The following is a 71898-nucleotide window of genomic DNA, read 5'->3' as shown; positions in this document are numbered from 1 at the left end:
CTTTAGAGGCGGTTTTTAAGCCATTTCAGCGTCGGTTTTCGTGAAATTCGCTACCGACGCTGATCAGGGCGACGCTAAATGGTTTATATGAACCGACGCCATATATACCCCTATGGCGTCGATTATTAGCTAGGAACCGACGCCATAGGGGTATATATGGCGTCGGTTCCTAGCCAATAACCGACGCCATATGTGGCGTAGAAACCGACGCCAAAATGTTGCTATAATTTTAAACACTACGCAAGTATACGCAATCAAGTAGTAAATCTCACACAGGTGAGGTCGATCCCACAGGGAATTGGATTAAGTACCACTAAATTATACTTATGATTCTATTCGGTAAATCAAAAGCAATTACGGTTTAAAAACAGTAAAATTTGAAAGAAATTCAGAAAACTTAATAACACAGTTTAAAGTTTAGCAAGATGAGACAATAGGGAGGAGAATCCTGTTGTTGTTTACCCAAATTGTTAATGATTAATTACTATCCTATTCTTGGAGTGAATGACAGATTATGAAATAACCTAGCTCCTTTCAGATCTTCTAGATTCTAAATCACATGTTATCTAATTAATTCCTTAATTAAACTAACATGAAATCAGCATTAAGTAATAATCTACTCGTCACATAAGTCATGTAAATACTTTCGTTTCACATAGAACATCGATTATCTTAATTTTAGCATTCTCAATTCTCACTTTTCAGATTTTGAATTGAGATCATAGAACATGCACAAGGTGATCAATCTTAAACATGAAATTAAACACAAATTAAGATAATTTCACACACAAGAATTGAGGAATGGTAATTAAACATTAACTAGGCAAAACATTAAACAACAATCATCATCCTCCCTAAATGGGAAATTTAGTTCAGAAACAAATCCATAACCATTCCTATAGCAATATTCAACATAAATAAATTAAAGAGGAATAAAGAAAAGAACTGTTTGAGGATGAATTCTGGATCTTCACTTGAATCTCTACGCTCTTCCTGCCGCTCTCAGCTGTGTTTTAGGGTTCCAAATCGCTCTCCCTGACTTCCAATCGCAGTTTTCTATTTATACTTGAAATTTAGGGTTCGATGGACGAAAATACCCCCGGTCCGTACGGGATCTCGCCGCGGCCATGCTTCCTCTCGCCGCGGCGAGAATGTGCCAAATTTAGGCACTTTCTGTAAGTTGAATCTCGCCGCGGCGAGCCTCTTCATCGCCGCGGCCAGATATGCAAAAACTCAGAAATTTAGTTTTTCTTCGGCTCATCACGTCTTTCAATGAATTTCTGCACCCGAAACCTCTTTTACTCCAAAGAACCTGAAAACATAGAAAACAAGCGTAATTCCGTCCCAACACAGCTAAAGATGCACATAAATTGGATCCGAAACATAGGCTAAAAATAGCCTAACAAACTCCCCCAAACTGACTCTTTACTCGTCCCCGAGTAAACTAAGACTAAACTAAAAAAAAAACTGACAATGATAGCTGAACTTTCCAACAATTTAATTGTTACCACCACCTGCACAACTTCAATCCATCAATAACCAGAATTTCAACTTGCCAACTCTAAGAACTAAGTTGAATGTGCAATTTACAAGTAAGTAATTCATACAAACATAAAGCACCGCAATTCCCATCAATATCACAACTGTTCTAACTTTCCAACTTCCCACTAACACATGATCAATAAGTTTGAATGACATACTCCTCTCCACTAATGTTGACAAATTTCTATTCGGAATCAATAGGTCTTTTTCGGTTAAAATCACATGGCTTAGGTACATGGGTAGGTAAAAAGTCATTTAGGCTATACTATACCATAAGCACAATTAACCAAGCAAGCCTAGACATTTATTTTGATTACTTTCCATATATCCCAAAAACAGAAATAAGAGATTACAATTTTTTTCCTTATGTGTGTGCCTCATAATTTTCTTACTTTTGTTTTCTTTTTTTTTTCATAGGCACAACACACCATATTCTTATTATTTTTTTTTTTCAATCTCTCATTCCTACACTTTATATTTTTTTTTTTTTCACTTACAGCACTTATTTCCCCCCAAACTTGCTTCAAGGCTCATGGCATAATAAAATATGTTCAGGGTGAAAAGAGTTTAGAATAACGAATTCAGCTCCGTGAAGTGGTAAAAAATTTTTTTTCAAACAGGCTAAGGCTCAACTTTGGGTATACTATGGTAAAAATTTCTAGGTAGGCTTGAAAGGCTCAATCGTTCCAAAGAAAACTTGCCTAAATCACTTTCCAAACAAAAATCATCAAGGATTTCGCTTCAAGAGAGTATGTCAAACAAATTCTATTCCATGTTCAATCAATCATTCCACAATCCAAATAGAACAGAGGTGATATGTGAGAATAGCAAATGTTTTAAACCTACATGAATCACTTCCTAGCACACATCCAGTTTAATTCAAACAGTTGCAAGTCAAGCACACAGTTATGTTTCAATCCATTGCACAAGTGAATAACAACAATTCAATCCATTTTTCAATTTAGCTATCACGCAAGACTAAAAAAAACTAAAACAAACTAAACTAAAACAAATAAACGTGAAAAAAATAAATTAAGTTTCCCCCCCCCCAAACTTAAATGCACATTGTCCCCAATGTGTGAAAATAAACCAGGGTGAGAGAAACTTACCTGAGCCCCTTAAAAGGGGTTTGGTGGCGGTGGCTGGTCATAAGGGTTGAAACGGGGTGGCATGGGAAAATAGTTTGGATCATCCACACCGATATTCATCCTCGTGACAAGTGTGTTCAATTGAGCCACCTGCTGCTCATCGAAGATACTCCTCTGGGCCATGTAATTTTGCATATGCATGTTCTGCTGAATTAGATAATTCAGCTGATTGTGAGTGTATTGCATGGCAGGGTCCAGAGGCCCGACAAGACGTGGTGGTTCGATGTCCTCATGTTCCTCTTCTTCTCTTGCCGGAGGACCTCCTTGAACTGGCGGTTGACCATGAGGATGGGGAGGTTTGAAGCGAAGAACAGTCGCCAAGTTAATAGGGCGCTGGGGCGGTACCTTTGTATCATATGAGTACTGTGGTACTCCATGTTTCTCACAGAGGTCAGTGATTATTCCAGCCAACCCCAGTCCTCCACCGGAAGATCCCTCAACCATAATGTCAAAGGTCGTTCGAACAATATCCCCCACATTCAGATTATACCCTTTCATAATACCGTAAACCCATTTAAGTCTATCCATTTGAGCATCAGAAAAATGCTTGTTGGGGAGCATCCTTGCACTAACAAAGTAAAGCCAAGCCTTGGCCACTGGGTTGAGTTCACATCGGTACAATTGGTATGGTACTCCACTAAGCTCATGGAACCTAAGGCCAGGATACCATAAAGTCTCAGCCATATCCACATAATTCGTACTTCTCTCATAGAATTGTTGTTTCAATTGTTGTTCTTCATAAGTGAAAGTTTGGAGATCATAAAGGGCATGAATAGCGTCTGCGGTAGCAGGCACTCTAACCCCCCTAACTCTAACTTTGCCCTCTTCTCTTTCAGGCCAGTTGGCTAAAAATTCCAAAGCTAGAGTTTGATTACCACGCTCAGTGACATCTACGAACTTAGTCCACTGCCTCTGTAGGATTTGATCCCTAATAGATGCAAAAGCAGGGGGAATGTTGGCAGTTTGGCTTAGGTTGACTATGTCTATCCCTCTATCTTCAATGAACGCCCTATCTTTCAATTTTAAAAACCTCTCTTGAGCCTCCATGTTGGCAAACCTAACTCTATCAAGGTTAGGGCGTCCCCTAGATGGGTTGGATGATGAAGCTCCCTCTTCATTAACCCTTGACCTCTTTGGACCCATAGCACCCAAAATTTTTTTTTTTTTTTAACTTTCAAGATTTTTCAAAATTTTGACAGCACTTCCCCTTAAAAATTGACTTCCCGGGATTAAAATCCCTTTCAATTTAACCCAATTCTATTCACACAATCAATTTCAACAATGTATATAGCAAAAATCCCAAATATCCACCAAATAATTCAAAACTATCCAACAAATTCACAAATTTTTTCAATAAAAATTGAAATGGAAGTCTTAGAATCAATACCTCAATGACAATGTTCCTTTACTCATCCTCCATTGTTGACATCTTGAAGCTTTTGAGAAAGAAAAGGATGAATAAGGTTTTTTTATAATTTTGGGTGAGGTTTGAGGGATTTGGGGTTGATTTTGAGTGGGAAATAGTGTTTAATGAGAGAAATAAGGGTTTAAGATGATTGTTGATGAAAGTTTATGGTTAGATTTGATGAAAAGGAGTTTTGAATGGGATTAGATGAAGAAAAAATGGTGAGGAATGGTGTTTTCGGCGTGGAGAAGTTAGGGTTTGAGTGTGGGGTTTGATTTGAAATGTTAGGGAATTGGGGTTTAAAAAGGGGAAACTGACAATCTCGCCGCGGCGACCTATACCCTCGCCGCGGCGAGAATCCGTGAAAATCTGCTTGTTTCTGTAAGTTCAACCTCGCCGCGGCGGTATGTCCCCTCGCCGCGGCGAGAAATCTCGAAAATAGGCCGCTTTCTGTAAAACAATTCTGGCCGCGGCCAGACATCCCATGGCCGCGGCCACTGACCACAAAATTTTTTTTTTTTTTTTTTTCAATAACGAAACAGAATGAACATCAAGAAAAATAACAGTAAACTTAAAAAGAGAGTTCAACTAAATCAAAAGAAAACTTGGGTTGCCTCCCAATTAGCGCTAACTTTATCGTCGCTCAGCTAGACGTTGATCGAGATCTTCAAAGTGGCGCCAGAATCATGGCGGACTTGGTTTGATCAAATTGACCTCCCAAGTAGAGCTTTAATCGCTGTCCATTCACTTTGAAAGTATTAGGACTTTCACCTTTTAGTTCCACTGCTCCGTAGGGAAACACTTTGATCACCGTAAATGGCCCTGACCACCTTGATTTTAATTTACCAGGAAACAACTTTAGTCTTGAGTTAAAGAGTAGAACTTGTTGACCAGGTTGAAACTCCTTTCTGACTAGATTTCTGTCATGCCATCTCTTAGTTCTTTCCTTGTAAATCTTGGCGTTTTCATAAGCTTCATTTCGAAATTCTTCCAACTCATCCAATCGTAGTAGTCTTTTACGCCGGCGCCTTTTAAATCCATGTTCAAAGTTTTCATTGCCCAATACGCCTTGTGTTCTAGCTCCACCGGTAGATGACAAGTCTTTCCAAACACCAACCGATATGGTGACATCCCGATTGGTGTCTTGAACGCTGTTCTATAAGCCCACAATGCGTCATCCAACTTTCTTGACCAATCTTTCCTTGATCTCTGCACCGTTTTCTCCAGAATCATCTTTATTTCCCGGTTAGAAATTTCAGCTTGGCCATTACTTTGCGGATGATAAGGTAGAGCTGTTCTATGACGAACACCATATCTCGAAAGGAGTGCTTCGAATTGTTTGTTGCAAAAGTGACTCCCTTCATCGCTTATGATTGCTCGGGGAGTTCCAAACCGAGTGAATATGTTCTTTTGAAGGAACCGAAGGACCTGTTTTACCATCATTAGCCGGTGTGGCTGCGGCTTCCACCCATTTTGACACATAATCCACAAACTAATAGGATGTATAGATTGCTAAACGATGAAGGAAAAGGACCCATAAAGTCTATCCCCCATACATCAAACAACTCTACTTCCAAGATTCCTGTCAAAGGCATTTCGTTTCTCCTTGAGATGTTTCCTGTACGCTGACAACGATCACATGCCTTTACAAAAGTACTAGCATCTTTGAAAAGTGTTGGCCAAAAGAATCCACTTTGCAACACCTTGGCAGCTGTTCTTGTTCCACTGAAGTGTCCCCCACATGGTAAAGCATGACAGTGATTAAGAATAGAGTACATCTCCTCTTCAGGCACACACCTTCTTATTATCCGATCCGCACAAAGGCTTGTAGAGGATTGGCTCTTCCCAATAATAATGTTTCACCTCAGAAAAGAACTTCTTTAGTTGTTGTCGAGATAGCTCAGGAGGAGTGATATTGGCAGCCAAGAAGTTAACATAATCAGCATACCATGGTACCATCAGACTTTCCCTCACACTAAAGAGTTGTTCATCGGGAAATTGTTCATTTATTTGTACCTCTTTTGTATTCTGACTTTCTTCTAGTTCTAGTCTTGACAAGTGATCTGCCACCAAGTTCTCAGTACCCTTCTTGTCTTTTATGTCTAGATCAAATTCTTGCAAAAGAAGAACCCATCGAATCAGTCGTGGTTTGGCATCCTTCTTAGTCATCAAGTATTTGATTGTTGAATGATCTGTATACACTATCACTTTATTACCAATTAAATAGGGTCGAAATTTGTCACATGCAAACACTATGGCCAGCATCTCTTTTTCTGTAGTAGCGTAGTTTAGTTGGGCATCATTCAAGGTTTTGCTTGCATAATAAATGGTTCTGAATACCTTGTCAACCCGTTGTCCCAAGACTGCTCCAATAGCATAATCACTGGCATCGCACATGATTTCAAAAGGTAATTCCCGCTTGGTGTAGTCACAATCTAAGTGGCTGAGATTAACTTCTCCTTGAGAATTTGGAATGCTTCAAGACAATCTTTCCCAAATTCAAAAGGTACTCCACTAGCAAGAAGATTGGATAACGGTTTGGCCACTTTGGAGAAATCTTTGATAAATCTTCTATAAAACCCGGCATGACCCAAAAAGCTTCGAACTCCCTTCACTGAAATTGGAGGAGGCAAGTTCTCAATTGTAGATACTTTGGCTCTGTCAACCTCAATACCTTCTTTTGAGATTTTATGTCCCAGCACTATTCCTTCTGTAACCATGAAATGGCACTTTTCCCAGTTTAGCACCAAATTAGAATCTTCACATCTTGCTAAAACCAACTCCAAGTTACTCAGACATTGGTCAAACGATGAGCCAAACACTGAAAAATCATCCATGAACACCTCGATGCACTTTTCTATTAAATCAGAAAATATAGCCATCATACACCTCTGAAATGTTGCTGGAGCATTACATAGCCCAAATGGCATTCGTCGAAAAGCAAAAGTACCATATGGACATGTGAATGTTGTTTTCTCTTGATCCTCCCAAGGTATATAGCTATTTGGTGATACCCCGAGTATCCATCAAGGAAACAATAGTACTCTTGTCCCGCCAACTTGTCTAACATCCGATCAATGAATGGGAGTGGAAAGTGATCTTTTCTTGTGGCCTTGTTGAGTTTTCGGTAGTCAATGCAAATTCTCCATCCCGTGACAGTTCTAGTTGGGATGAGTTCATTCTTCTCATTCTTCACCACCGTCATCCCTCCTTTCTTTGGAACAACTTGAACTGGGCTCACCCATTTACTGTCTGAAATAGGATACGCTACCCCTGCATCTAACCACTTCAAGACTTCTTTTCTGACAACCTCCTTCATTGGTGGATTTAATCTACGTTGTGCATCAATGGTTGGTTTCACTCCTTCCTCCATTAAGATTCTATGCATCACAGTTGAAGGGCTGATCCCTTTAATATCTGCTAAAGTCCATCCAATGGCTTTTGAATGCTTCCTTAGAACCCGTAATAGCTTATCTGTCTCTACAGAAGATAGGGAAGAAGCCACAATAACAGGAAGTGTCTTATTTTTACCCAAATATTCATACCTGAGATGCTCGGTAGGACTTTTAACTCTAGTTGAGGAGGCTTTTCAGTAGATGGGGTAGGCTTTGTTGGTATGACTCCTAACTCTTCATAATACTTTCTATTCAGCGGTCCATAAGAATCGAGCCACATAGCATATTCATAAGCTTCCTTACCATCTTGTTCTACCACCTCTTCTTGTACCAAAGTCGATTAAGAGGATCTTCAAAGATGTGTCTTTGTCTCCACCAACCGGTCCACCACATCAATTGCAAAACAATTGTCACTAGGCGTAGGATAGGTCATTGCTTTGAGTACATTAAATACAACTTCATCTCCTTGTACCCTTAGCTTTAACTCTCCTTTCTGAACATCAATTAGTGCTTTCCCTGTTGCCAAGAAAGGTCTCCCCAGAATGATAGGAACATTACTGTCTTCTTCCATATCCAGAACAATGAAATCAGCTGGGAAGATGAACTTGTCCACCTTTACTAACACATCCTCAATGACTCCTCTAGGGTGAGCTAGCGATCGATCTGCCAATTGAAGAGTTACAGTAGTTGGCTTTGCTTCACCTAGCTGCAATCTTTTGAACACTGACAAGGGCATTAAGTTAATACTGGCTCCCAAATCACATAGTGCATTTATCCCTTCAATTTTACCAATAGTACAAGGAATAGTGAAGCTCCCTGGATCTCTGAGTTTTGGAGGGAGTTTCTTCTGTAGAATAGCGCTACACTCTTCAGTTAGAGCCACTGTCTCATAGTCTTCCATCTTCCTCTTCTTTGACAAAATTTCCTTCATAAACTTCACATAACTTGGCATCTGCTCTAGAGCTTCAGCAAAAGGAATGTTAATGTGAAGTCTTTTGAAGACTTCTAGGAACTTAGTGAACTGCTTGTCTAAGCTTGACTTTCTCAGCCTTTGAGGATAGGGTATCTTTACATGATGATCAATACTAATCGGTGGAGACTGTTGTGGTGGTGCTGGGCTATCAGTAGCCTTTTCTGCTGTCGGTGTGGGTGTCGGCACTGGTTGAGCATTTATTTCTACATCTACCTCAACTGGTTGTGGTAACTCAGGCTCATCATACTTCTTACCGCTCCTCAGGGTAATTGCCTTGCAGTTTTCTTTAGGATTAACTTCAGTGGTGCTAGGCAAATTTCCTTGAGGGCGGGTTGCTACCTGAGTTGCTAGCTGGCCCATCTGAGTCTGCAGGTCTTTAATTGAAGATCTAGTTTCAGTCATGAATTGGAGCAGTAAATCTGTCTGCAAACTAGAACTTCCACCAGAGGATTGCTGATTAAACTGTTGGTTCTGATTTCTTTGTTGGTAGAACCCACTATTTCTTCGGTTATTATTCTGGTTGAACCCATAATTGTTGTTGTTGTTGTTCTGTGAAAAATTCCCCATGGCCTTAGCTTCATCCATTGGCAAATCATCCACATCTGCTTGGCACTCCGAAAAGTGATGACTTCCTCCACATAACTCACAAACAATTTGGGCTTGCTTAGCTTGCCCTGCAATAATTTTAGTCAATGCCTCAACCTGAGCTGTTAACTTTGTGATGGCATCGACTTCTAACACACCAGCTACCTTCTTGGATTGACTCCTTTCAGTTGGCCACTGCTGGTTGTTTAGAGCCATCTCCTCTAATAGATCATATGCCTCATTAGCACTCTTTCTCATAAAAGCTCCGCCCGCTGCTGCATCTATTAGAGTTCTAGTATTACCAACCAACCCGTTGTAGAAGTTGTGAACCAGCATCCACTTCTCTATACCATGATGGGGACACCTCCTGATCAGATCTTTAAACCTCTCCCAAGCCTCATAGAGAGATTCATTATCTTGTTGGCAGAAATTGTTGATTTCTCCTCTTAGCTTTGCGTACTTAGCCGGAGGAAAGAACTTTGACAAGAATTTTGTTGCCGCATCATTCCATGTAGCAATAGAATTCCTATGTGGCAAAGAATTCAACCAACTCTTGGCTCGTTCTCGAGCGAGAATGGAAACAACCTCAATCTAATGGCATCGTCGCTAACTCCATTAACTTTAAAAGTTTCACAAAGTTCCATGAAGTTAGAGAGATGCAAATTAGGATCTTCAGAAGGGAGACCACCAAACTGAACTGAAGACTGCACCATTTGAAGGATGGCAGGTTTGATCTCGAAATTGTTTGCATCCACTGCCGGTGGCCTAATACATGACTGCACTCCCGTCAGAGTAGGGAGAATGTAATCTCTCAAGCTACGGCCATTAGCTTGATCTTCCACAGCGCCACCATTATTACCATTATTACGCCCATTGTTCCCAACATTATTGTTCACATTGGCAGCCATGATTTCTGATGTTTCAGCAGTTGCTGAAACTCTTTCTTGCCTCTTGTTCTTTCGATTCTTCCTGCAGGTTTTCTCAATTTCGTGATCAACCGGTAATATGACTGATTGTCCTTGACGGCGCATGCACTTAGGATTCCTGAAATAAATAAAGAAAATATTGCAAGAAAAAGGTTAGAAAAATCAGCAAGAGAAAATATACCAAAGTAGAAGTTAGTATAATTTTATGTAATATTAATCTTTAACAATTCCCCGGCAACGGCGCCAAAAACTTGTTGCTATAATTTTAAACACTACGCAAGTATACGCAATCAAGTAGTAAATCTCACACAGGTGAGGTCGATCCCACAGGGACTTGGATTAAGTACCACTAAATTATACTTATGATTCTATTCGGTAAATCAAAAGCAATTACGGTTTAAAAACAAAAATTTGAAAGAAATTCGTAAAACTTAATAACACAAGCTTAAAGTTTAGCAAGATGAGACAATAGGGAGGAGAATCCCGTTGTTGTTTACCCAAATTGTTAATGATTAATTACTATCCTATTCTTGGAGTGAATGACGGATTATGAAATAACCTAGCTCCTTTCATATCTTCTAGATTCTAAATCACATGTTATCTAATTAATTCCTTAATTAAACTAACATGAAATCAGCATTAAGTAATAATCTACTCGTCACATAAGTCATGTAAATACTTTCGTTTCACATAGAACATCGATTATCTTAATTTTAGCATTCTCAATTCTCACTTTTCAGATTTTGAATTGAGATCATAGAACATGCACAAGGTGATCAATCTTAAACATGAAATTAAACACAAATTAAGATAATTTCACACACAAGAATTGAGGAATGGTAATTAAACATTAACTAGGCAAAACATTAAACAACAATCATCATCCTCCCTAAATGGGAAATTTAGTTCAGAAACAAATCCATAACCATTCCTATAGCAATATTCAACATAAATAAATTAAAGAGGAATAAAGAAAAGAACTGTTTGAGGATGAATTCTGGATCTTCACTTGAATCTCTACGCTCTTCCTGCCGCTCTCAGCTGTGTTTTAGGGTTCCAAATCGCTCTCCCTGACTTCCAATCGCAGTTTTCTATTTATACTTGAAATTTAGGGTTCGATGGACGAAAATACCCCCGGTCCGTACGGGATCTCGCCGCGGCCATGCTTCCTCTCGCCGCGGCGAGAATGTGCCAAATTTAGGCACTTTCTGTAAGTTGAATCTCGCCGCGGCGAGCCTCTTCATCGCCGCGGCCAGATATGCAAAAACTCAGAAATTTAGTTTTTCTTCGGCTCAGCACGTCTTTCAATGAATTTCTGCACCCGAAACCTCTTTTACTCCAAAGAACCTGAAAACATAGAAAACAAGCGTAATTCCGTCCCAACACAGCTAAAGATGCACATAAATTGGATCCGAAACATAGGCTAAAAATAGCCTAACACAAAACTCCTCAGATTTCAATTTTTTTCATTTTTTTTAATTTGATTATATTATTTTAATTTTATATTTATTAATTTATATATTATTTTATTTGATTTAAATTACATATTTATTTAAATTTTAAATTACATATTTATTTAATTTAATTATATATTAATTACATTTTAAATTAAATAGTAATTAAATTTGGGTAAAAACATAATTTGATTTCATAAAAGTAATTAAATATTACACAAACATGTAAAATTAGTTAAAAATATTAATAAGTTAATAAATCTAACTACAAGTTAATCTATAAAAATTACATAATGAAGAAAAATTCTTCGACCTTTGAACCTCAATCGTCACCGTGAATCACCGCCATCAATTGTTCGATCCACTTTCGCTGTAGTGGTAACAATTCTATTTTTGGATCGTATTGCTTCTTACCCCCAAACTGTTAAAAAAATTAAAAATTTATATTAATTTATGTATATGTATATTATATATTTGTTATTATAAAATTTATATACTATAATCAATAATTAAAACTTACAGCTTTTTGATCTTGTATGTAACGGTTGGGGTTGGCACGTGCGACGATGTCAGTGATATATTTCAAAACATAAAAACCGCATTCTTGGCTTTTAGGTTGTCTTGGACAGTTTGCTTGTGAAATTCCTTGCCACGGGCCAAGATACTGATGTGCGTCCCCTATATACATGAATGCCCTGTTTGGGAAAATTATATTAGCATTTCAATTCGTTAGTTAATTTAAATTCGTTACATAAGAAGTCATTAAATTATTACCTTCCGATCATTTGTTCAATTTCTTCGGGAATTGGGCGGCCTTTTACAGGGTTTAAATGGATAATTTTCCTTGGCGCAACCACCACTAGCGTCCAATGCATCCTAGAAAATTATATTGGAATATAAGTAAGATAGTATAAAAATAATTTGAAGACATAATATAGAAATGAACAATTAGCACTAAAGAATTTAATAAAGTTTACCCGATATTCCAAGGAATAAAGAACATTTGGTGGTTGTTGTTCATTAATGATAACCAATTAGCCAATCGTCTTGCCGCATCGTCAAAAGACTGACTCTGTTCTTCATCGTTGATCCCATGCACTGTGAGAAGCTCTGGGTCGTAAAACTTGAAAATTTTTCTCAGACCGTTGATGCTCTCCCATATGTGCCTCGCCAAAAAAGTGTTAGTGCCTTATAATAATTTAACTATAATTTGATATAAGGTTAATTAGATTAAAGAAGAGTATACATCATTCCAAACAGCATTCCCTGGTTGCCGATGTAGTCACACGTAGCAACCTGCTGCAAATCCTCTCCAGATAACGTGATCTGGGTACGCGGTGCAATGAATCCTCGTGGGACAGAAATTGTGATTATATCACGTTTATCTTTGAGCCTTAGGAATTCATGAATCATCCATTTTAGCGAATTAGGGATCAACGCCATCTTCTCTTCCGTGAACAAGTCATCTTCCCGTGCACCACGGCCTTGTGGAGAAAGCATCGGAGCTTTCCCCTTTGACGCATCACGTCTTGAGGGCGGTTGAGCGAGTGGACCCTAAACAAAACAGAACATAATATATATATCAAATTTTATCTAAATTCTACCGAAATTTTGGCAGCATAACGGTTGTAATTGAATGACCCCAAAAATTTTGAACATGGTTGTATAACGACAAATAACACATATATAACAGTAGTTTGTTCATCCATCCCACCGCAGCACATATATTCGCAGAACCTACTTCACTACGGATGAATATTGAAGATATTCAAACTCCACTAATCATTAATAATTAATTTCAGTTGAGAAGTTACCTCGGTTGTTAAAATTAAGTGTTTAGGCCAAGGAAGGAACATCTGGTTCACGTCCCTAACATATCTGCACTCTTCAATTGGGACTGGGATTTCAGCGTCCTCTTGCAGGATTTCCGAAACCATGATCCAAGCATGTGAATCATCGTAATCCTGGCAGTGAACTTTGATCGTACCCACATGCTCGTACAAATACCCTCGGGCCACAATATTGTCGATGTTGTCAGAGCAGAGATGTACTTGCTGATTAAGGGCCGCATGGTCATCAAAATTGTATAGGATACCTTGGTCGTTGAGGGAAATGAACTCCTCAGCATAAATTTGTGGTTGTACCTCATCCTGAGGAGCGTATGGTTGTGGAACATACGCCTCACCAGCCACCTCTCCTTCTTCCTCTTGTTCGGCAGCGTTCCTCTTGCCGAGCCACAACATCAGACACTTCCCTTTTCTTCCTGCCGAACAGTTGAGATGCCCTGGTCAGGAACCTACAAATCATAAAATGCAAATTAGCAACGATTTCATTTGTGTAACTAAATAAATAACATTTCCAGGTTGCATAATGTTTTGACTACATGTTCATGTAATGCATCTAACTTATCCAATTCTAATTCCTTCCCGCACAGCCTATTAAAGAAAATGCAAACATGTGTCAAACACTCTCGAACATTTTTTGGCAAGACTGATCTAATGGCAATTGGAAGTAGATGTTGCATTAACGCATGACAATCATGTGATTTCAGACCCATTAGTTTCAATTCAGTCTCATTCACCAAGTTTTTGATGTTAGACGAGTAACCATCGGGTACTTTCATATTTGCAAGTGATTTGCAAACTGTTTGTTTCTCTTTTTTGGACAAAGTGAAACAAGCAGGAGGCAAATATAAACGTTCACCTTTCTTCTCAGGTGCCAGAGATTGTCGTATACCCATTTCAACGAGATCTAAATGACTATTTAGACCGTCCTTAGTTTTGCCGGGAATATCAAGTAAGGTACCAATAATACTCTCACACACATTTTTTTCAATATGCATGACATCCAAACAATATCGAACTAGTAGACTTTTCCAATATGGAAGACGAAAGAAGATTGACTTTCTTTGAAAACAACCATTAGTTTTTTTTATTTTTTTGCGTCTTTCCATACTTAAAATCTACAAGTTGAACTTGTTGGAGAATTTGTTCCCCGCATGGTGGCAAAGGAGCCATATCACCCTCTTCAGTACCATCGAATGCTTTCTTCTTCCGTCTATCAGGATGATTTGCAGGCAAGTACCGTCTGTGACCCATATAACACATCTTGTGTCCATTTGCCAAGCAACGAGCCGATGTGTTAGTGCAACAAATCGGACAACCTTCGTAACCTTTTGTGCTTAAGCCTGATAAATTACTATAAGCAGGGAAATCACTGACAGTCCACAACAACACTGCTTTCAGATTAAAGAATTCTTTTAAAACCATCATAGGCCTGAATACCATTCTCATACAATTCTATTAAATCGTCAATCAGTGGTTCCAAATATACATCGATATTATGTCATAGTTGTTACGGGCCTGATATCATTAAAGAAAGCATATTAAATTTCTTTTTTATCACTAACTAGGGATGAATATTTTACATAACAAGGAAGACAGACCATGAACTATGAAGACTACTTAGAGATTTATGTGGATTTACTCCATTCGCAGACAGATCGAGACGAATATGTCTTGGTTTAGATTTGAATTCAAGATTTATGTAGTTTACTTTTTTCCAAGCTTGGGAATCTGCAGGATGTCTGAGTTTTCCATCTTTCACTCTCTTGGTCTCATGCCAAATCAAATTTTCAGAATGTTCTGCACTACGATATAATCGTTTCAGTCGCGGAATCAAAGGCATGTACCACATCACTTTTTGGGGGATAAGTTTCCTATTCTCCTTACTCTTGTTTACTTTATGGCGGGATAAACCGCAAGTCGGGCAATAATTCATGTCTGCATATTCCTTATGATATAAAATACAATCATTCGGACATGCATGAATCTTTTTATACTTTAATCCTATAGAATTTTAAGTCTTTTTCACTTCATTTGTAGATTCCAGGAAGCAATTGTCAAATAGAAAAATATCTTTAAAAGCAGCTAAAAATTGAGTAAAATATTTATCGCTCACTCCATTTTTTGTGTTGATGTTGTAAAACTTTACCATTGTTGGTAATCTTAGTTTTTACAACCATCGAACAGAGGTTTATCAGCATCACTAAGAAAATTATCGAATTTCTCAGGATCATTAAGAAATTCCTCCTGTGCTTCGTTAAGCAAGTCCAATGGATAATCATCGAAATCATTACCCTCGATATCATCTACCCCCCGCTTTCCTAATGGATATGGATCATTAGGTAAATGTTCGCCATGGTAATACCAATTAGTATAACTTCTATTGAAACCTCGTAAATACACATGGTCCTTAATCATTGTAATATTCCCTTTAGATACATTACAACAATCTACACACGGACAATGAATACGATCGTGATTTGTAGAATTCTTTAAGGCAAACTCTAAAAATGCATCGAACCCTACTTGAAATCGCAGTGTGTCTCTCTCCTCACGCATCCATGATTTATCCATAACAAAAATCCTATCCAAAAAAATTCAGTATTTAGTAACTACTTATAGCTAGTTACTAATTACACAATGTAACTAACTAAGTTTCTCACAATTTATTCATATTAATTTATAAATTACTCAAATTCTCGTTTTAGATTAGTTCATATTATTAGGTTGTTTTGTTATTTAGAATGTTATTAAAATGTTAAATATTTTTATTAAATAAAATTGAGGGGAAAAATTTTTGGTAAAGCAATAAAGGTATTAACTAATATTTTCCCCTTTTAATTAACTTTTGCTCTTTATTTTCGTTGAAAAATAAAAATCCACATTGAACCTCTCAAATGAAAGAAAAAAAAATAAAAAAAGAAGGATTTTATATGTTTATTTTGTTAATTTATTTAGTAACTAATTATATCTAGTTACTAATTACACAATGTAACTAACTAAGTTTCTCACACAATTTATTCATATTAATTTTTAAATTACTCAAATTTTCGTTTTAGATTAGTTCATGTTATTAGGTTGTTTAGTTGATTAGAATGTTGGTAAAATTAAAAAGTTTACATAAATGTGAATATTATTATTTTTTATGTGACCTAACTTCTTAAATCTATGTTATAATTAACTATATTATGAATGGTTTTAGTAAGATTTATCCTAATTCTACCGAAATTTCGGCAGCATAACGGCTGTAATTGGACGTTCCCAAAATTTTTACAAGTGCCTAAAATAACAAACAAAACAGATAAACAATACAAAATTAATCCACCCATCCGACCGCAGTACATGTATTCGCAGAACCTACTTCACTACGGATGAATATTTAAGATATTCAAACTCAACTAACATGCATTGATAATTAATTATATATTAAGAAAAAGTTAGTTAAAGTATATACCTATAATTGCAAGCCCAAATACGCTACACACAAAATTAGGCCGAACCCCTATAATATAAAGAAATACAACGAAATTACAAAATTAATTATTTCATAACTTATAACTAGTTATAAAAAATTGTAACAAGTTACTTAGTTACTAAATTATACATACATATATATAATCAATTATATCTCACACTATTATCTCAAAAAAATAAAATTATATCACACACTAATTCAATTTTAAAATTTTTATTTCTAAACTAATGAAATCCCTCCAATGTCATTTTATTCACAATAAATATATATTGCAAAAAATAAATAAAATACAATTACAAAATTTATTTCCATAAAAAATATACACACACTATATACACACACAATATATACACACATTATATACAAATATTCAATAAAATATACAAATACATATATATACTATATATAAATTATTACCTAATAACCGCAATCCGACGACCACCGTAAAAAATCTCGGCACTATACACATAAAACACAAAAATATTACTAATAAAATAAAAAAAACTCAAATAATAATTTACAAAAACAAAAAATAAAACAATATACATAATACAATAATAATAGAAGCAATATTTATACCTTAAACGAGGTTGAGATTCAAAGATTTCTCAAGAAAAATGGGTGGCCGGATTTCACACCCAAACTTTACTATTTGGGTTCGGATGACACTCAAAGAGGGTAAAAAATCAAAACTTTTTAGGTGTATGTTATTAAGTATCGAAAATGGAGGATTTTAAAAAAAAAATGGGCTGAAATGGTTGAGAAATGGGGGAGATAGGGTGGGGAGAAGGTGGGTCGGCGAGGGTTTTTCTGGGTTAGATGAAGCTCTCTGGTTATTTTGCTGGTTGCTGAGTGAAGTGAGAAGGAAGAAGAAAGGTCGATCGAAGAGTATATACTCTGATCGAGCTCCATGCGGCGCTGGTTCCTTTATAGGAACCGACGGCATAGGGTACACGTGTCATGATCTCGTGTACCCTATGCCGTCGGTTCCTATGAAGGAACCGACGGCATAGGGTATTTCAGAAAAAAAAAATAAAAATTAATTTCCAACCGCCTCTAAATGGTATAATGCAATTTTATACCTACGGTTTTTATCAAAAAACCGCCTCTAAATGTCAATTTCGAACATAGCGGGTATTTTCACACCCTTTAGCTTCCCTTTTTATAAATGGGGTTGAAAAAACTGCCTCTAAAGGCAAACATTGTAGTAGTGGTTCCTTGGAAAGAGTTCCCTTAAGAAACCTTGCATCAAGACAAACAAGTAGTTAACTATTGTTAATAAGGATATAGATATTGCAACATCATCAAAATATAGATATTTGTTCATCTTGCCTACCAAGGTAGTAAGATTTGACCCACTTCCTACGAAATTAAATCAGGTATCTTACCTATAAGTCTAATATCTAATGTCCATCTACACAAGTTATAGAAAAAAGAAAATACTGGTAAATAAAAGATGATCATTTTATAATTCGACAACAAACTTTTTAAATTTATTTTAAATCATGTCATATCATCATGAGAGGGTACATAGAATAAACAATATACAATTCTTGCAAATTTAGAGATTTTCAAAGGTAGAAGGAATCTCTCCACTAACCCCACAATTGGTAATACCACTGTCAAGTAAGCAATATAAAGAAAAAAAATTAGGATTTATCTCAGTGGAATAGATAAATGGAATTATATACAATCCGTACTACATACGATACTTCTAATTTGTTTAAAATCCCTATTTCTAGGGGCCATGGGTCGAACAAATTGTTCATGAAAAAGTTCCTGTATTCAAAATTGTTTCTAAAGAATAAATATAAATAATATCACGTAAATTAAAAAATTAGAATGATAAGTATAGAATAATAATAAGATTGAATTGAACAATAGAAATTTCATAAAAAAAAAAAAAGAACACCTAGATGATAGCTTTGTCAGTTTGAACTCTAACGGCAATTACTATATATATATTAATTTCATAAAATATAAATATTACGAGTGAGAGGGAAATGTAATGCCATTACCATAATATATTCAAATGGTATGATAAAGGGCTTATCAGGTATGGACAGCCATGACTGATCAGAGGAGGAGGAGAATTGCAAGAAGTGAAATTGAAAAAGTTTGGATTTTGGATTTGGTTCAAAGAGAAAATGTTTTAGTGGGATAAAACTGTAGCGTTTAAGTATAATGAACATGAATTACACCTGCAAATCATATAAACCACTTTGAAATGAGTGTAACTTTTTATATATAAATTGAAAAGGCAAGAAGCATCCACATTGATACATATTATTATCATCATCAACAATAATTTCAACATCTGTGTTAACTAAAGTACCTAAAAGAAATTGAAAACAGAGTGCAGAACATGTTACTTCAAATATTCACAAAATTAAAAACTACCCAGAACTTAGTTAACAACATCTAAAAACTCCCATTAATCCCACCAAAAAGAGAAAAAAGAATTAAAAAGAAATTGTAATACCCCTTAGATAGTCTCTTAGGACCCTCAATTTCATCTTCTTCGGGTCGGATTGTTCTAACCGGCCCATCAATGAATTCTCCAACCCTTTCTGATGAGTGTCAAAGAAGGAACCCTCAATTCTCAAAGTCTCGATTTTTCGAGTCGCCAAAAGCTTTGGAAGCGGTGGAATTCTGAGTTGAACACTTCTTTATGAAACAAGTAAGTTATGGTAGAGATTTATATTATTTTCCATAAATGTTTGAACTTGTGAAATTTAGTTAGTTCAGGCCTAAGATTTTCTTCGTATAATTCACATGGGGATCGATCTTGGCTGTGAGTACAGAAATGTAGCATTGACTTGATATTGGGAGAAGAGAAAGGAATGCAGAGACAACACCATTTTCTATTTTCTTAGTTATGGTAGTGAAATCTTCTTTGCTTGGAACTTGGAAACAAACTCTATGGACCAGATTATTTTCGGGATTTTCTCGAGCTTTGTCGAGTACTCAAAAAGACAACATCATTCTCACAAACGCTTTTATCACTGAGCAGTGTTGTAATGGCCGACTTGGTGTTGCCCGGGATGTGTTTGATAGAATGCCCAACAGAACGCTTGTATCTTGGAACACAATGATCTCTGGATACTCGAAGCGGGGAAGATATGAGGAGGCTTTGTCTCTTGTTTCCATGATGCAAAAAGGGAATACGAGATTAAATGAGACCACTTTCTCGACAATCCTTACTGTGTGCAGGCGTTCAGGGTCGATGGATGAAGGAAAAGACGTGCATTGTCTGGTTGTGAAGTCAGGTTTCGAAAGTTTTGAGCTTGTAGGGAGCGCGTTGTTATTTTTCTATCTGAGTTGTTATCAGATTAAGGATGCCAAGCGAGTTTTTAACGAGCTTCGTGGTGGGAACAAATTAGTTTGGAGTGTGATGCTTGTTGGATATGCTCAGTGTAGTTTGTTGAATATTCTTTTATTTTTAAGGAAAAAAAAATATCAAAATTTGGGGATATACGGTTTGTTAGAGAGATATGTGACTAAATAATTTTTTTTAATTTAAAAAAAGATTGTATAATTTTTTAGGTTTAATTATTAGGTTTATTTGTTAACAGGAGATCAAACCTATTAACATCGTTAAATTTAACAGAATATTCTTTTATTTTTAAGGTATATTCTGTTAAATCAAGAAATATCGTTAAATAGGCACTTTTAATATAAAAATATATATATATATATATATATCTTTATATATATGGTTGATCAGTTATATATATTCAATTCAAGTACTTCTTCTCTTTACGAGCTTTACGGATACACCATGTGTTTTCTTCAGACTAGTACTACTGTCTATACATACATACATATATTATATTATAACTATATATATTTTGTTTAACCGAGCTATAGCTCCATTATTTTCCAACTTCCAAGTACTATTCTACATGTTAGAACATAAATATACTTGAGTGAATAATAACTACAAACTATTATATTATATTATATTATATTATTATTATTATTTATTAGTCTAAAAATACAGTTGTGGGGTTGTGGAGATTTCATTTGAAAAGTTAGCCATAAAAAAAATGAGAAGCTACATAATTAATTAATGAGTAGTTTTTCTAAGGAAGGACTAGTGTGTAGTGTACCTATATATATTGAATATTTGATTGATTGATATATATCCAAAAACTCAAAAAGAAAATTTTATTAATTATTTCGGCATTTCATTCAATTTATATTTGAGGTCTACCAAACCTCATTTATGAAAGATTCTATAAATAGAATGCAATGATTTTAATTTTAAAGATGACAAAAAGAAAAGAAAAAAATACAAACCATTAATATGGTATAACGCTCGAAAAAATAAAGATGTAATAAAGCATATATCGATTAATTAAGAATTAATGATTTTAAGGATAATAGCCCCATATTGAGAAGTGACACATTCCATTAATGAAAGCTAGCTAGGTAGTACTATAATTGAGATTATTGAGTGGTCTCCTATTATTATTAGTGAAAAATACAATGTTATATAATTTAAATAAATAAAAATATTAATTTTCAGCATTATATAGTGAACTATATATACACACCGACAAGGACAAAAAAGAAAGTAAAAAAAATTAAATTGAAAAGTGTCGGTGTGTATAGTTATACTTTGTCTCAATGTATATTAGATTTGAAAAAGTGAGTCCCAATTTTTTCCCAAATGAATCTCATCACTATGTATTTATGATTTAATTGTTGGTTATTTATTAGTTACTATGGTTAATTAATATGACCTTTATAAACCACAAGTTGTTATTAGAACACTAACATAGCTTATTGTTAACATAGATAGATTGCTTAAGGCCCAAACTATCAAAGGGAACCGATTTAGTGGAGAAATCATGGAACTAGTGGACCCCAACAATAATATATATGTATATAAATATATAATAATCAACTTATTTTGTTGATTATTCCCTATATAAACAAACACCCTTTTCTCAATTTTCATCACTAAAGAATCTCTGCTCCCCTATCTTTATCTCTATCTATTTCTCTCTGTCAGAAAAATCCTCATAAGTTGTCATGGCAACAATAACAATGGCAATGCTCTTATTTTCACTACTCTCATTTTCTCCAACACTCATTTCTTCTTCCCCAGTTGAAGACCCTGAACTCATAGTACAAGAAGTACACAAGTATGTATAGTATAGAGATATAATGGTTTTAATTTATATTATGTCACATTGTTGTTTGTTGTACCCAAAAAAAGAAATGAAATTAATATGTGATATTTTTTAATTTGTTGCAGGAGCCTTAATGAGTCAAGAAGGAATTTAGGCTTTTTATCATGTGGAACAGGTAACCCCATTGATGATTGTTGGAGATGTGACCCCAATTGGGAGAAAAACAGGAAGAGATTAGCTGATTGTGCCATTGGATTTGGCAAACACGCCATTGGTGGCAGAGATGGGAAGATTTATGTGGTGACTGACCCAAGTGACCACCCTGTTAAACCAAAGCCAGGTACACTTAGATATGGTGCCATTCAAGATGAGCCATTGTGGATAATTTTCAAACGTGATATGGTGATCAAGCTTAAACAAGAGTTAATGGTTAATTCATTCAAGACCATTGATGGTAGAGGAGCCAGTGTTCATATAGCTGGTGGACCCTGCATCACTATTCAGTATGTAACAAATGTTATCATCCATGGTCTCAACATTCATGATTGTAAACAAGGTGGTAATGCTTATGTTAGAGACTCTCCTACACATTTTGGTTGGAGGACTCTGTCTGATGGTGATGGGGTTTCAATTTTTGGTGGAAGTCATATTTGGGTTGACCATAATTCTCTCTCTAATTGTCGTGATGGTCTTATTGATGCCATTCATGGATCCACAGCCATTACTATCTCTAGTAATTACATGACACATCATAATAAGGTCATGCTTTTGGGTCATAGTGATAGTTATAAACAAGACAAGAATATGCAAGTTACTATTGCCTTTAACCATTTTGGTGAAGGACTTGTCCAGAGAATGCCAAGGTATAAAAATATTATCAATATTTTTCAAGACTTTACTAACAAATTATGGGATTATACTGAATTTTTTGTTGAATTTAATTGCAGATGTAGACATGGGTATTTCCATGTAGTGAATAATGATTATACTCATTGGAAAATGTATGCTATTGGTGGAAGTGCTTCACCTACAATCAATAGCCAAGGCAATAGATTTCTTGCTCCCAATGATAGATTCAGCAAAGAGGTATTAGTTCTTTTCACTTAATTTCTATGAAGCTATGAAAAGTAGTAGTAGTAGTAGTAATATAAAAATGGTCTCTTTCTTTTTTCTTTATCAGATTACAAAACATGAAGATGCAGCTCATAAACAGTGGAAGAATTGGAATTGGAGATCAGAAGGAGACTTGTACTTAAATGGTGCTTTCTTCACAAGATCTGGGGCAGGAGCTTCTTCAAACTATGCCAAAGCCTCAAGCTTGGCTGCTAGACCATCTTCTCTTGTAAGCTCAATCACAGCTGGTGCAGGCTCACTTAGGTGCAGGAAGGGCTCTCGTTGTTGAATGTTGATCATTATTATTAATTACTTTGTTATAATACATTTATATTTATAAATATATTATATAGCTCCAACTTTTTGTCTATAGTAATTAATAATAATATGGTAAAATTTTGAGGGAAGGTAAAGAAAAAAAAAAGTGATGACAAATCTACTCAATTGTATATCAAATTTGACTTCCAAGCTTTTTACAACCTTAGCTTGTTTCTTTCTAGATAAACTACCATTTAATAGTGGGATTTGGTTGTTAAGAAACATTAGCCAAAGTGTTGATTATATATGTCTTTTTTTTTTCTATTTATATATTTTTCCTTTGAGATATTAATGCCACCAAGTTCGTTCACTTAATACTTATATGGGATTGTGTTGATTATTGTTATTGAGAAAAACTTATTGTAAGAGCAAAACTCCCTTGATTGTGGTATATGAGATATTGATTCTCTCTCCTTTGTATTTATTATAACTAACCACTCAAAGGCTCACACCATTAAAGTTTTCTGTACTCGATAAACGACAGTTTCAATTTCAGTTGCTATAAATGACCCCAACAAGATTTTTCACAATGTCTCAATAATATTAGCATTACAATACAAATGCCATAAATAGAAATATACAGTCGATAGAGTTGAAACACCAGAAATAAGATGAAAATAGTTGTGTTTTTCTGTATATCACTAGCTCATACAAACAAGAGATTAATTTTGGTGTTGAATTTAATAATTTACACAAACTTAGGAAAATTCTACAATACACCCTCTTAAAATGGATATATTGATGCACTCCTATTTGTTTTAGCATTCGAAATAATTTTTTAGTCAAATTTTTTCTCATGAACATGTACGTTATAGTTATTTAAGACATCCTGTAAAATTTTAAGAAATTCGAAAAAATTTAACATGCCGAAAATTACGTTCAAACAGTGTGTTGCACGCATGACTATTTTATTTTATACGCGTGTAAAATATGTTGTTTGAACATTGTTTTCTATATTGTAAATTATTCCGAATTTCTCAAAATTTTGTAAAATATCTTAAATAGATATAACGTACATGAATATGAAAAAAAATTAGATTAAAAATTTTTTCTGGATGACGAAACAAATTAAAAGTGCATCAGTACATCCTTTTTAAGGGGTGCATTCTAGAATCACCCTAAATTATATCCCCACCCATCAACAAGAAAATTGTATGTCAACATAACCAACATATGGGGTCATATATAATTCATTATATCATCAATCTTAAAAAATCAAACTTAGATATGTTTTAATCCTTGGATCCTGAAAAAATATTTAAGTTCTACTTTGTTTCGATTAGTATAAAATATGCAATCCCTTTCTTGAGCTTTTTTGAAGAATAAAGAGAACAAAGGAAGTGAGAGGTCTATTTTTTATTGAAACAAACTTAAAAAAAAACACATCTTTCAGAGAGATAGAAAATATAATAATAAGAGCAATGTAGAAAAAGACAGGATCTCAATTAGTTAAGTGATATTTGAATTGGGTGAGGCAATCTAAAAAGTGTCACAGCAGCATCATAAATAATAAAGAAAAGATCTGGGAATCCCTTTGAAAAAATATGTGAAAGACAACAAAACTTGTAATTAATATTATGACAATCCAAGACAGCCAATCAGATCAGATCTAAAGGGTAATCTTTATTAAGATCAATGGGGCCCTCCATATATTTTACTCCTGTCATGGTAAATGTAAATGATCAACCGACAGACAAAGATGTTTGAACACTTGTATGGAAAAGAGTGATGAGTTGAGTTAACATAAAATAAGAAAATTGAGAGAGTCTAATTCCATGAAAGGAGTAACAAATGCCATAAAATTTCAATAAAAGCCACCTCAAAAAGCTAATACAAGCAACAAGTATCCATGGAATTTAAAAATTATCAAAAAGTCACTATGTCAAGAAAATCACATTCATGCTGAGTGAATAACAACAATACAAGGCACCACTTTTTTTCTTTTTCTTTTTCTTTTTTAGCTTAATCATAAAACCCCAAAACTTAGAACTCATTAGGGGAGATAACATCATCTATTTTCAAAATCATCTTCACAACTTGTGTTGCCAGCAAGATCTGCTGCTGCTTTCCGATGAGCGTCTCAAAAACATTCTGCTCACGCATGTCATTAGTGCCAACATCATTGCAATCGATTCCGCAGTAGGGATTGTTCTCCTGAAAACCAAAAACCAGAATAAAGATATAAATTTTTCACACAAGTACCAGGTTGAGATCACAAGGTGATACATAATTGAGAAGAAACGTGCAAAAGTAAAAATCAGGTAAGATTTCCTCAATTACCTTGATTTGCTGAGATTTAACAGCAGATAGCGTTTCAATGGGTTGGAGACCACTATTTTCCGCAAGAGCCATAGGTACAGCATCAAGGGCATCAGCAAATCCTCTGATTGCATACTGTAATGAAAGAAAAAAAAAATAGTGAATACATAAAATGGATCGTACAGTTGAAATAAGATATAAGAAATTTTCTTCTAACCTGCTCAACACCAGGGTATTTATCTGCAGCAGCCTCTACAGCAACTGAGCAAGATATCTCAGCTGAGCCACCACCGTAGACAATAGAATTGTTACGAATAAGATTCCTAGCAACACACAATGCATCATGGATACTACGCTTGGTCTCCTCTATCATCATTTTGTTACCTAATGTGTCAACCACAAAATCTCAAGTAAGATTACAAAATGCAAACACTTCAATATGTTCTCTTTTACTCACCAGCCATTAGTTCCCAACTCCAAATTATTATATGAAAACTAAATTCAGTGGCATTGCAACATGATAAAAAAGCTACCTCCACGAATAAATACAGTTACAGCCCTTGAATTTGCACAGTGCTCAATGTACAGCATTCGATCTTTTGTTGTACCAAATGCTTTCTCTCGAACAATTCCAGCCTAATTAAAGAAAATCAACAGTTGATTGTTGATTATTGTTAACCAAATTATTATTAAATAATCCAAGAAAGAAAATAATCCAAATGTACCTTTCCCAATTTCTCAGGAGTCAACTCCTGGAATCTTGGCACAATTCTTCCACCTAAGAAAGTGCATTACAATTAATAATTGAACAAATAGCCAGTAAAGAGGACAATGATATCTATCAAGTGATAAAACATTTGAAAAAAGCATAATAAATTCGTTATATAAAATTTATATGAGACCCACCAGTAGCTATTGCAATTAGTTCCAACTCTACACCACCAACCCATCTTACTGCAGGTAAGTTTCGGTGCATCAGAAGATGATTTGCTTCATCATCAAAACCCCATTGACAGATTACCAAGGTAGCACCTACATCCTGAAAACAAATATATAAAAATGATATAAAATAATGAAATATACAATCAGCAATACAGTCCACACAATAAAAACTACAACCAACTGCATCAGCAGATGAAACAGAGCCTAAAACCCTTAAAATCTAGAAACCGTAATCAAAGTGCAACTACAAGAATAAATGTCAAGACATTGTTCTTCTTCAATCATTAAAAGTTGATATGACCACAGGGAAAAAAGAAAAGGCAATGTCACCTTGCATTGTTGAACCATGTCGTCAAAGTACTTTTGTTCTTGCCCACGCAAAGTTTGGAACTTCTCCACAGTATCAATATCAACCTTATGTTTAGTTTTTGGCTTCGGTGGCTCAAAGGGGCATGTCAAGATAGCGATTTTCGCATCTTCAATTTGCTTAGGCATCTGAGGATGACTCATATCCTTGTCAAGGATAATTCCATATATCAGCTCAGTATCTTCCAGTTTACCCCCTACTTTACCTTCAACCTTTATTAATTCCAAATTCACATCCTTCCTTTCTAAATCTGCTACGGCAAGAACTGCTTTAACAGCAATCTCAGCCAAAGCGCGCTTACACCGGTTCACACTGCAATAATATAAAGATAGTATTATTCACAATGAAAAATTACATAACGCAAGTAAGCATATTAAAGAGTTGTTGAGTTTCATGGCTTAAGATAGAAATTTGACAGAAAACTCCCACAAGACTGGTGATAAGCTAATCACGCGAATGACTGTGCATTGTGCAACAAATAAATTCTACTTATTAAGCAATACCGTGCGCAATCCGACCAACAGAAGCAACATTCTAACATGGAAATGAAAAGGTTTTGTCAATCACATCCTGGTGTCCAATAAAAAGAGAAACATCAATAGACCAGCATAAATAGCATTACTTACATCTTTGATGATAATGTCGTCATACAAGTTTGAACTAGAGGCTCTATATTTGAAGCATCAAATTCGTATTTAGTAGCTATTCGCTCCAGATGCTCAACAGCTATTCTTGAGGCCATTTCATAGCCCTCAGCAACTCGAATTGGATGAATACCACGTTCTAGTAGCCTCTCAGCCTGCTCCAGAAGTGAACCAGCCAAGACAACAACCCCAGTTGTTCCATCACCAATTTCGTAATCCTGACTACGAGATAGCTCAACCATCAATTTCGCTATTTGGTTGTCAACATCCATCATCTCCAAAATTGTTGCACCATCATTTGCTGCATAAATAAGAGCCAAACAAAGAATATTAAAATAGTTAGCTTACCACTAACATATTGCTAGACTGAGGGTTTAGGGTTTATACAACGGATCATAAAGTTCAAGAACCTCCTACATATATAACAACCAAAGAACTTCTAAATACAAGTACAGAAACCCATTTTTAATCAAGGGGTCAAAAAAGCTTGAAACGCCTACCTTCTATATCCCAAGGGACCAGATATTTACAGATACAAACTCCAAATTACAGAAAGTACCCATCTCATTTCACATTTGATTCTTTACCAAAATAGATCCAGAAAGTAAATCACGAAAGAAATCAAACAGTTAAAACCCACTATTTACCAGAAATGAGAAATATACATACTTTCCACTGAATAAGCTCAGCGCAGAAGAGAACATTAGAGAAAGATCGAAAGAGCAAAACTTACAGATGGTAACATCGCCATCGGGACTCTGGAGCATCTTGTCCATGCCCTTGGGACCAAGAGAGGTCTTGAGGATTTGAGCGACGGCTTTACCAGCAGAAATGTTGGCCTTCTGAGCATCGATACCTCTCAACCTGGTCTTCTGCTCCTGCTCTTTGATGATTATGAATGGCCTTCCGTACTCATCGAAAGCCAACGCCATGGGTATTGGGTTCCAGCTCTCCCACTACTCTGTGGAAGCTTTGAGAGAATTCTTCCGGTAACGCTGGTTCGGTTCACTCTGATTTACTACACTGTCTCATCACCCTTCCCTCTTCATAAGCCCTAACTCCCTCCCTCCGCTTTTCGGTTAGGGTTTGGACTTTGGATCTCATTCTTCTCTGTGTCATAACCCAATATTGGGCCTGAGTGACCCACATAGATTGTTGCAGATTTTTCATTTTTATGGTTTTTGAGGGACAAGTTTGCAAAATTATCTTTTTTTTTTACAAAGAAGTTACCGTATTGAAAAATTTAACAAGAAAAAAGTTCAAAAAAACAAACACAGTAACTGGTTACCCTAAAGTAACTGGTTACCGTTATGTACTTTTTTTCTTGATTTTTTCTCATAAAATAATTTTTTTGAAGAAAAAAAAAACCATATTTTTGAACAATTTGTATAAAAGCTATAACATTTATATTTTCCTCTAGATTCTTCGGTAAATGAGAAAATTTAAAATTTATAGATTTTTATACAATTTATGCAAAAAAATATGCTTTTTTTTTTAAAGAAAAAAAATATTACATGGTTCACACCCCCTTAGAGTAAGTAATACCTTATACTCTTTTTCCTGTATATATTTTTTGAATATCACATAAAATATATTTTTGCAAGTAACTTAAAATCCATAAAAATGAAAATTCAATTATATCTACTCCAAATGATTAATTTTACATTACCATTTAGCTTATAAATTTATGAAAAAAGATACACCGCTAATTTATATTTTTGCCATATTTTTATTTGCTAGTAAAATACACCACAAATTTATTTTATTATTTTATTTACTCTGATTAATGTGAAAAAAGTCACTAAATAGTACAAAACTAAAGTAATTCTTTTAACTTCAATTTTAATTGTCAATTTGGTTAAATGTTTATGGTTGTCATTTCAATTTTAATTTATTATATAATTTAAAAACAAAATTGAGTCTCTGATTTACATGATCTTATTATTTAACCCATACATCATTTCTTTTAAATTCCATTTTCCATTAATCTACACCACTTTAATGTTACCAAAATAAATCACTGAATAGTACAAATAATTGTATTCAAGCACTAGAGTAATTTTTTCCCAAGAGACAAGAGTCACTTTCCTCATTATTTTGATAAGGCCATAGCTTATTATTGTCAAGTCTCACCAAGACCATTGTGATTTCAATTTGAATTTATTAATTATTTTTAAAAATAGATTTGAGTTTATATAAATGTGGTTTTTAGTTTGGTGTTGGCAACAACTATTAATAATTGAAAAGTATTTTTTTCAATGTGATGGGATGTTGATTGAAGTTATTATAACTTTATTGTCTAATATCTGAAGCCAATTTTATCCTATGTGACCCGCGATATAAATTCTGCAGCTCATGATTTGACAAAACATGTCCTTTAGTTAGACAATGAGTTATCCAGGTTCGATGAGATATTCTACTACCGATTATAATTTGCTGCATTATGTGTGACTCTGGTTCACCACGTCAAAAATAATAATAATAATAATAATAATAATAATAATAATAATAAACCATACAACCTTTCTTAAAATAGATATGTACATATTTATATTTTCTTTGAATAAATTAGTCGAATAAAGGAGAATTTGATTAATATAATTAGTATTTCTCATCTGTACTAAGACTAAATTTAACTCAATGATGACTCTCATATAATAATTTACTAAACTTAGCATTAACAAACCTTGTTAACCCCACGGCATTCCTCGTAGCCCGCAACACAGCCTGCGGTGTCTATCTCCTCATATATCTTCATTGTTCATAATATAAACTCACAAAGATCACCAAACCTCGTTACAAATCAACACAATCATAATAATCATTTATCATCCTCGTACTACAGCTCTGCTGTTTCTCTACTCTGCCTTAGAGAACCAGCTTTATTTCTTAGAAAACAAGAAACACAATGGCACGCCCTGTTGTTATCATGGCTCTCCTTGTTATTGCCTTAGCCGGGCTGGTTTCAGCCGATGTAAACAGCGAAATGATCAAGGGTGGCACTGGTGCTGCAGCAGCAGCCGCGCCTCTCCCAGCCGCTGGACCCTCAGACGACAATGAAATTGGAAACTCGGATGGAGATGGACAGAGCGACGACGATGTTGTTGAGGCCCCCATTGGTGGACCTGTTCCTCCTGGTGCATTCTCTCCTACTGATTCTTCTCCAACAGGTGGAGCAACTGGCCTCGTCGCTGGCTCAGCTGTCTCGGGTGCTGTTGCCCTTGTTGCTGCTGCTGCTGCTGGCTTCTTATTTTAAGCAAAACTTTATATACATTTTGCACATTCACATGCAAATATTACTCATACCTATACTTTTTTTTTTTAACTCTTGAGATCATCTAATATTTACTGTAATCTCTGAAAATTTGTTCATAATTACTAGTCTCTCAAAAACATTATATGACTTTTACTCAATAGTGAAACATTTCTACAATTTTGTCTAATGTCATCAGCAGCTGGCTACGTACACATGAATTTGATTACTGTCATGAAATATAATCATGTTATGTGATGAAATATTCCATAATCCAATATGGTTAAATAACACAAATTCAAAGTTCATGTCCTTGTAAAAAGATACCAGCAAAGAAGTTTTAGATTCAAATAACTTTGTAAGACGAAATATTCACCAAAGGCATTTGAACAAGTTTAAACTATCCTATAAATAAAAGGGTCACAATGGCCAACAAAACAAGGTGGTAATGTAACAAGTTTGCATTAAAAAGAGAGGAATACCAAACCAGTTAAATCCAGCCTTTTTGCCATGACTAATATCAAAGATTGAAAGGCTGAAATTCTTTGGCCAAATGTGTGAAACTTACATTTCATTTAAATTCTCTATTTCTATTTCATCACCCTTGTCTACATGAGGAAATTAAAGACCAAAAAAAAACAAAAAGAGAGACCTTTCTTCATTTCTTTATCAACCAGAGACAAGGCAAGGCTTTTAGTGTGTAGCTCCTATGCAAACTTCCATTAAGGAGAAAATATTCATTTCAGTCTTCTAAATTTACAGAGAAACTACAACTCATAACTCTTGACCCCTTAACTCAACTACACCTCATGTTACTATAGATATACACCAAAAATATGGGAGGAACATTAAGAGAAAGTGAGACTACATATATCCCCCATTGTGTCAAATTATAATTTACATTTAGCCTTTTTATTAATGACACAAACCTTTTAATGCAAGAAATGGCTCTTATTTGTGGAAGTACAAATCCAGAACAAGACTTTTACAAGCTCTTTGTTGAGCCCAATACAAGGGGAAAAGAAAAGCAAGAAAGAGTGTTGTTACATATGAAAACTAATACAAATCATTTTACACTAGACTATACATGAGAAAATTTTCATTCACATATGAACAAGCTCATAAATAGTCTTTCTAGATGTTGTGTTGCAGGAGCACTACTAGTACATATTTTTAAGGTGGTCTTTTAGAAAAACAAGGTGAAATTGAAAACAGTCAAAGGCTTCTTAACACACACTTGGCAGATCCAATCCATCACCAGAGAAATCCAAATAAAGGCATCCCATGTAATAATTCTTCCACCATATAATCAGCAAAGGCTGATTCATTCATTAAAAGAAAGAATCTCCCACCCTATTCCCTGGATATTACGATCAGAAGGATATTAGAGAAATTCTCTAAAAGCATTCCAGTAATCAACCCTATACATAAATTTACAAGCATGAAGACTCTTTTTATCATAAAACTTGAAGTTCCTTTTCTTACTTTTTCTAGTGTTTTGACCTTAGGTGACTATTAACATATCTCACAATAGATGTCAAAACCATCTTTTGGCAATAATCAAGGATGACAAGTTCCAACAAATCTTCCAGTGATAAAACTATGATCTACATGACCTGCAATCCACATAGTTCTAACCCATACAGTCTATGCACACGAGCAAGAAACAAACCCCGCAACACAGAAATTAGAAAAGATAAATGGAGAGCAGAAAACAAATGACCTCTCATAGTATATTCAACATAATAAGTTTTTAGAGTTAATATCACAAGCACAACAAAGCAATTGTCTTGAAGGGAGGAAAGGGTAAAACAGTTTTTGAATAAATGGAATAAGCTGCAGGGCATTAGGAACCAAACCCCACAAACTTTATCCTCATTTATATGTTACTGAAACTTACTGATTGTTTTTATCTCACAATATGAGCTATACCTAATTCATTTGAACAGTAGGAAAAAGATCAAAAAAAAAAACATCTTTTCATCCTATCTATCCAAGTAAAACTTACTTCTAAGCCACATTGGAAATGGAGCCATCAAGATCCAACCGAAGTGATGTAGACGCGCATAGATATCCAAGGATTGACAGTTCAAATTCCAGGGCATAGATTTTGTGGGCATGGTAAAATCAAATTACTCTGATGGCAAACGTCTCCTCTTTCCATAATCAACATCTCTTGAGCGAGACCGTTGATGATCTTCTGGCATTACTCTTGACCTACTACGAGGTCTAGATGAAGACCGCCCTTTGTCCCAGTCATCGTCATTATCCAAGTCATGTTCTCTTCGACGATGATCTCGGTTGTACCCATCTTTCTCTTCTCTGTATCCATGCTCCCGCTGCTCCTTTTCAGGTCTGTCCCAGTCCTGGTCTCTTTCTTCATGATGCCTCCGCTCACGATCAGATCCCCGCTCCCTTTCCCTAGAAGCAACACTTGATCTTACTCCTTTTTCATGGTTTGCTTCTCCATACCCATACTCAGAAGCACCATCATCACCACCACCACCACCACCATAGCTTGCTTCCTTGCTCCTTCGAACTTGTTCGTCTCCTCCCCATCCACCCATGCTAGTCTCATTCCACATCCCTGCATGATGCCCATCCATGAAAGGAGAACCCATCATACCCATTCCATTATTTGTCATACCCCTGCCAAAGAAGGCTGGGTTTACATGTGGAGCCACTGCACCTAGTCCCATTGTGTTAACTCCTGGAAATGAAGAAAGCATTCCAGGGTAAGCATGTCCTGGAAATCCCCCATAACCACCTCCTCTACTCATACATGACTGATCAAATCCAAAACCCATCATGGCCTGTGGATTCATCATTCCACCAGCAGGACCCCCGAAAGCATGTCCTCCAAGACCCTGCCCATATCCACCTACTCCACCAGCATTGCTCCCAAGTCCAACCATGTTCTTAGCACCCATAGCCCCTCCTCCCCTTCCCCTCATTACCCCACCACCTCCTCTGTTGAGTATTCCTTGCCCACCTCGTCCCCATCCACCCCTTCCGAAATTCCTCCCTCCATCTCCACTTTGATGGTTCTGATTGCCACCTCTTCCAACACCATCACTGACAGGCCTTCTTCCCTGCCCCTGGGGAAGTTGAGACTGATTCTGGACTTGATTCTTGCTTGTATAAGCAGCTCCCATCTGTTGAAGTGTTTGTGAAGTAGCAAATGCCACAACACAAGCTCTTCCATTGAAAACTTGACCATGCATTCCTTCCTTGCATGCAGTAGCTGCTGATGAATCATGAAACTCAACTTGACAATATCCTTTTGATTTGCCACTGGCTCTTTCATCAAAAAACTTAATTTCCTTTACTCTTCCATATTGAGATAAAACATTTTCAAGTTCAGCATCAGTTGTCCACCAATTTAGTTCCCCAACAAACAGCATAGTTGAACCATTCTCCATTGGTGGCCTTATCAGATTTTCATTAACCGCAGGGTGTTTAACGCTTAAATCCACATTGGTTTGATTAGCGGTATTTCCAGAATTCAGTGACAATACATGCTCATTTGCAACTTTTACAGGAATAACAGATGAATCAACTCCTGCACCATGTTGTATCAAAGATCCATTAGACCCCATAATTCTTCCCTTTTCTGAGACTGAAGCAGCTCCATTCGGGTACAACATGAAACCAACTTTTGATTTATTATCAACTGCAAGTCCCTCCTTTTGGCCAGGAATTTGAGAACTTGTACTAGGATATTTTCCATCTGTTGAAACACCAGGAATATTCGGTTCACGAGATACCCCAGTTTCGTCTCTTGGTAATAGAAAATTAGTCTTCTGAGCTTGGAGCCCTCCATTGTTGACACCGCCAGGAGGAAGTGGTGCCTCAGACTGGTGCAACTGCATGAAACCATCTCCAATGTTAACATCATTATAGAGATCATCATATTCATCATCTTCTCCCATTGGTTCTTCATCTGCAAGAGCAGATATAGCTCCACTATTACCCTGATACTGGAGCTTTTGAAGTCCTCCATACTCCTCGTCTTCGAAATCCATTTGCTCTTCACTCATTCAGCCCATTAAGACTGAAAAAAGTGAGATGAAAATAAAGAATAATAAATAAAAACTCCATATATATGATACAACATAAGCAAGAACAAAACAAGTATATGAACACAAAATCTGTAAAGTTTACATGGCTCTACTCATTGAGAGATGATAATGTCGGACATTCACAAAATTCCACTTAAGACCAAAACAAGAAACAGCTAAAGAAATGGACAATAATCAAAATCTAGTTAATATGCACATGAACTTCAAAGATCTGATATTACTTCAATAAATATGACCTTTTTGCCGTTTTTTCTGTAACTTACTTAATAAGTGCATGAAATTCAAAATTTTCCCACACCCACATCAACAATTTACCTCTCTACCAAAAATCAATACATCCTTAAAATTAAACCACAAAAAGTCAGAATCACGACCACACCAGAAGAAGAAACGAGAAAAGAAAAAGAAAGAAAATAATCAATTCCATTTCACAATACTGGGAAAATAACACACATATTCAACATCCCTCACATCGTAAAACATTATCAATCCAAATAAAATCCAAAACCCAAATCGATAATCTGAGCCCATCAACCCCACAAAGCAAGGAAAATTACAGAGACCCACTTACCAACCGACACTTTACGAGCATTGGAGTTGGAGACTGTATCAAATCCATAACTTAGCAAGCAAGAAAAAACAAAAAATAAAGATAAACACAAGATCAGGTTGGATTGGATTTTATTCTTGATTTGCTTTAGGTAAGTAGTCTTACTGTCGTTTTGTTTTGGTTTTTGTCTTGTGTTGTGGTCTGAGAAACGAATTAGAAGCAACTTTAATTTGGTTGATCAACAACAACAACAAAACAAACAGTAAAGTACTGTTCTTTATCTACTTGTATTATTTATCTACTGTTCAGGTATTGGTACAGTGAACTGAGCTGAAACCCATATGATATATATGTATATATTATGTCATATAGTCTCAATTGTAATAGAATTTTCCTGTTTTCATTGCAGAGAAAATGGGGTTATGTTACAATGCCTTGTTGTAAGTAACGCAACATAAAAAGATAAGCTTTCCTTTTCAGGTTTCAACTGCTAACATTGACCTTTGTTCTTGTTCAGTTGTTCTTATGTTATGTTGGTGTTCTGTTTACTCTTCATACTCATGTTTTTAAAAATGAGATTTTTCATTAAATTATTATTTGCTTTCAAGAAAAAGGGTAAAATAGTAAATTTACCATCGTTTTCATTTCATATATCATAACTTGAATTGAAATAGCAGTCACATGAGAAAAGTACCTAACACAAGATTTGCATTTTTTATTTGAACAAATAGGATGATCACATTGGTAATTACTAATTAGCAATCAACTCTCTACTTTGAATATTTTTGTTGGATAGACAAATATCTTTTTGATACTTTGATAGACAAATATTTGAATATAACTTTTTGACAGAAAATTTAAATCTATTTTTTTAAAAACAAAAAATGAATAATGTACAGCGAATTTTTTAATTTTTATACACTTAACTCTCTTATTTGTTTTAGGAACAAAACTCCCTTAAGTTTTTTTTTTTTTTGCAAATTTAATAGGCCAATTAAATATTGTCGTTAAATATTAACTAGATGACCACTGTATACACTTGTGTATTAAAACTTCAAAATCAATACAGTAGTAATCCAATTTATATTTAACAGTAATATCTAACTGACACTTTAAATTTATATAAAAAAAAAATTAAAAAAAAATTGCCATAAAAAAATTAAATATATAAAAATTAAAATAATTTCGCCGCAAATTATTAAAAAGAAATATATATATTTAATATTGGTACAATATAATTGCACATTTGAGTTCGTTGGCATACCAATTGAAAACAATGTGATGTGCCATAAATGAAAAGGTGACTTGGTGTTCTTATAATTTATAAGACAACATATTGTAAATTGACATTTAACCAGCCAGATTTGAAATACCACTAACTTGCATAATCTATATATGTATGGATATTTCTTGTTCGAACATGAAAGAGGTTTTTCGATAAAACTAAAATTTATTGTTCCTCAAATTATTATTGGCAATCCTTTTCATACTCCATTGCATCATCAGATGATTGATGGGGACACAAATCTATAATGAAAAAAACAAAAGTAATTTCACTAACATCTTTCCATGAATACGAGTTCTGCAGAAACTGTACCAAACATATTTCCTAACTCAAACATAATAATACAAGTACAATGAATCGAGCTTAATTGTCAACTATCAAAAAGATTAAGAATAATTTTAACATTCTTCTATGGCTAAACTAAAACACCAAAAATGCAATTCAGCCCCCCAAAAAAAACACCTTTACTTGGATAATGATTCTCATCTTGATCCTCCAAGGGCCACATGTACTTGCCATGCCAGAAACATTATTGGTCCACTTCCTATATTGGCTTCTGGGTCATCTGCAACTTCCTAAGAAATTAATGAATGGAAATCCAGTTTTCTTACAAATGGAATAAATCACTATATTGTACACCACCTCTCTCACAAGCATATGCATGGTGCATGCATACACATGATGAAGCCAAGGAAACATCAGGATGTGAAGTAAAAGGTCATGCCTCATGAGATGGAACTGACAAGGCAGTCCTTAAGATGACCTTATTAGGAAATGCCAGTCAAATTGATTTTTTTTTTTTTTTGCATCAATACATTCCCTTGAAGACGGGATTGGTTCGACATATGCTCGCGCCATACTCCTCGTACTCTGCTTTCGTATGACATGCCTGTATATGGTGGAGATTCAAAATTCAGCAACTTAAATACTATTGCAGAAATGGAAGTATATGCAGATGATTAGAATTCGAACTTGGAACCTCCTTTATATGAGGAGAGATATAGCACCACTACATTATTCCTATAACTAACAGTACACGCACAAGATTAGAGTAGAAGCTATAATCATATTAATTCTTTTTATCTTTCTGCTCTAGGAAGGGTTCATGGTGAGAGTGGGGGAAGGAGATTCAATCCGTTTTGCTCTCAACCATTATCATCAAGTTAAGTTATTGTCACTAGTTACTCTATTGTGATTAAATTCTACACTTCCAACCATCTCTCAACAATACCACACCACACCCAATTGGTTGGATAAATATAGATAACATTTTATGGAGGTAAAAGAAAAAAAAAAAACATCGCAAAATTATTAACTTAAATTTTAAGAAATCCATACCGCAAAAAATTCTGGTGTTGATGCAAGTACAGAGCCTCCGAACCAGACTGCAAATCTCTGGATGGGGTGGCTGACAACGTTGACTTCCACAGGTTGTGACTGGATGACACCAAAAAAAAAACTCTAAGAATTACCATTTTTACTCACCATAATGTTAAAAAAGAAAAATTATCATGTAGGCATACTCTTATTTCTCCACCAAGTCGAGCTTCGGATGCAACAACTCGGGCATCAACAATTTTTTTTAGATCCCGTTGCAATCTCCTATGGAAGTCCCTGAACATGGTTGAGCCTCCAGACAGCACAATATTCTGAGTTTCAAATCAAAAATAATTATAAGCAAACAATTGGTTGGATAAATATAGATACACTGAAGATTAAATGATCACAAATTGACACGTAACTTTCTCTCAGCAGATTAAATGGATGCCATCACTAAAGCAATTAATAAACCACAAATGAAAGGTAGAGAAAGGAAAAACATAAGAGTTTTAAATTTACAGAAAATGACGTATCACCACGAAATATTACACAACAGTAAATATAGTGCCTTGAATGTAATAATTTAGGCTAACCAATCCATTACCACATTGAATTTATTTACCCCACAAAATGTGTAATGTAATCTAATTGTTTCCTTAAGGAGCATGTAATCTTTAAAAATAAATTTGCATCATTTTTTAAAGCTTAATCACCTTATACAAAGCCCTCCTTGTGTCAATTGGTGCTGACTGAATGCACTTGTCTATCACAGCTGGTAAAGGAGTAGTGTACTCAGTGCTATATATCTCCGGATTGAAGAACACCTGATAAAAACAGTGGCAGCACATTCATGATCATGATTTATTAGATAAATAATATATATCTTGAAAAAAAGAGAGAGAAGAAACAAACCTCTGGCCCGAGAAATCGTTCATAGCCAATATCACAAGAGTATGGTGCCCCTGTCTTTGGTTTAATGCCTCTCCATTGTTTAACATACTTTGATGGTTCTTTATCATGTTTATTGAACTCCTGGAATTATCAAATAAATGAGAGGTAGGTACCACTGTCAAATTAGTCCATGTCACTCTATTTAGTCAGAAGAAAGATATTCTTAAAAAATTCTGAATTTAAATCTATCAACGTTTCTTCACGATGCAAGTAAATGAAGAAACCTTGACAATGTCAGAACTTGTATAGCAATATGTTTCCTTCACTTTACGTGCTACTTCAAAGGAGTCTTCCGGAGGAACATTTTCTCCTCTTTCCTATATTTAAAAAAAAAAAGAAAAGAAAAAAAAATTATTGCACTATACTCAAGTCCAAATCGGTAGAAGTAGAACAGATTCCAGTTATTAATACATTCTAGTCGCAATTAAATATTATAAGAAAGACCCAAGTAGAGCAAAATGCAAGTGTATGATGTGTACTCATCTTCAACAATATGAATGAAAGTCAAATGAAAAAACATACCCGCATAAGCTGCTGCACAAAGAGTGTTACGTCTTTCCCAGCAATAGGAATTGACTTAATGCTACTCCCAATAACATAACCATCCGCAACAGGTACAACATGAGTGGCGCCATCACCAACATCAACTACAACTCCTGTCATCTCACACTATAAAACTGTAGGTCAGTCTAAAAGGGTATGTACAGACATTATGTAATAATAAACACAAATCAGTAAATACAAATTCAGAGTTGGATAAAATTATTAAATACTTATTGACCTCCTCATTACCATACAGGGTTTACCTACAATCCAAATCCTTTTCCTCATAGCATAAAGCAAATGTTACCTAAATAACCATAGCATGTTTACCAAAAAATCTAAATCGTTGTCATCATTGCGTAAAGCAAATGCGAAACAAACGAAATTCAAGATCTTGAACCAGCTAGAATGTAAACAAGGATGTTAACCAATAAGAGACAGAATTTATCACATGATTAAAAATTATCTACTGGTATCCAAAGACTAGTATCTCAACTCTAAACCCGCAAGTGCCCTTTTGCTGGAGAGCTATATATTCAAGTATCCAACAAAACACAATATTTAAGATATTAGAATCATGCCCTTTTCCCTTTTTGCATCTTCAAATTCAGACATTCAATAATCACTCTAAATACATTTAAATTTAAAACCAGCTTAATGAACTGCCTACACTTTTAATATGAGAAGAGCAAACATATTAGCTCCAAGCTATACTATTTGTTTCCTTATTAAAAATTTAACATAAGTAATGAACTTAAAAAACCAACCTTAGACGTTGTGTAACCAGCCGCAAGAGCAAGCACAGAATTGACAGCAATGTAAAGCCCGGGAACATTGAACGTCTCAAACATAATTTCACCCGTATACTCACGGCTCTCCGGTGCAGTCAATGGGCTCTCAGTCAAAAGAAAATAATGGTCCTCTGGATCACAACGCAAATAATTAAATATACACTGCTGCCAGAACCGCTCCATTGCATCCCAATTTTCAACTTGCCCTTGTCTAATAGGATGGGTAAGATTATATGTGCTGCTAGATCGAGATTTTGCAAGCGCCTCATCCCCAATAAAGAAATCAAGATCGGCCATAACACCAGCACTATGTTGCGCTAACCAATTGGCCTTCGAGGAAGTTCTCGATTGATTCAAAAACGATTCATTTACAGCAACGACACTAGGGACAATGAAACAAGGCTCCACATTTCCAGCAAAACCCATCTTAGTATAGCTGCAATCACAGGAAGAACAATAAAAACACAAACCCAATTGAGCTCTTTCATCAAACATGTTGTGTGCAGTGCGTAATACCCACATAAACGAAAAATCAAATATAACCCAATGAAAGAATTTATTCAAACACTTATATAGGGTTACGGGAATAATTTTTTATATATATAAATACCCGGTGCCATTGTCGATCACCACGGCGGGGCGTGAAGCGGCGGGGTCCATAAGAAAACGAGATTAAGCGATGTTGGCTTCGGTTTCGGCGATGAAAATGGATCTGCAACTGAGATCCTTTTAAGGGTGTAAGAGAAACGATCATGGTCGTGAAGGGCGCTTAGAGAAGCGCAAAAACAAAGAAGAAGAAGGTGATTGTGATTGTGACAGAGACTTGAAACTAAAGCGAAAGCAAATACTCAAGGGAAAGCTTGGTAGCTTAGAGTGAATAACAGGTTCTCCACCCATTTTCAAAGACAACTGCATAAACAGACTCCACCATCTCTAAATGAATTCTTCATCATCATTGGTTCAGTTGTTTAATTTTCTTTGTATACTTTTCTTGAGAAACAAACAACCACCCACCACCACCGACTGAGGCCTCTCTCTAATCTATTATCTTTGGCTTCTCTCGTTTTAGATCGATTTGGTCTGTTCTATTCTATTCTAATCTTTCATTCAATGTTTTTGAGTTTTGACGCATACGACATCGTTTTAAGTCCCTTCTGATTTGGTACCCGAGGGTGATCAGCAGGTGAGGAGAGTCGTACGTAGAAGTGGCACCCACCTCATGAGTAATCAATATATATCAAAAAAAAAATATGTAGGGATATAATTTTGTCCCGTGATGTACTTTCACGGAATGTATTCCGTGGTATATTAGATCAATCTCAGCCGTCAGATCAAATAACTCCCTTATCTGACGGCTGCTGTACATCACGGATTACAATCCGTGAAAGTACAATAACGGGACAAAATCATATCTCTATATATATAATCTCATGTTTTCTTTTGTCACTGATTGCCAAGTCCTTCAATCTATAATTTTTTTTTTTTTGAGTAATTTGCGGTAAAACTCTCTCAACTATCAATTTACTTGCAAAAAACTATCCAACCTTATATTTTGGTGGGAAAACCCTCCAAAGTTCTGTTCCGTTTACATTTTTAAGTGTCGTTTGTCCATCCTTGTTAAGTCCTAATTTTGCCCACGTGGCAATGACAGGTCACTAAAAAATTATCCTATGTGGCAATATTTTACAAAATTAAAATTAAAATGAAAATAAAAAAATTAAGAGTAATTTGCGGCAAAACTCCCCCAACTATCAATTTACTTGCAAAAAACCATCCAACCTTAAAGTTTTTTGGATGGTTTTTTGCAAGTAAATTGATAGTTAGGGGAGTTTTGCTGCTAAATTTCTCTTAAAGTTTTTATTTTATTTTGTAAAATATGGCCACATAGGATAATTTTTTAGTGACTTGTCATTGCCACGTGGGTAAAAGTAGGACTTAACGAGGCTGGACAGACGACACCTTAATAATGTAAACGGAATAGTACTTTTGAGGGTTTTCCCACCAAAATATGAGGTTGGATGGTTTTTTGCAAGTAAATTGACAGTTGGGGGAGTTTTGCCACAAATTACTCTTTTTTTTTGAAAGAACTACCATTTCATTAACTAACCAGAAAAAATGGAAACCAGGGGAAATGCCAGCAGAAAGTCTAGAAATTCTAGCCCTTTTAGCTAGACCATCAACATAATTCAAGGTCGGCCCTGAGTTGAAATCTAAAATGAGTGGGCCCTAGGCGCGGGCCTAGCCCGCCTATGCTAAGGGTCGGCCCTGACAAAATCCAAAGCCAACCGCTTAACAAAATAAAAAATACAAGACTGAAAACACTTAAATAACTCTAAAATAGAAAGAGAAACATTAAGAAAATTCTAATTAGGAACACACCGCCCTTCCTCCAACGCCTGAACTGCAACTTTTGAATCTGATAAAACCAGAATTTTCGAACCCCTGCACTGATTTGCCCAGGATAAAGCCAGCCAAATTGCCCTTGTTTCAGCATCAAGAGCATACGAGGTTGAAACTCTTTGAACATTATAAGCCCATGATCATTTTGTTACATTATACATTACCACAGCCAAACCAACATCTCCTTGGTACCACGATCCATCAGTAAGTAACACCAATTCAAAATCATCCCTCGATAACCCAACATCAAGAGGTTGAGCCTCCAAAGCAGTAGCAGCATCCTCAGAAGAACTGCAGAAGTCAACAAAATTCTTCTGAATCCACTTAAGAGAAACATCCAGGCTAACAACCCCACCTTTAAATAAGAGTCTATTCCTTATGCTCCAAATTTCATCAAATATACACGCCATGTACACCAAGATAAATGAACGAAGATTAATAGGGGCAGACAGTAAAATATTTTCAACAAACTCAATCATATTTGCACCATGAAAATTTCCAATATAAGCAGAAAAACACCCTGAAAACTAGAGCGCCCTCGACACACTACACTCCCTGAAGGTGTGGAGACAAGACTCCATCTCAAAGCCACACAAAGGACAATACTTGTCCACACCAAAAGGCAGTTTGTTCCTAATAGGAATAGCCTCATTTAGGATCCTCCAAAGCACCGCTGCTAGTCTAGGATGGATATTCCCTTGCCAAATCAATTTTTATATTTCCTTCTTTGGATTAAAACGCACCGCTTGATCCACACGATAAGCACTTTTCACAGAAAATTCACCATTCAGATTTTCCTTCCATATAATATGATCAAAGTGAGGAGAAGGTATCCTAGGTATCTCCATAATTCTCTTCCCAAGCTCTTGTCCAAAAATTTGAAGTGCAATCTCTTTATTCCAGGATTTATCAATAGATAAATCAGCCACTCTTTTAATTATATATCTCCTGCTTCTCAGATGCTTCATAAGCAGGCTAAAATCTGAGAAGTTCATCCAAAGAATCTACGGTTGTCTCCACACATCAATCGACTCTCCATTAGCAGCCAAAAATAAAGACCCTTTCAAAATTATACCTCTAACATCCAACAATTTTTTCTAGAAAATCGAATCATTGGTCTTTGGAGCCACAGACCAAAAGATTTCATAACGACAATATTTACTAAGGAGACAAGCAACCCAAGGTTTGTCAACTCTTTGAGCCACACACAAGGCCAGCTTTGATATAAGAGCTCTATTAAAATCTTCAAATCTTTTAATGCCCAACCCACCAGAGCTCTTTGGTTGGCAAATACTATCCTACTCCTTGAAAGCCATAAACCTATCTTTTTCAACGCTACTGAGCCACCAAAACTTCCTAACCATAGCATCCAAAGAACAACAAATGGATAATGGTATCTTATTTGTGGACATGTTATACACAGGAATATATGCAATTACCGATTTAATGAGTGTGAGACGACCCGCATAGGATAATATTTTCATCTTCCACCCTTCAAATCTTCTCCTCATATTATTCTTTAAAAATAGGTACTCTTCCACCTTCCTCCTCTTGAAAACGAACAGGTTCCCTAGATGTTTTTCCTTGCCACTAACTTGAGCAACATCCAAGGCTTTGAGCACCTCTGCTTTCCTTGAAACATTTTTAGAAAACAATACGCTAGACTTCGATTTGCTACACTTCTGTCCTAACCAAGATTCATACACTGAAAGACACTTCATAAATTCAACAGCTTCCCCCACATTTGCCTGAGCAAACAAAATAGTATCATCGGCAAACATAAAAGTGAGAAATAGCAAGTGCGTCTTTAGATATTTTAATTTCGTGAACCTTGCCTTGACTCTCAGCTTTAAGAATAAGTTTGGATAACACTTTTTGGCACAACAAGAACAAATAGGGGATAGCAGGTCACCTTGGCGAAGGCCTCTTTGAGGGGATAACTTTTTGAGAGGACTCCCATTGAGTAAGACCGAAAAGGTTACACTCTTGACACAAGCCATAATGAGATTACAAACCTTTTCACTAAAACCATTCCTCTCAAGAACTCTACTTAGAAAACTCCACTCCATCTTGTCGTACGCCTTGTGCATATCGAGTTTAATGGCCATAAGACCACCTTTCCCTTGTTTGTGACAAATTTTATGCACCATTTCTTGGGTTAAAATTGAAGATTCAGCAATCCACTGACTCGGTATGAAAGCTAACTGAACAGGAGACACCAAATCCTCCATAAAGGCCAAAGTCTATTAGATAAAATCTTTGCTATCACCTTGTATTGAAAATTACACAAAATAATGGGTCTGAATTGTTTAATCAACTCTGGATGCTCCACCTTGAGAATGAGACAAATAAAGGTATTGTTCAGAATAGGATTCAAAACATCGGTTTGGAAAAATTCTTGAATAGCGTTGGTAACCGTTGGGCCGACTATATCCCAATACTTCTTGAAGAAACATCCCAAAAACCCGTTAGGCCCAAGTGCCTTAAGTGGATGAAGCCAAAACACCGTCTCTTTCACTTCTTCACAGGACGGAATAGCAGCAATAACTTGGTTCGCTTCATTACTGATTCGCTTCTGAAAAAACTGGTCGAAATTCTCAGAAAACACCGTACAATTTGAAGAATAAGCTCCAAAAAGTAGCTGTTGATCATACCTAAAACCTTCTCTTTGGTATCCCACAAAGTACCATGCTTATCTCTCAGGCCCCAAATATGATTTCTCCTTCTCCTAACAACAGTTGATGAATGAAAGAACCTCATGTTTCTATCGCCGAGCTTTAACCAAATATCATGAGATTTTTGTCTCCACACGTCTTCTTTGCTTTTTCACACGTTTGCAAGTTTACCAATAAGTACCAGTTCTTCAATTAAACCATGAGATAGCTGATGTTGTTGGATCCAAGAGATTCGTTCCTCCAAGTTACGGATCACCCCATCTAACTCCGCAAAATAGCTCTTCTTCCATTTGGCCAAAGCACATCCTTATAATTTAGAAACCATGTTTGAGGAGGACAACAAGTTTCTTCCTTCTACTAGGACTTAGAGTAGTTAATACAGGGGTAGGAGTACTTATATCAGCTGCCACAAGAGCATGGCTACTCATTTTTCACCTGTGTTAATAGAGAAGAAAAATAAAACAAAACATCAATATATACAGTGTTCATCAATAATTTTAAAAATATTATTCAAACCTCTTAAATATTTGATGCAAACCCTTAAAAACCAGTGAAATAACAGTGACCAAATAATAATAGTTTCCAATACATTATAATCAAATAAAAATCAAAACTTGAAGAGTGCAGAGCAAGGCAAAGAGTTTCAACATACAAAAGAACTTGAAATACAAAGATAATAATACTCAAAAATTAATTTTTTGCCACACCCACTAAAGAAAGTACCAATACAACACAAAGGGTAATTTGTAATACATTATTATCAAATAAAAATCAAAACTTAGAGATTGTAAAAGAGCATTTTACAAAAATACTGGATTTGGGGTAATACTTTTCAATTTTACTGCCACACGGCAGAAATTATATTTATACTGTCCTCCCCTTTTTTTTTTCTTTTATACTGTAAATACCAAAACAAAAGTATGATGCCTCCATCTTTCACAGCCACAGACAAAACCACCACAATAACACCAGGACAACCAGAAAACAACTATTAATTCCGACAAGATTGAGAAAAAGTAGTGAAATCGACGTCAAATAAATAATCATGACAAAACAACACTAAAACAATCAAACAAAACAAAAGAAAAAAATGATTAAAAAAAACAAACAATCTGCTGCACAACCTCAACAGCAAATGCAAAATCAGCTATATTTGCAAGTCTATTCCTAGAATGTTATAATAAAAAAACTACTAAAACAACACTGAAACAACACAAAAACAAATGAAGCAAATATAACTACTTGGAAAAATATAAAAGAACTACACACCTTAAAACTCTCTTGTGAGTGAGCTCGTCAAATGTATTTATAGGAGAACCAGAATAAAAAAAACCACAAAAATAACCAAAGCGAACGAAGAATAAATGTATTTATAGCCTCCATCTTCCACACCCACAGACAGAACCACCACAACAACACGAGAACACCTAAAAAATACCTATTAATTCCAGCGAGATTGAACAAGAGCAGTGAAATCGGTATCAAATAAATAAATCATGAAAAATAACAGTAAAACAACACTAAAACAAATAAAAAAAATAAAAGAAAAAAATGATCAAAAATTAACTATCTTGTGTACATCCTCAATACTAAATGCACTATATTTGCAAGAAAGTTTTAGAAAATTAGAAAAAAAAAACCACACTAACTCTTATATTTTCCAAAAGTGTAACTAAGAACTTCAAAAAATTAAAAAAAGAAAAGAAAAGAAAAGAAGATGAAGAAGAAGAACTGAATAAGAAAAAAATAAAAAAATTTATGTTGATGGAGAAAAATAGGGAGAAATTGAAGAAGTAGAGAGTGAAAAAAATGAAGAAGAAGATGAATAGTAAGAGAGAATAATGGGGAAGTGAGATTAAAGTGATAGAAATGAGTATTAAATATTTAAGGTAACATATTTTTATCATCAATTTTAATTAAAAAAAAATATATGTCACTAAAGTGACTACACAAGTCACATCACACTTTTATACTTTTAAAATATAATATAATTTAAATTAAAAAAAAAACCCACTCCCACACTTTTTTACCGTTTATGTAATATATATATAAATATATTTAATGTGATAGGCAGATGTTTATTTTGGTTGAGAGTGACTCGGGATCAGTTATCAATGCTCTCAATGGATCGGAGTCTCATTGGGCGATTGACAATTATATCTCATTTTGTGTTAAGTCCTCTCCCTCCTTCTCTTGTTGTAATTTCATGTATGTTAACAGAACTTGTAATTTTGCAGCCCATAATATGGCTAATTGGGCTTTTATTAACAAGTTGTATGAGATTATTCCGGTTTCTTCGGTTCCGGAGAACCTTTTATGTAATGACCGCGAGGTCTAACTCTAATTATTAATGGTACATTCATGCTTATTTTCAAAAAAAAAATGTGTTAGGCAGATGACAAGTAAAAAAGTAAAAAAAATAAATAAATAAAAAAAAACAGTATACATAGTATAAAAAATACAGTAAAAATGTAATATTTTCCTTATAGCATTAAAATTGAAATAAATAAAAAAAAACAGTATGTTACGTAAATTTCCCTTGTAAAACACAAAAGCTGTCAACTTCAAAAAAAAAAAAAAAACTTGAAATAAAAAAGCTAATAATATTTCAAAATTATATTTTTGCCATACCCAGTGAAAAAAGTACTAACAATACAAAAGGGAGGAAATTTTCAAATAAAAAAGAACAAAAACAACATCATACATAGCTTTTAGTAAAATAACAAAGGAAATACAAGGAAAAAAACATATAATAAGTTTGCAAAAAACTAATTGTTGGGTTTCTTTGACTCCCTTAACGTAAAATGAAATTTCGCTCTGATCATAAGTATTCTCTTCAACGATGGTTGTTTGTGAACTTACATTTGGAAGATGAAAAATCAGTGAGGAAGACGAAAAGAGAAGAGAGAGAAGAGAATAGAAATAATACTTATTTGCTTTTTTTTTTTATTTATGAATATTTATTTTTATGAATTATATATTTAAAAAATTTACTTAAAATGAAAATTTGGGGTCATTTTAGTTATATTCAAGAAAAGTTTGACCACAATTGAGATAAGGGTCCAATTATGTTATATTTATAAAAATATAGGGTTTAAATTATCATTTAACAAAATAAAAAATTTAATTAATAATTTTTGCAAAATATAAAATTTAAAATAATATTTACCCTTTTTTTTTTTTTTTTAATAAGTCAATGGTGTGTAATCATACACTTTTTGTGGTCAAATAGATTCTTTGCTCTTGGCCCATCGCCCATTTTTACGATGTACTCAAACCGATGACAAGTACTATTGTACTCCCATTTATACAAACTAACTGCCCAATAGGAGCAAATCCACATTAGCTTTAGCTCCAACCATTTGTTTTTTGTCTTTTCTTTATTGAAAGTGGACTTTGTAAATTGTATCATTGAATTTGACACTATGGTAGAGGGGAGGGGGGTTCAGAGGGATTGAAAATTAAAGTGATTTGTTTGGCAAGAGGGAGAGATGGAGGGAGACTTTTTCCTTCCCAATATACAAATTTCAGTTCCTGCAAAAAATAATTCTATCCAATAAAAAATAGGAGAACTGAAAAAAATAAAAATTATGAAAAATTTATTTTCTATCTTTTAAAAAATAATATATAATTGTATTAAAAATAACAAAATAGTAATTTTATACCATGTTTGGTAGGAAAGAAAAGTAGAGGAATAGAGAAAAGAGAAATGTGGGAAGAGATAGCAAATCTCTTTATTTGGCAAGAGGAATTGAATGAGAGAAAAGAAATGAGAAATGAGAGGAGAGGATAACAAATCCACCCAAATTTAAAATCCCTTCATTAATGGAATAATTGGAACTCGGTCAGTCTCTCTTTAATTATTATAAGTTATAAAATTACTTTCAACAAATATTATTAAAAAAATAATTATAAAAATAAAATAGTAATTTTATAAATTAGTAATTATCTATTCTTCCTGTACCAAACCATTATTACTCTTCTTTCTCTTATATTCTTTATCCACCTTACTCTCTCTTTCCTATCAAACATAGTCTTAATATACTTTTTTTTTTTTTTATAAGTAGCCTTAATATTTATTTTACGCTCTAATTTTCTAATTCTATTCTTCATTTTTCCAATTTTACTTTTAATGCTAAACAATACAAAAGAGAACAACCATCATCTTCATCTTTTTTATTTTCTATCCTTTCTAAATTTTCTATCCATTCTACTCTCTTTCCCTTCTAGGAAGCATAGCGTGAATGTTTAAGTGAAAGAAGAAACAATGATTACATCAAGCCAAACAAACTCAAACTTCTTGAAATTAAAAAACCTTAAATTATATATAGGACACATTTCATAAAATAGATTATTCAATCCTTGACTAAACCAAACAAGGTACAATAATTAAAATCAACAAATCAGCATGAAAGGAAGAGATCGACAATACTGCCAAATATGAAAATATCACTTCTTTCTTGACTTGGCTTTTATTAATAAACGTAATTTACTATTTTCCTAGTGTAAGAGATGATGTGACAATCTGCATATCTTTATATATAAAAATTGTCTAATTCTTTGTTAATTATTTCAAATTTTAAAATGTTAAAATATTAAATAATTCTTTTTTAAAATTTAAAAAAATCCTCTTACCGTATATCTCTCTAACAAACTGCATATTCTTAATTTTTGATATTTTTTTATTATTTTTTAAAAATTTTGTATTATTTATATAATATAGAAACCATACAGCTAATCATTATATTTTTTTTGTTAAAATTTTAAAATAATTAAACCTAAAAAATATTTATCTCTTTTTTACTATAGACTAAATCATAGCATATATAATATATACTAGAAGAAAATTACGTGCAAGGCACGTATATTTAGTTTTATGTTAGGTGTTCTATAATTTAATTGAGAAAGATTCAATAAATAATCATATAATTTAAAATGATTTAAAAACTAATTTTAATTAGTATGTGGGGTTATTTGAAAATCAATAGTGAAAAATCAAATTTAAAATTTCCAGAAAGAGAAGAGGAGAATGGAGATTAGCTTGAAATATATTTAAAAAATAATAATGCTACACACTTACTATGGACACTTAACTCGAGCCGGTAATAATAAAATTATAAAAAATAAGGGTAGCAGGCATATAACTGGACATATGAAAGAAAGAATATAAAAAACAAGAAATATGATAGCTTCCAAATAATATTATAACAAAGCAATGCTCTCCAAATTTATCTTAATATCATTCTTCTCTTGAAGCCTCTCATCAATCTCATAGCACTCCATGATAGATTCAACAAAATATATGTGTTTATGTATATTTGGATTCAACAAAATATATGTGTTTATGTATATTTAGATTCAACAAGATATATGTGTATATGTATATTTATTTTGAGCAAATCAGTAAACATATATTTTCAACAAATTAACCCGATAAACTCAAGATCCACATATATATATAGCTAATTATTCAAATACAATTGTAAAATCTAAACTTAAAACAAAATCAAATGGACAATTCATGCTCAACTATAAAGCTATATATATACTGTTATGATTACATCAACCCAAATATTCTTACTTGCTATAATCGAATTATAAAAATTAAAAAGTATAATTTGAGATATATAGACTAAAATCATCCAAATAAACAAATAAATTAGTTACACATAGAATTATAAATGATACTTTTTTTAGAGTGTGTTTGAAGCTGTTGACCGAGGTTTTCGGCAACTAATAAAATAGGATTATACTATTGAGCTGTAAGAAAGTGAGAGAAGGATTTTTACGTGGTTGGGGCGTTAATGAGCCTTAGTCCACGAGTCTTTGTTATTTATGGATGTATTTAATACAGATTTTATACTTGGGAGAATGTCACCCTTATGAATACAGAGAATGTTCTTGGTGAGTATTTACTCTTCTTGCTCATATGCAGCCCAAGATTCTCGACCCCATTTAATGAGCTTTGAGGGGGTATTTATAGTGTTTTGGTGGGGTAATCCCTAGAATTGTTCTTACAAGTGTATCTGTAAGTATCCATAAAGTTGGGTATTCCCAATGAATATACCATGAGTAATGCATGGTCAAATCCCTAGGTGCTGTAGGGTTTTTATGAAGAATGTCCTTTTTGCCTTGTGATTGATGTGACTCTTCGCAGTGTAGCCGTCGCTAGACTTAAATGATCATTACTGTGGCGCTGCTGGTTGGAGGTTGTGCCGTCAGACTTTATTGCGTGTTGCAGTCCCAACACGCTTCCTCCCATGCAACATTAAATGCGACTTGATGGCTCAGGAGAAGCCTGACACCTCACGGAGAGGCTTTATGCTATGCGAGCTTCCGGGAGCACCTTGCCCTCCGGGTGCCTCCTCCGGGACCTATGCCCAGGATGTTTCCTAGCGGCATACAAAGACTTAGCGAATATTTATAAATTATCTGATCCACGTGTCCGTGTCCGGTTGGTCCACGTATATTGGGCGAAATCAGGGGCAACATTTACCCCCCAAGCCTTGTTTACTTGAAAAATAAACCAAGGCTTGCTCAGGTGCCTTCGATTGACTCCTCGGTTTCTCGGCACGAGCTTAGAGCGCGTGAGGGTGTATTTAATGATGGCATTAAATGCAGCGATTCGCTTTTTACAGAGGTCGATTCGTTTCATGCCCATTGATTGATGCGGTGCATTAATGGTGTCAGACGGATACTCAAACGTTTCCACTGCCTTTATCGTAAATCAATCTGGCCCGTTAATCTTTGGGTATTCGAATCGTGCGTTTCCCCCACCGTTTGATTGGTAGGTGGTGACGCCTGTTCCTCATGCACTTTTGCCTATAAAAGCCACCATCTTTCCTTCATTTCGGTTACTTCCCATTTCTTGCCAACTTTGCTCGAATTTCCTAGAGAGAAAATTCTCAAACCCAGCACGAAACCTTTGAACACTTTTCCATTTTCCCAGTTCTTCCTTGCTTGCTGCTATCAGTCCTTCTCGTCTTTACTCGACTCACATCAGGACCCCCAGTTCAACACTTCATTGTAAGTTTCTTGCATCCTTTGGTAGTGACATGCTTTTACTCGTTCTGTTTGTTCTTCTCTGGGTTCGCATTTGAGATTTCTGGGCATGCAAGTGTTTAAGTCCTTCATGTATTCTGTTTTGTATTTACTGCTTTAGTGGTAGGGCCGCCATTATCATGCCTCTGTTGTTACTATGCATTTTCATTGTAGAAGACCATACGCTCTTCGTTCAATGGTTGTTTAGGGCATAGAATAGGGTCTTTTCTTTTTGTTCCCCTTATTGCGTAAAACCACCTTCTGCGATTTTACTGCACCCGACACTTGTTTAGGGAATCTTTCTAGGGTTTCCCGTGTGACACGTGTCCGGAGGGGGCCTCTTTCCAGCGGTTAGGGGACCCCCATTCCCGTTTTCTTGACTTAGGGTTTGGTACGGGGCCTAACTGCTGGAATTTTCTCTTTCTTTTTTTTTCACAGAATAGACAATGTCTGCCTCTGGTGCGAAGTCTTCAAAGACAAGTGGGAAACGCATGGCTACTCTAGAGGAGGTCTCCTTGGGACCCGTTGCCCAGGAGGGGTATAAGTCCCGGGCAACCGGATGGGAAGCGGCCGAGCTTCATTCCACCTTAACCTGTCCCCATCAATTGGAGAATATTGTGGAAGTTGCTGGGATTAAGCCTTCCACATCAGGAACCTACCATCGGCCACCTCGCGACTCGGAGACGCCCAACCATAATTATGGCGGCTTTGGAGCCTGGAGCCAGACGCACCTGATGGCCGGTGCCATGCTCCCTCTTCAGGACTACTTTGTTAATTTTCTTGTTTTTGTCGGCCTTGCGCCATACCAACTCATTCCCCAAGCTTATCGCTTGCTCTCAGGCTTATTTATTTTTTATGCCGCCCGCGGATGGGGATCTCCTTTCCCGGCGGAAATTTTGTATTTTTATGAACTTGTATCCGTCTCCAAGAAGGGGGACAAACTTAAGGACAGTTTTTATGGGTTCCGGATCCATCCTGCTAACGAAGGGGTGGTTCCGTATAATAGGCAGACTCACGTCAAGGAGTATCGCCATCGCTTTTTCTTTTCCTCCGGGTTCAGGGCAATGGACCACCCGGAGCTCCTTACCGAGTGGGTGAGGATCCCTCCCTATCAACGGACGGCCCCTACACAGACCTTCCTCCGGAGGGCCCAGGCCTTTGCCTCCTATGACCGAGCCGACCTTGACGTCGGGGGTTTGGTCACTACGGAAAACTGCAGGAAGGCCAAACTTATCCTTCTGCATCAATCCGTGGAGGACTCAAACCTCTCCCGGGTCATCTATCCCAATGTAAGGGCGCCGGTCGCGGAGAAGACCTTCCGGGACGAGATTATCGCCACGGCGGAGGAGAAATACCAGGACTATCTCTACTGGAAGGCCCAGGAGAAGGCATACTCTCAGGCCCAGGCGGCCTCCGGGAGGGGACTTTGTGTGGGGAGTCCGGTGGTAAGAAGAAGCCAGGCGATTGCCGGGAAGTCCGAGGCTAAATTTTTTGACAAGATTCTTCAGGAAGAGATTGGAGATCGTCCCGCCGGGAGGTCCCTTCGCATTGAGGATTCTTCGGAGAGAAGGGCTCCCAGGCCACAGCCTTCGGTTCCAGAGCCAAACTCAGGGGCTCCTGGTGCCAACACTTCCGGTGCCGCGGTAAGTCTCCTTTGATAATTCATTATGTTCCTTCCGTTGGCGAATATGCCAGTCGTAGGCCCGCAGGGTTCGACGAGCGTCTATATAGGTTTAGGATGCCCTCGACCCGGTGGGGGGATCGTTTGAAGGAGTTCTATTTTTCAAACTTAGGAGATTTTCTAGGTCGGTCCGGATGGAGTTAAGTCCTCCGGAACCTGTTCCCTTAGGTCCTTCAGCTTACATTACATCCAGCTGGTTCCGGCCTTCAGACAGCTATCTTGGAGATGATGCTGCCAGCATTAAAGTTCAAGACTTTGCTAGGGCCGAATTAGGAAGTCCGGGTAGGAGTAGCTTATTTGCCATATCTTGTGTAAGTGGTTTCCCACGGATGTCTAACACTTGCCTATTTTTGTTAAACAGGTACCTCCATGGACGCCATCTTGGACCAGCTTGCCGGAGTTCATACTCTTGAGGCTCCTCCGGCCTTTACTTCTTCCCCAATAGCCCCTGCCCTAAAGGCCTCTTCCAGCGCTCCCCCTGACACTATTGACTTAGTGGATGACGAGGAGGTGCTACCGGGAGAAGGTCAAGAAAAGCAATGGGGCTTTTCTGAGGAAGTCGCAGAAGGTGCGGGAGAGCTCCGGGCTCTTCCTGGGGACGCTGAAGAAGGTGAAGAAGAGCCTGAGGTTGCTCTGATTCGCAAGCGCAAGGGCAAGATGGTTGCCCAGGACGAGCCCAAGCGGCCTCGGAGAGCTGACACTCCTGCCCATGGTCTCGAAGGTGGGGTCTCTGTTAGGTTTTATGCCCTAAATAAAACTCTTTACAATCTGATTAGTTATCAATATAAGAAATTTGAAGTGATTGATGTTTGCATGAATTTTACATGCTAATGGTTTAATATGTTTAATATGTTTATTACATTCATACACACAAAATCAGTTAAATCCAGATCATATGTTTATTCACAATTACAGTATCGTCAACACAGTGGAATGTGATTGTGATCATATGAATCAAAAGTTTTGGTCCCTGTTTCATCAGTGTTATTGGATTTACACTAATGTGATAATCAGCGATGATGTGTACTTACACTTGGAGTAAGTGTTATGTTCTTTCCAGGACATTAGTAAAGTATACTAGTTTCGAATGTATGGAGTATACATTGGACTGGACCGATATTGCAACTAAGTTAAGATATTACAAACTTACCGTTATACATATCTTTCCAAGTCAATATCAGTAGTTGATCTTAAGATTGAAAAGAATCTAAATCCTGATATGCTTGGGCTCAACTCAGGAGTGCTATTCATGTTCTTTGATTTATTAGTTAAGCCTACTTTTGGGTCAGGGTGATACGTATATTTTGGGAACATGATAGTATGATTGAGTGGGAGTGCTGAACATAAATATGGAATCTATAGCTTCTACTGGTGTATAGAAGTTAAGTGATGATTCCCTTCGAGCTTAGCAAATAGAAGTAAATGGATGAGCTCTTGTTTAACTGACTAATTATTAGATCATTAAACACCATTTACAGGTAGCTAAGTGTTTTAAGGGGCAAAATACATTGAGGGGTGAGAACGGTAAAGAAATCCCATCTCGATGTAAATCATCTATATAGAGGATCTTTAAATCACAATAAGATTATAACAATGGTTAAATGAGATAGTATATTGGTATCGTGAAACATACAATATGCTCTATATAAGTCTGAGAGTGCAATTCTAAGTTCTAAGAGTGGATTCAACGAAGAATTAATAAGTAGGAATTTACTTGGTAAATTTGGTTCACTTATTGGAAGCTCAGCATATAGATCCATGGTCCCCATTCTAGTTGAGAATATTCTGCTTGTAAGACTCATTAATTGATTCGTGATTGATCAATTATAATTCTAAAGTTAGACTATGTCTAATTTTATGAATTTTCACTAAGCAGGGGCGAAATTGTAAGGAAAAGAGTTTTCTAGGTTTATTTATTTATTAATAGACTTTATATGTCTAATTAATAATTAAATTAAATGACAATATTATTTAATAATGTATTTTAATTATTAAATAATTAGTTTTGGCATTTAAAAGGTTAGAATTGGAAAATTGGCATTTTTGAGAAAATAGAGATAAAATTTGATAAAATTGCAAAATTAAGTGGGGCCCATTACAACACCTATGGCCGGCCACTTATAAGGCTTTTTCAAATTATTATTTTCATTATTTTAATGCCAAATAATTCTAAACTTAAACCTAGTAAGTTGCCTATAAATAGAAAGTGATGGCTCAGTCAAAACACAAGTTTTCAATAAGCCTTTCTGACAGAAATTTCTCTCTTCAGAAAACTGAGCCTTCCTCACTCTCTACCTTGGCCGAAACCTCTCTCCCTCTTTTCCTTCATCTTTTTCGTGACCCTAGTGAAAGAGTAAGTGCCCACACACAGCAAGCAGTAACTCAATCATAGATTGGAAGACTGTGAAGGATCAAAGCTTGAAGAAGAAGGAGATTCGGGCTCAGATCTTGATTATACTCTGCTACAGAAAGGAATCAAGGGTTAGAGATCTGAGTGGAAGGAGACATTTATTCCGCTGCATCAATGTAAGGTTTTCTTAACTTTATATGTGTTTATTTTATCGTTTTAGAAAGTTCATATTTAGGATGTTAATAAACATACTTGTGAGTAGATCTAAGATCCTGGTAAAATAATTCCCAACAGTCTCCCCCATGGAAGAACATCCTGCTCCTCCCAACATTGTGCTGACTCCAGTTCCTGGGGATGAGGTGAGGCAAGAGCTCCGGATAGCCAAGCATAACTATGCCATGGACGAATACTCCCAGGGGTTTGCCGAGGTGGAAACCCTTAGGAGGGTTCTGCGGGTTGAGATGCACGAAACCATCAACAACCCGGAGTACCAGGATCCGTGGGACCTAAACTTGGACCCTCTGTCGGACTGGTTCCGTCGCTTCCTTGGGCCCACCTTGGCTCCCTTCGCCGCGGAGATGACTGGTGAGTTTGCTTCTCAGCTTACCCGGTGCGCGCCCAAGCGGTTCGCAACTTGTGCCTCCCTGAACTCTATCTTCCAGGTCCAGGACCTCTGCCACTCCCTCACTGTGGTAAGTGCTTTGTAATTTTGCTTTTCCCTTTATTTTTCTTTTTTGGGGATTCTTTCTTACACTTGTATTATTTTTCAGCTTGCTGCTGAGGCTGGCCGCCTCTCCAAGAACATCATTAATCATGGCTTCGTTCTGTCTGATTTTGGGGACATGAACGACGTCAGGAAGGTCCTTCAGGACCTCACTGAGGAGAGGCAGCTCTACCAGGAGGCTGCTGAGCACCGGGAGGCGGCGCGAGGCCAATGAGGAGGAGGTCAAACGGAGGGAGGCCCAAGCGGAGGCCATGATCCGGGACGAGGCCCAGCGGAGGGACAGGCTGGAGGCCCAGCATCAGGAGGAGCTGAGGGCACAAAGCGAGGCTGCTGATAAGGCCAAGCGGGAGCTCCGGGAGGCCAGGGAAGCTTTGGACGAAATGGTTGCCAAGGTGAAATCCTTAGAGGAAACTCACCAGGCGAACTTAGAGTCCAAGGACGCTCTAGCTGCGGAGTTGAAGGAGCTCAGGGACTTCAAGGAGCAAACTATCAAGAAGGCAAAAAGAGTCGAGCTCCTTTCTCCTGTTTCCTGCGGCCGGTGCCCAAAGCGCTTCGACGATGGAGTCTACATGGCTTGGTCTACCAACGACCAAAATATCAAGCTTACCTTCTATCCCAAACCTGAGGAAATGATTGCCAAATTTCGGGAGAAGAAGAAGAAGCTTGATGCCATGGTAGAGGCGCGTATTGGACCTCGCCTTCCTCCGCGCATTGATTGAGCTGCTTTGAGATTGACCTAGTACAACCAAGATTCCACCCGCTTCTTTTATTATTATTATCTCTCTTTTTTTTTTCTTTGTACATATTTGCTGCTGCCTTGGAACAATATATTTAGGTAGCAGTTTTTATTCGAAGGGGAGACAATTTTTTAAGGCCTATCCCCGAGCCGTTTGTATGTATATGACCTGCCCTTTGGGTTAGGATATTTATATGTGATCTTTCTTTTGCCACATATTTCTCTTTTTAACCTGTCCTTTGGATCAGGATTTTTATACTTATGCTTTTTATTTTTGTGCACACTTTTTGACCTGCCCTTTGGGTCAGGATATTTTACTTAGTTTGTTTTTCTGTCTGTCCGTGCGGTATACCCTAGTACCCCCCTGAGTGGCATAGAAACTTTGTTTTTAAGGCACTCAGTTTTATTCAACATGTAGAGGAGGTATATATTTGGACGGTACAAACTCTTTGAACAAAATCTAAGTTATATTTTTGCTATTGGTAATATTTTCTGAGGTGATCGGCATTCCAGGCTCTTGGCACAATGGTTCCATCCATTCTTTTTAGCTTGTAAGTGCCGGAGCCGATTTCGTCCTCGATTTCATATGGTCCTTCCCAATTTGGCCCAAGTACCCCTCCTCCGGGTTCCTGGGTGGCTGGAGACTCTTCTTAGGACCATATCCCCAATAGCAAATTTTCTGTTTTTAACCTTAGAGTTAAAATACTTGGTCACCTTCTTTTGATAAGCAGCCATCCGTATTTGAGACTCATCCCGGAGTTCTTCGACTTGATCCAAAGCCTCTTGAAGCAGAGCTTGATTCGTGGCAGGATCGTAAGTCGTCCTCCTGTGGGATGGGAATAATGTTTCTACCGGGACCATCGCTTCACAACCGTACGCCATTGAAAAATGCGAGTGGCCGGTCGTGGTTCTGGGGGTCGTCCGGTACGCCCATAATACCCTTGGCAATTCTTCGGAGCCGATTGTTTTTGCGGACGGCGGCTTCTTCTTCAAGGTGACCTTCGGGATTTTATTGACTGATTCCGCCTGGCCGTTTGTTTGAGGCCTGGCTACCGCGGAGAAGCTTTTCACTACTCCGTGTTGGTTACAGAAGTCAGTAAATTCCTCGCAATCAAATTGCTTTCCATTGTCTGAGACTATTTTGTGACGCAAGCCATATCGACACACTATGTTTTTGATAACAAAGTCCAATGCTTTCTTGGCAGTTATTGTCTTCATAGGCTCAGCCTCTGTCCATTTGGTGAAGTAGTCTACTGCTACTATTGCATACTTTACCCCTCCTTTTCCTGTTGGTAGGGACCCGATGAGATCTATTCCCCAAACCGCGAAGGGCCAAGGACTAGTCATCAGGGTGATTTCATTTGGAGGAGCTCTCGGTATGTTCGCGTACCTTTGGCACGAGTCACACTTTTGGACATAGTCTATACAATCTTTTTTCATTGTTGGCCAGAAGTACCCTTGCCTCAATATTTTCTTTGAGAGGCTGGGTCCTCCCGTATGATCTCCACAGAACCCTTCGTGGACCTCTAGCATGATTTGTCTAGCTTCAGGGTCCGATACACACCTTAAATAAGGCATGCTGAGTCCTCTCCGTAGAGAATTTGATCCATCATCACATAACGATGAGCACGATATTGAATCTTCCGAGACGATTGCCCTTTCTTGGGGCAACTCACCCGTTGTTATGTATTTTATGATGGGGACCATCCAGCTGGGTTCTTGCCCAACCGTTAGTGTGGTCTCTTTTATTTTGATGCTTGGCTCTGCCAAGCGTTCCACTGGTACTACCCCCAGCTCTTCGATTTCGCTATCCGAGGCTAACTTAGCCAGACAGTCCGCGTGAGCGTTCTTTTCTCGGGGGATTCTTTCTATTTTGTAGTCCGCAAACTCGTGGAGCAGTTCTCGGACTATTGTTACGTACGCGGCCATCCGCTCGCCGCGGGTTTGGTATTCTCCGGATACCTGGTTTACGACCAGTTGAGAGTCACTGTAGACTTCCACGCTTTTGGCTCCTACAGCTTTTGCCAATTTCAGCCCTGCTATCAGGGCTTCATATTCGGCCTCATTGTTTGAAGCTGCGAAGTCGAATCGGAGGGCCGCACAGAGTCGCAGTCCAGTTGGTGATATCATAGCCACTCCGGCTCCAGAACCGTTCTCATTAGAAGCTCCGTCCACAAATACCCTCCACGTGGGGATTGGCGGTACCGGCGTATTTGCTGTTGCCTCGGCTTCGTTGCATTCAGTAATGAAGTCTGCCAAGGCTTGGCCTTTTATAGAGATCCGGGGGACGTAGTGCAAGTCGAATTGACTTAGTTCCATTGCCCACTTGAGGAGCCTTCCAGACGCTTCAGGCTTTTGGAGAACTTGCCGGAGCGGGTGATTGGTCAGAATCTTGATCGGATGGGCTTGGAAATATGGCCTTAACTTCCTTGACGCCATCAGGAGACAAAATACCAGTTTTTCAATGACTGGGTATCTCGTTTCGGCCCCTATCATGCGCTTACTGACATAATACACGGGATGCTGAGTTTTTTCTTCTTCCTGGACCAGGGCAGCGCTGACCGCGTGTTCGGAGACGGCCAAATAAAGAAATAAGTCTTCTCCGAGGACGGGTTTTGATAGGATAGGAGGCTTGGCCATGTGGTCTTTTATCTTTCTGAATGCCTCCTCGCACTCGTCTGACCATTCGAACTTCTGGCATTTCTTTAACACGTTGAAGAAGGGTATGCACTTGTCCGTGGACCGTGAGATAAAACGGCTCAATGCAGCTACCTTTACGGTCAAGCTCTGCACATCTTTATGCTTCTTGGGGGATGGCATATTCAGGAGAGCCTGGATTTTTTCCGGATTTGCTTCAATCCCCCTTTGGCTGACTATGAAACCCAGGAACTTTCCTGATTTGACCCCGAAGGTGCATTTCTTTGGGTTGAGTTTCATGCCGTATCTCCGGACAACTTCAAAGCATTCTTCTAAGTCGCTTGCATGGCTGTTGCATGCTTTTGATTTGACGAGCATGTCGTCCACGTACACCTCCATGTTTCGCCCCAGGAGGCCTTTAAACATCCGGTTAATCATTCTTTGATAGGTTGCTCCGGCGTTTTTCAGTCCGAAAGGCATGACTAGGTAGCAGTATACCCCCTTATCGGTCGTGAAGCTAGTGCACTCCTGGTTTGCCGTATGCATTTTTATTTGATTGTACCCAGCATAGGCATCCATGAAGGATAACATCTTGAATCCGGAAGTGGCATCTACCATTTGGTCGATCCTGGGCAGCGGGAAACAGTCTTTTGGACAAGCTTTGTTTAGATCAGTGAAGTCTATACAAACTCGCCAAGTTCCGTTCGGCTTGGGCACCAGGACCGGATTGGCCAGCCACTCCGGATAGTACACGTCGCGGATCATGCCGTTAGTCAAAAGTTTGTCCACCTCTTTCTCTAGAGCTTCGGCTTTCACCGAGTCGAGCGGGCGTCTCTTTTGCTGGACAGGAGGCATGTCCGGGTTGACATTGAGTACATGTGTGATGACATGAGGGCTTATGCCAGTCATGTCCTCTTGGCGCCATGCAAAGATGTCGATGGCGCCCTTCAGTGTTTTTATTATTTTGTCTTTTTCCTCCTGGTCAAGGTTTTTCCCTAACCGGAGTACTTTGGTGGAGTCGTTGTCGCACACTGATATTTCTTCGACGTCCTCCATTGGTTCCACGATTCTTTCGGACCCTACACGAGGGTCTAACTCATCCTCTTCAGCCATTTCTGGCTCAGCAGACTCTCGGACCATAAGTACGGGCAGGTGGGTTGCGACATTATAACATTGCCTTGCTTCCCCCTGATTTCCCCTTACAGTCCCGACTCCGGCCTCCTGGGTAGGGAACTTTAGGCACAGATGTCGGATTGAAGTGACTGCGCCAAAGTCCACTAGGGCCGGTCGGCCGAGGATCGCATCGTAGGCTGTCGAACATTCCACCACCACGAAGGTGCAGTATTTAAATGTGCTCTGGGGAGTGTCCGGGCACAGCGTGACCGGGAGCCTCACTTTTCCCATTGGGATAAGTGTCGTCCCGTTAAACCCTGTGAGCTGGGATCCACTAGGCGAGAGGTCACGATCTGTCAAGCCTATCGCGGTGAAGGCTTCTTTGAAGAGCAAGTTCACGGAACTCCCATTGTCAATTAAGACTCTGGCCACCACTTTATTCGCGATGGGGGTCTCTATGACCAACAGGTCGTGATGAGGAAAGCGCACCGTCTTGGCATCTTCTTCCGTGAATGTGATGGGTTGGTCCATCAGTCGAGGCCTTTGAGCTGGGAGTTAAGTAACTTCCCATATGTCATTGTGTTTTTGCGGCCCCGGCGTATCGCTTTCGCTCCTTGCGAGTATTCCCTCCGATATGGGGACCTCCGGAGATCATGGCTACCCGTCCATTAGGCCGGGGCGGCAGTCTGGGGATATGCTGGGCGTCACCTGCGGGAGCAGGTGGAGCCAATACTCCTGCTGTACCCCCTGGTGTTCCCGGAGGCATACCCCCAGCCACCTGACCCGGATTGAGGTGGGGCAACCTATTCTCGATCCAATCATAGAGGTGGCCCAATCGGATTAGATTTTCGATCTCGTCCTTGAGATTCTTACATTCATTGGTGTTGTGACCAATGTCGTTGTGGTACTCGCATCTTTTGCTCGGATTTCTCCGGGAGCTGTCTTTGTACAACGGTTGTGGTCTCCGGTAGTGTGTATTTTGCCTAGTGGCGAAGTACACACGTTCTTGGGAGTCCGATAGTTCCGTGTATTGAGTATATTGGGGGGTGTACTCCTTTTTCTGGCGCTTCTCTCCCGTCCGGGTGCTGCCTTTGGAGGACCTTTTACTCCTTGATCCACAGGAAGGGCACTGTTAAGCTAGCGGCGGAGCGAGTGTGAAGGAGCTTGCCCATTTGCTCCGGACGGGTTGCCAAAATGAGAAGATGCCTTGGTGCCAAAGCTTGGCCCCGGCTATACCGGGGTAGCGAGAACCGTATACCACTTGTTTGTGGGGTCGCGGTCGGGGGGCGATGCAGGGGCGATACTCCGGGCATAAACCCTGCTATTCCGGTGGGGTAGTAGCCCCCATAAGCCACGATTTGGGCTTCTTCGAGGTTGATATATTTTTGGACTCTCTTCTGGAAGTCCTGGAGGCTAGCAGCCCCCTCTTGCTGCAACTCATTCCAGAAAGGAGTCCCAGTACGGATTCCTGCTTGGAGAAGTGCAAGCTGTTGTCCGTCATCAACCTTCTTGGTTTTTGAGGCTTCCTCTCGGAACCTCTTGATGTAATTTTTCAAGGTCTCGGTGGGCAGTTGCTTGATATTAGTCAAGGCACTGACCTCCAGGTTGACCTTTCTTGCGGCGACAAACTGTCTCCGGAAGTTGGTCTGTAGCTTGTTCCAACAGCCCACGGATCCTGGTTCCAGTTTTTTGAACCATTCCTCCGCGGACCCACTTAGAGTGAGTGGGAAGCACAGACACTTGGCGTCATTGCTGACCCTCATGACCGTCATGACACGGTTAAACCGTGACAGGTGGTCGCTGGGATCGGAGTTCCCGGTATATGCTGCCATTTCGGGCATCTTGAAGTTTTTAGGGAGCTCCGCCTCCAGGATGTGCTTGGCACATGGCTCTCGATCCTCACTGTCCAAATCAGAGTCGTCTCCCTTCTGCCTCCAGGAGACTCGGGCAATGTCTTTTCAGAGTATGGCGAGTTCCGCCCTAATTCCTTCATTCAACGTACCCGAGGAAACCACGGGTCCGTATCTTTTTTGGTCAAGGTGATCCCGAAGGTCACCTTGGTTCCCATTGATTTGATTTCTCAGATCAACGGGAGGACATCTCTGTCCTCTTCTCCCTCTACCCCCGGGTTCCTGGTGTACAGAAACGCTTTTTCGGTCCCCTCGATCCTGAGGGCCAAGACTCCCTTTTTGGGGCTTGCCCCTCTGCGGACCTTTCCCTTTAGGGAAATCTGAGCGGACCTTTCGCGGATCCTGCACCTTTTTCTTTCGCCCAGGGGTAGAAGTAGGGTTTTTTGTTTGATTCCCCTCAGCAGGATATCTTATAGGGCTAGGCTCCCTAGATTTCTGCTGCTGGGAATTAGGCGAAGATGTCGCTGGCTCCTTGTTGAGTCCAGCGGTCATTGCCTTGGTGTGCACGTGAATGCCAACTGCTTCCATGGCTATTTGCATGGCCAGCATCACTTCCTGCATTTTCTGGTTTTGCGTTTTGTGAGCTTCGATCTCGGCTTCGTGATCGATAGCTTTTTGTCTAAGAAGCACCAGTTCTGAGTAACTACCTTCGTCATAGGCGTACTCGTCGAGGTTTCCCTCGTAGTCATCGTCGGGGACTATTTCTTCTTCCTCGGACTCCTCTGCTGCTCTTGAGGCTACATCTTCCTCGTTTGGGTCTTGAGCGTCTTCCAGAGGGCGAGGCTGACAAGTATTTCTTCTTGTCTCCACCATTTTTGTGAAGTCAAATGCTTGTTTTGTAGCAGCTTTCTTCAGCTCTCAATGAAAGCACCAAAATGTTGACCGAGGTTTTCGGCAACTAATAAAATAGGATTATACTATTGAGCTGTAAGAAAGTGAGAGAATGATTTTTACGTGGTTGGGGCGTTAATGAGCCTTAGTCCACGAGTCTTTGTTATTTATGGATGTATTTAATACAGATTTTATACTTGGGAGAATGTCACCCTTATAAATACAGAGAATGTTCTTGGTGAGTATTTACTCTTCTTGCTCATATGCAGCCCAAGATTCTCGACCCCATAATGAGCTTTGAGGGGGTATTTATAGTGTTTTGGTGGGGTAATCCCTAGAATTGTTCTTACAAGTGTATCTGTAAGTATCCATAAAGTTGGGTATTCCCAATGAATATACCATGAGTAATGCATGGTCAAATTCCTAGGTGCTGTAGGATTTTTATGAAGAATGTCCTTTTTGCCTTGTGATTGATGTGACTCTTCGCAGTGTAGCCGTCGCTAGACTTAAATGATCATTACTGTGGCGCTGCTGGTTGGAGGTTGTGCCGTCAGACTTTATTGCGTGTTGCAGTCCCAACACGCTTCCTCCCATGCAGCATTAAATGCGACTTGATGGCTCAGGAGAAGCCTGACACCTCACGGAGAGGCTTTATGCTATGCGAGCTTCCGGGAGCACCTTGCCCTCCGGGTGCCTCCTCCGGGACCTATGTCCAGGATGTTTCCTAGCGGCATACAAAGACTTAGCGAATATTTATAAATTATCTGATCCACGTGTCCCTGTCCGGTTGGTCCACGTATATTGGGCGAAATCAGGGGCAACAGAAGCTTATGTGAAATTTTTTGGATCTCTTCACTACTATTTTTTATCTCTATTTTTTTTTTTTGTATAAATATATATGTATATAGAAAATTTATATTAAGAAAATGAAAAATATACGTACATATATTTTATTGTTGTTAATTAAATTCAAAATAGTATAGTAATAGAGAAAATTTTGAAATTATATTTTTATTATGAATTTTTATTTATTTAAAATAATTAACTTTAATAAAAAAAAAAATAGAAAAAATGAGAACGTACAAGATTAGGTATATATATTTTGTTGGTTTTAATTAAATTCAAAATAGGATAATAAATTTATGATTTAAATTATATCACATGAGAACAATATATAATATTGTATATATATAAATAATATCAGTTTAAATATTAAATATCAGTTTAAATAGGATTTGTTTTATTTTTATTTTATTATTTTATTATATATAAATAAAAAGTCACACCCATGAATTTCTCATAAACCAAGAATTCAGTTATATAGGCACATTTTATATAGAATAGATATATTTTGAAACCGAAGCCGTTTACTAAAACAAGAGTAACTTTTTTTTATGGGATATTTTTAAATTATTATTCCACACTTTCTAATTTAATTTAATAGTTTTTTTTTTTTAAATTATGATTTTATATATAATTAGCCTAAATAAAAATCAGAAAAGAATAATAAAACAAAACGTGCATTGCACGTAGGTTGCCTCTAGTATAATTATAATGTGACTCTGCATTAAAGCAAAATCAATGCTAATTAATATTATTACCCTTTATTTCTTTATTGCTTTTGCTCGCTTTTATTTTTCTTTTTTTCCTCTTTTTCTTAAGTAAATAAGTTATTCCTAGAAAAATAAATACTATACATCAAAACGATTCTTTTTTTTTTCTTCTGCAAAATACACTATTAATTCAATGATATAGGAAATATATTTGATCACATCATAAAAATAATTAAAAACTAATAGAATTTGATAATGCAATACTAACCTACTTAATATTTTTCTCTAATATTTATTTTGTAGTACTAAATCAAATGTATAACGAAAGTATTATTATGATTATCTTCACACGTATATATATTAAATTATGAAATAAAAAGATGTATAAAAATATTTATCTCTTAAAGCCTATCAGTGTATTTATATTTCTTTTTGTAAGTTGTATCCAAGAACGATATAGATTACTCACACCTCAATCTTTCACTACACACAATGATTAGTGTTGGCTGAGGAGGATACACTAAATAATGAGTTCTTATTTTTGTCTCAACACATGAGCCAGAATTCTCTCTGAGAGTGAATAATGATAATGACTTTTTTCAATTAGATTTTCTTGAGTATACATATATAGGGATATGATTTTGTCCTGTGATGTACTTTCACGGAATGTATTCTGTGGTACATTAGATGGGTCTCAGGGTACATTAAATGAGTGTCAGGGTACGTTTCTATTTTTTTAACCCTAATTACCCTTAGATCAATCTCAGCCGTCAGATCAAATAACTCCCGCATCTAACGGTTGCCGTACATCACGGATTACAATCCGTAAAAGTACAATAACGGGACAAAATCATATCCCTACATATATAATGATTTAGAATATCGGTATTAAAATTCAAACCAATATAATATTAATAAAAATTTAATTAAACAAGATATGTATTTATTTAAATATTAAATAATAATATTTAAATATTTGTGTTATACCCAATTTTTGAGAAATAAAAAAAGTCAACCCTGCAACTTTGACTAAGACTTACAAATGTCAAATAAGTTAAGATATCATATTTGAGGGCCACATGACACTTCTAGAAAACTCATGAGAACACTAACCAACCATTATGTGACCCACACCCAAGTGTGCCCAACCTAGAGTTTATGGACTTGCACAAGAATTTTCATCCTAGAGACCTTATTCGACAAGGAAACTAACAAGAACTTGAATTATTTAGAAATAAAAAGGTTAGAACTTGACCATAAAGTCAAGATTTCACAAGGAACCCACTCCACCATGCATGCTTGGCCAACCATTGTCATCTCTTGGCATAAAAAGATGGCAGTGCTCTCTACTTCCAAACCACCAAAGGGAACTTGTCCAAATGTGGTCCCCTGACACCAAGGAGTATAACACAATTGAAAGAAATCATTTTCCATTCAATGTCAATGCTAGTCGACCTGTGCCATCTTTGTGCACAAAAAAATTGACACAGGTCGGCCACACCAATTGGGAAGGGGATTCTTTGTCAAAAGTATTTTTTATTATCAAGACATCAAGACCAAATGAGGAAGGCCACCAAGTGGTATAGAAGCCACTTGATCGATCACTGCCGTCTTTGTGGCCCAGAGAATGGTAGTGGTCAACCACAACAAATGAAGAAGGGTCTCTTTGACCAAAGTATATTTCTAGCATCAAGGTACCAAAAACAAGTGAGAAAAGTTACCAAAAGGTGTAGAATTACCCTAACAATCATTTGTAGAAACACGAATAATATTAACCCACAAGTTTTCGAGATGCTTTGCCTTTCGGGAGCTTGTAGTATTCTTCTGCTTCTTGGAAACAAATCTTTGACATGTGGTGTTGGCTGGGATCACGGACGTATCCCATGAACGGTTATCAAGTAAGGGGTTATTAATCGTAGGTTCCATTGGCGTGGCATGCATGCGGTGTTATTAATGCGATTGTTGGTGCACGTGTGTGTGGGGAGAGCATTCCTCGGGAGGAATTACAATGATTGAAGGATGATTGAGATGACCCATCCTTTAATGCGTACGGGATACGAGATGTGCAATTATAAAAATTTAAATGCCAATGCAGGTCGTTTTAACTCCCTATTCGTCGAATCGAAAGATGCTTTCTGGGAGAAGCGATCTGGGCTGTTTATTTTGACTCGCAAGGATCCATGTTGAAGTATAAATAGGTGCGATGAACCTATATTTCCTTTTTTCATCTTCTTCATTCTTCATAAACCCTTTTGCAACCTTCAAATCAGAGCCCTTGTTCCCAGGTAATCTTCACTTCATCATTATTTCTAATGGTGAATGCAAGAGGCCTTCGATTGTTTTATATAGTATTTTCTAAAGCTCTGTTCAATTAGTTTCCCAAACGCAGAACCTATAAACCTTGACCTACTCCACCCTCAGCCAGACGAGGATTTTGACCTTCATGCTAGTTATGACTGGGTTCGACGCTCCTAGGCGGATTTGCACAACAATTTTCCATTCTCCGTTCAAACATCAAGTAAGTATCGCAACACTTTGTTGACTATATTCTATTCCTGTATCCAGGAAAGCAATGCTAAGTTCAAGCTAGGTCTAGAATATTTTGTGTGTTTGAATGGTTGAATATTTCCTGTAGAAGCATATTTCTAAGGTGGGATTGTGTGCAAACTCTCTGCGCCATAAGAGCGTTCATATCGTGAAGATAGTTAGAGTATGCCCGTTAGTAATTTGTAAGTTTTGTAGATTTTAACAGTATACCAAAGGCTCTTGAATGAACATCAAAAAAGTTCGTCCTTTTATGCCTATGTGGAGTTGTTAGGACCCCAAAATGGTTGAAAATACAACAAATTAGTAGAAATATTCAGAGAAAGAATTAATTAATTAAGACGTTTAATGTCGAAGATTTTTGCTTTAACACGAACTAAGTGGAAAAAAAAATATCAAACAAAACTAATAACATAAGGTCTGGTCTAGGAGTGATATAATATTATTATTACAAAACTAAAAGTGAAAAAAGAAAACCACACGTAGACCAACAAACTAAGAACAATCACAAAACTAAAAATTAGAAACTCAAAAAGTTACACATGGTCTAGCAACAAAGAACACTTATAAGAAATTAGTAAAACATGTTCCAGTGGTGTAATTTTTCATTACAGAGCTTCAAAGCTAGGAGACAATAAGACATGCCTTAATTTATGCAAGCAATGTACTGAATGAAGATAGAATATGCTTTTGAAATTATTTGTAACAATGGCCAAAACATGTCCTTGGAAGCACTATAACATAAGACATATGGATATTTTTGGGGAATTTTTACAAGTACTTAAATCTTATTTTTGTTAATGATTTCTTTTAACAATTTTATGGATTTTGTTTTCAATCAGGTTTTTACTTGTATTTCCTAAGAACAATACATATACATACAAAAATTGGATAAAATTTAACGCAAGACTAAAAACAAAGGACACAATGTCATTTCCGCAAACAAGATTGGTAAATTACTAAGCCCAATGTTAAAATGGGCCAGAGCCCAATAGATAACTAGGCTGTTCTGTTTTGGTGCAGTGCACCATAAACCAGCGACACAGAGGATCCTAATCTCCCTCGGCCACTTCAAGTAGAGAGTGAGTGAGTGAGTAAGTAGTAGTTGTAGTAGTGTAACTACTGTTAAGTGTTAACGTCAAAATCTCCACTATCATTTCACTCACTTGGTCCTGGTCCCTGGTCCGTCGTCGTTACAAGATCGCTTTCCCATTTCACCAAATTACCAAAACACCCTTACTCTTTCACAACCTCCCATTCAATAGACAACCATGTCCAAAATCGTCATTTTATCATTACCTGTGAACAAAAATGCGCACGTTAGCTGTCTCCCCCCGAAAACCCAAAAACCAAAACTCCATCAAAAATGAAAATTACTCTCTCTTAATAATTACTACTTTTATTACAACATTAATATTTTTATGTATAAATATTTTTAATTGATATTTATATTGATTATGGCTTATGGCTTATCCTACGCCATTCACGCTTCTCTTTACAATTTTTTATTGTTCAAAAAGAAAAGAAGAAAACTAAGCATTGAGTGACTGAGTGTGTCTGCCATGGATCTGTGAGCTCAGCTTTGTTCCATTTTTATATATATATATTTTATATTTATGTATGAGATCTATTTTTTAAGCTTCTCCGTTACGTTTTACGATCTTAATTCTTATATGTCATTTCTGGAAATTTCCGTTTTCGGTGGTTGCCCAAATCGTGCTCCTTTAAACGGGTATTGAGTTCGGGTACAGAGTCCGACCCGAATGGTAGAAGTACAGTGTTACATGTATCACTACTGCTACGACTATGACTGCACCTTAGGAGTTTGTGCGAGGTCGATCGGCATGGTTTTGGGTCCGGCATTTTCGTGATCGGCGTTGTTTTCTTTTGGGGGGATTTGGGTTGAATGCTTCAGCGTTGCCTCTGATGAACCCACTTTGCTGCATTGCTCCGGTTTCGATCGACCGTGAGCGGGCCAACCCTGTCGTAGGGAAATCTCCGGCTCATTGTAACCAGTTAGGGATCGATGGTTCGATCAGAAGTGTTAGCTATGGTACGAAACCGAGTTTATCGGCTCAGGTATCGTCGGTCGGTACGGAATCGGATAAAACGTCGGCGACGTTGAACAATGAGGTGGAGGAAACGGTCAGCGAGGCTAGGGATTCGAAGGTGTTTGGTAGTGGTGGTGATGGTGGTAGTGTGGCTGGGATTTTGTATAAATGGGTGAATTATGGGAAAGGTTGGAGGTCGAGGTGGTTTGCTCTTGAAGATGGAGTGCTTTCTTACTATAAAGTTCATGGACCAGATAAGATTTTGATGAGCCCGGCGAGGGAGAAGGGTCTTAGAGTGATCGGAGAGGATTCGTTGAGGTATATGAGGAAAGCTAATTGGGGTAGCAGTAATAGACTTGGTGCGTCGGCTAGGCCTTGCAAACCATTTGGGGTAGTTCATTTGAAGGTTTGAAACCATTTCCTGCTTTGTATTTTGTTCATTTTTTTTGTACTTTTCAAGTATTTAGTATTAGTATAGTTTTTGATAACATAGTATTAGTATAGTTAGTTCTTGTTTTTTCTACATGAAGGGTACGAGTCAAAATCTTTTTTTTTTTTTCTAAGAACTCTGCCGTTTGTTCTGTTATATGATTTTGCTAATGCATTTTTAAATCTGAAGTAGTTTGTTTTCTTAAGGTTTCTTCAATACGTGCAAGCAAATCTGATGATAAAAGGCTTTCAATATTTACTGGAACAAAGACTCTTCATTTGCGTTGTGTAACTAGAGAGGATAGAGCTATATGGATCGAAGCACTAGTTGCTTCTAAAGATCTTTTCCCTCGAGTATTGTCGAGTTGTGATTTTGGGGCTTCAGAAGATGTTGTTGTTTCGACAGAGAAGCTAAGATCAAGACTAGTGCAGGAGGGGATTGGTGAGGCTGTCATCAAGGACTGTGAATCAATTATGCTTTCAGAAACCTCAGAGCTGAAAAATCAGTTGAAGACTCTTCAGCATAAACATGTTCTGTTGTTGGACACATTGAGACAGTTGGAGGTATACCCTTTTTTACTATTTAGCTGATTCTTTTGTTTAACACGAATAATGGGATGTTTGGTGCAGTAGTGTGATTTTGCTGTTGTTGACAAGTTTGTATATTTTCTTAAAATTTGATTCACAGACAGAGAAAATTGAGCTGGAAACTACTGTCGTGGATGAAACAAAGGAACGAGAGTCATATTGTGGACAGGGGAATAGGAGATTTAGTGGTTAGTTCTTTTCTGTGATTCAGACAGTATAGGAAATTCATCATTTTTTTGCTGGTGTGTACGTATAGATATATATAAATATGTATATTGTCACTCTCATTTTTGACAATCTACTCCACTCTTATTGTCATAGATTTCTAT

At 37.1% G+C, this 71898-nt stretch overlaps 6 protein-coding genes and 1 non-coding gene across 9 annotated transcripts in view; 4 read left to right on the top strand and 3 right to left on the bottom strand.

The window, feature by feature from the left end:
* The first annotated feature begins 9394 nt into the window (after positions 1-9394).
* On the top strand, positions 9395-9501 carry LOC133037549 (small nucleolar RNA R71). Its single transcript, XR_009687637.1, has one exon. It is a non-coding gene; the product is annotated as a small nucleolar RNA R71 (small nucleolar RNA).
* Positions 9502-21606: 12105 nt separating this feature from the next.
* LOC115714751 (probable pectate lyase 5) lies at positions 21607-23636 on the top strand. The gene is made up of 4 exons (XM_030643508.2): positions 21607-21900; positions 22014-22751; positions 22836-22974; positions 23069-23636. The coding sequence occupies exons 1-4, from the start codon at positions 21788-21790 to the stop codon at positions 23288-23290; spliced, it is 1212 nt and encodes a 403-aa protein (XP_030499368.1). The 5' UTR covers positions 21607-21787; the 3' UTR covers positions 23291-23636.
* A 1454-nt stretch (positions 23637-25090) lies between these two features.
* Positions 25091-28680, bottom strand: LOC115712387 (T-complex protein 1 subunit epsilon). Its single transcript, XM_030640660.2, has 9 exons — positions 28265-28680; positions 27514-27832; positions 26851-27199; positions 26485-26617; positions 26304-26356; positions 26112-26214; positions 25796-25962; positions 25600-25713; positions 25091-25473 (listed from the first exon to the last, which is right to left on the bottom strand). The coding sequence occupies exons 1-9, from the start codon at positions 28461-28463 to the stop codon at positions 25303-25305; spliced, it is 1608 nt and encodes a 535-aa protein (XP_030496520.1). The 5' UTR covers positions 28464-28680; the 3' UTR covers positions 25091-25302.
* A 1353-nt stretch (positions 28681-30033) lies between these two features.
* LOC115713123 (uncharacterized) lies at positions 30034-30964 on the top strand. The gene has a single exon (XM_061113219.1). It carries the CDS (start codon positions 30440-30442, stop codon positions 30785-30787), a length of 348 nt encoding a protein of 115 aa, XP_060969202.1. The 5' UTR covers positions 30034-30439; the 3' UTR covers positions 30788-30964.
* Positions 30965-31714: 750 nt separating this feature from the next.
* On the bottom strand, positions 31715-35946 carry LOC115714232 (uncharacterized). Of its 3 annotated transcripts, XR_009687213.1 has the most exons (3): positions 35438-35945; positions 32793-34838; positions 31715-32144 (listed from the first exon to the last, which is right to left on the bottom strand). XR_009687213.1 is itself a non-coding variant. In XM_030642850.2 (2 exons), exon 2 carries the CDS (start codon positions 34822-34824, stop codon positions 32917-32919), a length of 1908 nt encoding a protein of 635 aa, XP_030498710.2. In that variant the 5' UTR covers positions 34825-34838; positions 35582-35946; the 3' UTR covers positions 32490-32916. The 3 variants fall into 3 exon arrangements, 2 of the variants coding, with proteins under 2 accessions (XP_030498710.2, XP_030498709.2); XM_030642850.2 differs by lacking the exon at positions 31715-32144 and having other exon boundaries at positions 32490-34838; positions 35582-35946; XM_030642849.2 differs by lacking the exon at positions 31715-32144 and having other exon boundaries at positions 32490-34838.
* Positions 35947-36946: 1000 nt separating this feature from the next.
* Positions 36947-41469, bottom strand: LOC115713970 (actin-related protein 3). Its single transcript, XM_030642470.2, has 9 exons — positions 40917-41469; positions 40283-40742; positions 39495-39641; positions 39197-39289; positions 38934-39053; positions 38735-38845; positions 38225-38350; positions 38040-38138; positions 36947-37590 (listed from the first exon to the last, which is right to left on the bottom strand). Exons 1-9 carry the CDS (start codon positions 40964-40966, stop codon positions 37510-37512), a joined length of 1287 nt encoding a protein of 428 aa, XP_030498330.2. The 5' UTR covers positions 40967-41469; the 3' UTR covers positions 36947-37509.
* A 28369-nt stretch (positions 41470-69838) lies between these two features.
* LOC115712754 (oxysterol-binding protein-related protein 1D) overlaps positions 69839-71898 on the top strand; it is a 4656-nt gene continuing 2596 nt past the window's right edge. Inside the window, exons 1-4 of the mRNA XM_030641108.2 lie at positions 69839-70958; positions 71189-71545; positions 71670-71757; positions 71891-71898. The exon at positions 71891-71898 is cut by the window's right edge and continues 462 nt beyond it. Coding sequence (XP_030496968.2) covers positions 70428-70958; positions 71189-71545; positions 71670-71757; positions 71891-71898 — 984 coding nt within the window. The 5' untranslated portion in view covers positions 69839-70427. The remainder of the gene's footprint in view (positions 70959-71188; positions 71546-71669; positions 71758-71890) is intronic.

Source organism: Cannabis sativa, chromosome 4, assembly GCF_029168945.1.
Source record: "Cannabis sativa cultivar Pink pepper isolate KNU-18-1 chromosome 4, ASM2916894v1, whole genome shotgun sequence".
Lineage (NCBI taxonomy): Eukaryota > Viridiplantae > Streptophyta > Magnoliopsida > Rosales > Cannabaceae > Cannabis > Cannabis sativa.
This window is presented reverse-complemented; position numbering and strand designations above follow the sequence as displayed.

What these genes read in the sequence shown, in the direction of transcription:
- LOC115714751 (XM_030643508.2), top strand. Translation starts at nt 21,788, where the DNA reads ATGGCAACAATAACAATGGCAATGCTCTTATTTTCACTACTCTCATTT. An exon ending in ATAGTACAAGAAGTACACAA is followed by an intron (nt 21,901 to 22,013) that starts GTATGTATAGTA and finishes AATTTGTTGCAG; the next exon opens with GAGCCTTAATGAGTCAAGAA. An exon ending in CTTGTCCAGAGAATGCCAAG is followed by an intron (nt 22,752 to 22,835) that starts GTATAAAAATAT and finishes ATTTAATTGCAG; the next exon opens with ATGTAGACATGGGTATTTCC.
- LOC115712387 (XM_030640660.2), bottom strand. Translation starts at nt 28,463, where the DNA reads ATGGCGTTGGCTTTCGATGAGTACGGAAGGCCATTCATAATCATCAAA. An exon ending in ACTAATTGCAATAGCTACTG is followed by an intron (nt 26,357 to 26,484) that starts GTGGGTCTCATA and finishes GCACTTTCTTAG; the next exon opens with GTGGAAGAATTGTGCCAAGA. An exon ending in AACTGTATTTATTCGTGGAG is followed by an intron (nt 25,963 to 26,111) that starts GTAGCTTTTTTA and finishes TTGACACATTAG; the next exon opens with GTAACAAAATGATGATAGAG.
- LOC115713123 (XM_061113219.1), top strand. Translation starts at nt 30,440, where the DNA reads ATGGCACGCCCTGTTGTTATCATGGCTCTCCTTGTTATTGCCTTAGCC.
- LOC115714232 (XM_030642850.2), bottom strand. Translation starts at nt 34,824, where the DNA reads ATGAGTGAAGAGCAAATGGATTTCGAAGACGAGGAGTATGGAGGACTT.
- LOC115713970 (XM_030642470.2), bottom strand. Translation starts at nt 40,966, where the DNA reads ATGGACCCCGCCGCTTCACGCCCCGCCGTGGTGATCGACAATGGCACC. An exon ending in AACGATTTCTCGGGCCAGAG is followed by an intron (nt 38,846 to 38,933) that starts GTTTGTTTCTTC and finishes TGTTTTTATCAG; the next exon opens with GTGTTCTTCAATCCGGAGAT. An exon ending in CAACACCAGAATTTTTTGCG is followed by an intron (nt 37,591 to 38,039) that starts GTATGGATTTCT and finishes CACCATATACAG; the next exon opens with GCATGTCATACGAAAGCAGA.